General features: G+C 38.9%; 2 protein-coding genes and 1 pseudogene across 7 annotated transcripts; all 3 read left to right on the top strand.

The window, feature by feature from the left end:
* The first annotated feature begins 15535 nt into the window (after positions 1–15535).
* On the top strand, positions 15536–36291 carry LOC119719521. Of its 6 annotated transcripts, none has more exons than XM_038189021.1 (5): positions 15536–15644; positions 20055–20697; positions 21136–21251; positions 34307–34403; positions 35111–36291. In XM_038189021.1, the coding sequence occupies exons 2-5, from the start codon at positions 20058–20060 to the stop codon at positions 35119–35121; spliced, it is 864 nt and encodes a 287-aa protein (XP_038044949.1). In that variant the 5' UTR covers positions 15536–15644; positions 20055–20057; the 3' UTR covers positions 35122–36291. The 6 variants fall into 6 exon arrangements, 5 of the variants coding, with proteins under 5 accessions (XP_038044949.1, XP_038044916.1, XP_038044921.1 ...); XR_005269982.1 differs by adding an exon at positions 22268–22342 and having other exon boundaries at positions 15542–15644; positions 20055–21251; XM_038188988.1 differs by having other exon boundaries at positions 20055–21251.
* A 17124-nt stretch (positions 36292–53415) lies between these two features.
* LOC119721468 (probable indole-3-acetic acid-amido synthetase GH3.9) lies at positions 53416–62536 on the top strand. The gene is made up of 7 exons (XM_038191549.1): positions 53416–53536; positions 54036–55061; positions 55286–55424; positions 55935–56099; positions 61644–61792; positions 61916–61995; positions 62309–62536. Exons 1-7 carry the CDS (start codon positions 53416–53418, stop codon positions 62534–62536), a joined length of 1908 nt encoding a protein of 635 aa, XP_038047477.1.
* Positions 62537–64955: 2419 nt separating this feature from the next.
* LOC119721469 lies at positions 64956–69119 on the top strand (annotated as a pseudogene).
* Positions 69120–72089: the final 2970 nt, after the last annotated feature.

Raw genomic sequence — 72089 nt, forward strand, 5'->3', positions numbered from 1 at the left:
TAGAAGAAAAAGTCAAATCGCCGATGACATCTTAAAGAGTGGTGTCCCGCCTACACTCTATTTTGGTTTCAGGTGTGTGGGGTGTATCTGTCACGTGACAATGGCATAACAAAATGGGCTCTCACCGCCAAATTTACTTTATTTTATATATTTAATGCGGATTTCAGGAAAAAGTGTACCGAAAATGCAACATGTCCGAATTATGTTTGATGGTCAGTTATTGAGAACTAGATAGAGGCTTCCTATAAATTATTTTGGTTTCAGATCTAGGGCAGCTACGAATCACGTGATACTCGTCCTGAGAAAAGTCGTACTAAAATAGCATTTTGCGGTAACGTTGTACATTTAACTTATTAAGTTAAACTTCGAGACAAAGTGTACCAAACAGTGTAGAAGAAAAAGTCAAATCGCCGATGACATCTTAAAGAGTGGTGTCCCGCCTACACTCTATTTTGGTTTCAGGTGTGTGGGGTGTATCTGTCACGGACAATGGCATAACAAAATGGGTTTTCACCGCCAAATTTACTTTTTTTTTAAAATTTAATGCGGATTTCAGGAAAAAGTGTACCGAAAATGCAACATGTCCGAATTATGTTTGATGGTCAGTTATTGAGGACTAGAAGCTTCCTATGAATTATTTTGGTTTCAGATCTAGGGCAGCTATGAATCACGTGATACTCGTCCTGGGAAAAATCGTACTAAAATAGCATTTTGCGGTTGTACAACATTAAACTTAAGTTAAACTTCGAGACAAAGTGTACCGAACAGTGTAGGAGATAAAGTCAAATCGCCGATGACATCTTATAGAGTGGTAGCCCGCCTACACTCTATTTTGGTTTCAGGTGTGTGGGGTGTATCTGTCACGTGACAATGGCATAACAAAATGGGCTCTCACCGCCAAATTTACTTTATTTTATATATTTTATGCGGATTTCAGGAAAAAGTGTACCGAAAATGCAACATGTCCGAATTATGTTTGATGGTCAGTTATTGAGGACTAGAGGCTTCCTATAAATTGTTTTGGTTTCAGATCTAGGGCAGCTATGAATCACGTGATACTCTTCCTGAGAAAAATCGTACTAAAATAGCATTTTGCGGTTGAATTATGAACAACATTAAACTTAAACTTCGAGACAAAGTGTACCAAACAGTGTAGAAGAAAAAGTCAAATCGCCGATGACATCTTAAAGAGTGGTGTCCCGCCTACGCTCTATTTTGGTTTCAGGTGTGTGGGGTGTATCTGTCACGTGACAATGGCATATCAAAATGGGCTCTCACCGCCAAATTTACTTTTTATTTTATATATTTAATGCGGATTTCAGGAAAAAGTGTACCGAAAATGCAACATGTCCGAATTATGTTTGATGGTCAGTTATTGAGAACTAGAGGCTTCCTATAAATTATTTTGGTTTCAGATCTAGGGCAGCTATGAATCACGTGATACACGTCCTGAGAAAAATCGTACTAAAATAGCATTTTGCGGTAGTACATTAAACTTTAAGTTAAACTTCGAGACAAAGTGTACCGAACAGTGTAGGAGAAAAAGTCAAATCGCCGATAACATCTTATAGAGTGGTAGCCTGCATACACTTTATTTTGGTTTCAGGTGTGTGGGGTGTATCTGTCACGTGACAATGGCATACCAAAATGCGCCTTTACCGCCAAATTAACTTTATTTTATAAATTTAATGCGGATTTCAGGAAAAAGTGTACCGAAAATGCCACATGTCCAGATTATGTTTGATGGTCAGTTATTGAGGACTAGAGGCATCCTATAAATTATTTTGGTTTCGGATCTAGGGCAGCTATGAGTCACGTGATGCTCGTCCTGAGAAAATTCGTACTAAAAAAAGCAGTTTGCGGTTAAATAACATAAACTTTAAGACAAAGTGTACCAAACAGTGTCGGGGAAAAAGTCCACCTACACTCTATTTTGGTTTCAGGTGTGTGGGTCGTATCTGTCACGTGACAATGGCATAACAAAATGGGCTTTCACCGCCAAATTGACATTTATTTTATATTTAGTGCGAATTTCAGGAAAAAGTGTACCGAAAATGCAACATGTCCGGATTATGTTTGATGGTCAGTTATTGAGGAATAGAGGCTTCCTATAAATTATTTTGGTTTCAGATCTAGGGCAGCTATGAGTCACGTGATACTCGTCCTGGGAAAATTCGTACTAAAAAATAGCAGTTTGCGGTTAAATATTATTATGCCCAACTTTGAGACAAAGTGTACCAAATAGTACCTGGCTCAAGGTTACCGCGGATTCGGCCGGATTTTAGCCGCGTATTCAACCGCGTATTCAGCCGCGCATTCACCAAAAGTAAAAAAATCTATAATACATGCTGCAAAAGGTGATCTGTTTTCCAGATAGATAATTTATTTTATTCAACGAATTTTTCAAAATAAACGACAAATATCAATATTTTTCTACGCTGTATCACAGTTCACAATATAAGCAACCATGTCGTCAACGAGTTTTGAAAATTTGATGCAATAATTACTTAGAAATTAACTGCTTAATGGGAATCATCACATTTAACGTAATTTTCAAACGCTTTTAGAGATGTTGAAAAGTAAATGCATCATTTAAAACAAGGTGTACCTCACATGTTGTCGAAAACTCATAATTTTATTGCTTAATCTACGAGATTATGTGACTGGGCACGCTTAATTTTGGTATTGGCTTCAGCCGAGCACTAATTAGTGCCTAAATTAGCCCCTTATTAAAAGTGACCCCATTTTCCAGGCACTATGAGAATGCATTCTTTTCAACTGCGTATATCACTGCTCCTTTTAAACAAAGTGTGCCTCACAAATTGTCAAAAACTCATCATTTTATTGCTTAATCTACGAGATCATGCGACTGGGCACACTTAATTTTGGTATCAGCTCGAGCCGAAAACTAATTAGTGCCTAATTAGCCCGTTAAAGCGACGCTATTTTACTGCACTATTGTAATGCCTTCGTTTCTGCTGCGTATATCACTGCTTATTCAAAACAAAGTGTACCTTACATGTTGCCAAAAACACGCAGTTTTATTTCATAATCTACGAGATCATATAGCTGGGTACACTTAATTCTGGCATTGGCTTCATCCAAGCACTAATTAATGACTAATTAGCCCCTTAAATTGACCCAATTTTCAAGGCACTATCAGCATGCATTCTTTTCAACTGCATACATCACAGGTCCTTAAAACAAAGTGTACCTCACATGTTGTCAAAAACTCATAATTTTATTGCATAATCTACGAGATCATATCACTGGGCAAACTCAATTTTGGTATTGGCTTCATCCAAGTACTAATTAGTGCCTAATTAGCCCCTTAAAGTGACCCAATTTTCCCAGCACTATCAGCATGCATTCTTTTCAACTGCTTATATCACTGCTCCTTTAAAACAAAGTGTACCTCACATGTTGTCAAAAACTTGCAGTTTTATTTCATAATCTACGAGATCATATCACTGGGCACACTTAATTTTGGTATTGGCTTCATCCAAGGACTAATTAGTGCTTATTTGGCCCCTTAAAGTGACCCAATTTTCCGGCACTATCAGATTGCATTCTTTTCAACTGCGTATATCACTGCTCCTTTAAAACAAAGTGTACTTCACATGTTGTAAAAAACTCATACTTTGTTTGCATAATCTACGAGATCATGTCACCGGGCACACTTAATTTTAGTATTGGCTTCATCCATGGACTAATTAGTGCATAATTAGCCCCTTAAAATGACCCTATTTTCGCGGCACTTTCAGAATGCATTCTTTTCAACTGCGTATATCACTGCTCCTTTAAAACAAAGTGTACCTCACATGTTGTCAAAAACTCATAATTATATTGCATAATCTACGAGATCATATCACCGGGCACACTTAATTTTGGTATTGGCTTCATCCAAGCACTAATTATTGCCTAATTGGTCCTTTAAAGTGGCCCAATTTTCCCGGCACTATCAGCATGCATTCTTTTCAACTGCGTACATCACTGCTCCTTTAAAACAAAGTGTACTTCACATGTTATGAAAAACTCATAATTTTTTTGCATAATCTACGAGATCATGTGACTGGGCACGCTTAATTTTGGTATTGGCTTCATCCATGGACTAATTAGTGCATAATTAGCCCCTTAAAGTGACCCCATTTTCGCGGCACTTTCAGAATGCATTCTTTTCAACTGCATACATCACTGCTCCTTTAAAACAAAGTGTACCTCACAAGTTGGCAAAAACATTTTATTGTATAATCTACGAGATCATGTGACTGGGCACACTTTATTTTGTTTAAAAGGAGCAGTGATGTATGCAGTTGAAAAGAATGCATGCTGATAGTGCTGGAAAAATTGGGTCACTTTAATAAGGGGCCAATTAGTCACTAATTAGTCCTTGGATGAAGCCAATACCAAAATTAAGTGTGCCCGGTCACATGATCTCGTAGATTATGCAATAAAATGATGAGTTTTTGACAACATGTGAGGTATACTTTATTTTAAAGGAGCAGTGATGTATGCAGTTGAAAAGAATGCATGCTGATAGTGCCGGGAAAATGGGGTCACTTTAAGGGGCCAATTAGGCACTAATTAGTCCTTGGATGAAGCCAATACCAAAATTAAAGTGTGTCCAGTGATAATTATGATCTCGTAGATTATGAAATAAAACTGCAAGTTTTTGGCAACATAATATGAGGTACACTTTGTTTTAAAGAAGCAGTGATATACGCAGTTGAAAAGAATGCATTCTCATAGTGCCTGGAAAATGGGGTCACTTTAAGAGGCTAATTAGGCACTAATTAGTGCTCGGCTGAAGCCAATACCAAAATTAAGCGTGCCCAGTCACATGATCTCGTAGATTATGCAATAAAATTATGTTTTTTTGACAACATGTGAGGTACACTTTGTTTTAAATGATGCATTATTTTTCAACATCTCTAAAAGCGTTCAAAAATTACATTAAATGTGATGACTCGCATTAAGCAGTTAATTTCTAAGTAATTATTGCATCAAATTTTCAAAACTCGTTGACGACATGGCTGCTTATATTGTGAACTCTCATACACCATAGAAAAATATTGATATTTGTCGTTTATTTTGAAAAATTCGTTGAATAACATAAATTATCTATCTGGAAAACAGATCACCTTTTGCAGCATGTACAACATTTATAGGGCGCCTATAGTCCTCAATAACTGAACATCAAACATAATTCGGACATGACATTGTTGCATTTTCGGTACACTTTTTCCTGAAATCCGCATTAAATATATAAAATAATTGTAAATTTGGCGGTGAAAGCCCATTTTGTTATGCCATTGTCACGTGACAGATACACCCCACAACCTGAAACCACAATAGAGTGTAGGCGGGACACCACTCTTTAAGATGCCATCGGCGATTCGACTTTTTCTTCTACACTGTTTGGTACACTTTGTCTCGAAGTTTAACTTAAGTTTAATGTTGTACAACCGCAAAATGCTATTTTAGTACGATTTTTCTAAGGTCGAGTATCACGTGATTCATAGCTGCCCTAGATCTGAAACCAAAATAGTTCATAGGAAGCCTCTAGTCCTGAATAACTGACCATCAAATATAATTTGAACATGTTGCGTTTTCGGTACACTTTCTACTGAAATCCGCATTAAATATATAAATAAAGTAAATTTGGCGGTGAAAGCGCATTATGTTATGCCATTGTCACGTGACAGATACACCCCACACACCTGAAACCAAAATAGAGTGTATGCGGAACACCACTCTTTAAGATGACATCGGCGATTCGACTTTTTCTTCTACACTGTTTGGTACACTTTGTCTCGAAGTTTAACTTAGGTTAAATGTACAACGTTACCGTAAAATGCTATTTTAGTACGACTTTTCTCAGGACGAGTATCACGTGATTCATAGCTGCCCTAGATCTGAAACCAAAATAATTTATAGGAAGCCTCTAGTCCTCAATAACTGACCATCAAACATAATTTGAACATGTTGTGTTTTCGGTACACTTTCTACTGAAATCTGCATTAAATAAATTTGGCGGTGAAAGCGCATTATGTTATGCCATTGTCACGTGACAAAATACACCCCACACACCTGAAACCAAAATAGAGTGTAGGCGGGACACCACTCTTTAAGATGACATCGGCGATTCGACTTTTTCTTCTACACTGTTTGGTACACTTTGTCTCGAAGTTAACAATAAGTTTAATGTTGTACAACCGCAAAATGCTATTTTAGTACGATTTTTCTCAGGACGAGTATCACGTGATTCATAGCTGCCCTAGATCTGAAACCAAAATAATTTGTAGGAAGCCTCTAGTTCTCAATAACTGACCATCAAACATAATTCGGACATGTTGCATTTTCGGTACACGTTTTCCTGAAATCCGCATTAAATATATAAAATAAAGTGAATTTGGCGGTGAGAGCCCATTTTGTTATGCCATTGTCACGTTACAGATACACCCCCACACACCTGAAACCAAAATAGAGTGTAGGCGGGACACCACTCTTTAAGATGTCATCGGCGATTTGACTTTTTCTTCTACACTGTTTGGTACACTTTGTCTCGAAGTTTAACTTATTAGGTGTTGGGCCTGAGCCCAACACCTATTGTTATTGTAAGAATTTACTATTTTTTTTATTTCTCCAAGACACATTCGTTTCCAGAACCGTTTGTCAAAATGAAAACACAAATGAACTTCAATTGTCAATACATGAATGCACAACCCACTGAAGATGTGCTTTTTTGCAATTACGTCATTATGACGTCATCATGGGTCACGTGACGTCACTTCAAAAAATAATACATTTAATCTTTGAAATTCAATATCAAATCAACCGTGAGAGACCGGAACTTGAATTTTGCGGGAATCATCATAAATAATACATGCTCTTCAATTAATCTTGTGTGCGTAAAATCACATGACCCTTCCTTCCGGTCGAAACCGGAAGTGCCTAATAATTCAAAACTGGAAAAAAAATATGAACTTGCTTTTAACGATGTTAGCCTGTGGGTGGGTTGATCTTTCCAAAAAAATGATCGGTGACGCCATCAAGTGTTCGAGCGCCCTCTAGCGGCAGGTTAAAAAATGTCCAAAACGCATTTTCAGTTGATGTCTGTAGCGAAATTTGCGGTAATCGCTTCAAAATTAATATACATGATAACCTTAATGCAGACAAGACCTGTGCGCGAAAAAAAAATGATTACGTTATCAGACCGGAAGTTACAATGAAAATACATCTTTTTCTTTGAAAATTGCTAAAAAATCAACCGTCAGAGATATTATCCAGTTTTGTGCTTCAAATTGCACTTTAATAATAGGTCTCAAACTTCCCAAGGTTTCGTTACAATAAATTTACTAGAAGATGCCCTGCAGCCCCCTTGAAGTTTGAAGTTGAACACGCCTACGCATTGAAACGCTCATTTAATGCCACGTACATTGTGTGTACAGCAAATGGGGATAATTGCGTACAAAGGGAAAATCCCGAAAAAACAGTGTGCTGCGATTGCGTAAAAGGGAACTTCCCCTCATATGATACTCAATATGGTACTAAAAACATGCGCATTGGGGTTAAGAGGGTATGGCGAGCAATATCTTGAATTGCGCCAATGGTGTGCGACCTTTACTTTTAGAGATATGAGCTATTTAATGGGTTTTTGTAACAATTGTACTAGATAAGTTTACAGTACAGCAGCATACGCGCGTGCAGATCCTCACCTGACTCTTTTTAACTATCCTCTGTATAATTACCCCACGCGCTATTTTTCAACCCTCAACCCTCAACATCAACATCAACAATCAACAATAAACATTAACATTAACATCAACAATCCACATCAACAATCAACAATCAACATCCACAATCAACAGCAAAATCAACAATCAACATCAACAATCAACAATCAACATTAACATCAACAAACAACATCAACAATCAACATCAACAATCAACATCAACAATCAACTCAACAATCAACATTAACATCAACAATCAACAATCAACAATCAACATCAACAATCAACATCAACAATCAACAATCAACATCAACAATCAACAATCAACAACAAAAAATCGAAATCAACATCGACAACCAACAGCAACAATTATCAACAATCAACATCAATAATCGTTAATCAACAACACCAATCAATTATCAACAATCAACATTCGACACGAACAACCACCGTCAAATTCAATCGACAATCAACATCAACATCATCAATCAACAATCAACATAATCATAAACAACCAACAATCAACATCAACAATCAACATTAACAATCAACAACAACAATCAACATCAACAATCAACTCAACAATCAACATTAACATCAACAATCAACATCAACAATCAACATCAACAATCAACAGCAACAATCAACAATCAACATTAACATCAACAATCAACATCAACAATCAACATCAACAATCAACATTAACAATCAACAACAACAAACATATATGAACTTCAATTGTCAGTAGATGAATGCACAAGCCACTAAAGATGTGCTTTTCTGCAATTACGTCATCATGACGTCATTATTGGTCACGTGACGTCACTTCCAAAAATAATAAATTGAATCTTTGAATTTCAATATAAAATCATGTCAGAGACCGAAACTTGAATTTTGCGGGAATCTACATGATAATACACGATCTTCAATTTATCTTGTGCGTGTAAAATCACGTGACCCTTCCTTCCGGTCGAAACCGGAAGTGCCTAATAATTTGAAAGTGGAAAAAGATATGAACTTGCTTTTAACGATGTAAGTCTGTGGGTGGGTTGAACTTTTCAAAAAAATGATCGTACCGCTAGAGACCATGTAAACGACGTTGGAGTCAGAATAAATAAATGTAACAAAAAGAGGGCGCTCTTTCATCTAACCGACTTTTTTTGGGAAAAAAACGGTTATTTCCATAATGCATTGCGAAATATAGGCATTGCGAAACAGGAAATAACTTGCATTACTTTTGTGGACTTAACAACTCTCTTGAAAATTGTAATTAAAAGTTACAATATTGAAGGTGCAGTTCGATCGGCAAGACAGAAGTTCGGAGGACTGTTTTTCAGCAAATTATAGTGAGTATAGAAGCTGACATACAATTTTTTCGCTACCCAATTTTCGTTAACTTTTAGTCATGTTTGCGCACGTTTAGATTTTGAATGATGACAAATATAGTATAGGCCTACACGTTGCATCGTGGCTGTGTATAACAAACCAGGCAATTTGTGCACAAACCTATGGGACTGTGCACCAGTTGAAACTTTTATACGATTCCTCCTCATTGCATAACGAATTTGAGCGATCGTATTTTCTTCATGTTCGTACATTATTGCATGTGTATAACTTAACACTAAACATAGTTGTTAGTGTTAAGCCCCAACTTAATTGACCATGCTCCCAGCTTTGGCTGGGATCGTCCGAACCGTGTGTTTCAGTTCAGTTGAGACACTTTCGATAGGATGAAACATGCAAAACTACAGTTAGGCCAGCTTGACGCTCTATGATAGCTGACAAAATTCTCCACACATTTCACGAGGCAAATGCAAGGTTCTCAGTACTTCATCATTCAAGTTGAGGTCTCAATTCAATTTTTAAATGTAACTTTTCTTCAAAATTTTGCACCTGAAAAGCAAAATTATTAGATTTGAATCCTAAGACTAGACTGGTACATGTCCAACTGTTTGAAAAGACTGACCCCATCAGTAGTCTGGGGGCATGCCTGATGGAGAAAATATGCCACAGAGATTAGGAACTACATGTTTCTTTTGACACAGTTGATTGATGCAGTATTAAAACATGGCTGAAGGAAGCAGATGCTACAAATCTAGAACACATAAAGCAGATGATCCTTTTTACTCGGAAAGTGTGCTTCATTTATTCAACCTTTTATTTTTCAAACTAACAACAAAACACAATATATTCTCATGCCAGATTAAATTCACAACGTTAACCACAACTTCATGAACAATTTTTGCGTTCTTGATGCAGTAATTAGTGTTACATTAGCTGCTGAATGGAAAACCTCACTTTTCGCGCTATTTTGCAATGATTTTATGTTGACGTAGGAATGTGACATTCATTGTACACACATGGAGTAAAAACTCACAATTTTATTTCGTAATCTGAGAGATCATTCGTGTAGGCACACCAAATTTTTGTAGACGTTTCAGTCGAACACTAATTAGTCGCTATTATTAGCCCATTATATAACCTTGTTTTCACTGCACTATATAATGTGTTTTTCTCGGCTGTGTGTGCCAATGCACCTTTAAAAGAACGTGTACTACACAGATCAGAAACTCATGATTTTATTTCTTTAAAGGAAACTACCATCTGCAAGACAATAATTACCATCATTTGTAGGATTTATTCTTTCCTTTTCCTTTGAGTATCCGAATCTAAACTCGTCCCCTTCATGCATCCAGAAGCCACAATTAATGACTAAAACGCCTTCCCCCATGCGATTTCTGGCTCCGCCCCGGCTGTAGCACATTGTAACTAATTAAAAAGTAATTACCAGCGTCATTGCAATGTATCAAAATGTATTTTATTTTACAAAATGGCTTTCATGCAGTGAATGGAACGGACGCAGGTATCACAGGTACTGTGTATACACACCGTACTTAAACATCCGCCATTGAACTCCATGTACATGTATTTACATGTATAACCCTGCTACCCAATCCTAGCCTCTTTGTAGCAGACACGTCGTTCGCCAAACTTGTTTTTGCTTTGCTAAAATTCAACACTCGACCCCAGCTTTAGGCGCATTATGCTTGTGCAGCAACCTATGGCAAGCTTGTGATGTTGATCTTTTCTTATGGTCATTTGCATAATAAGTGCGTTGGAATTTCATAAAGGTGCGTTATCAAAGCCTCAAATCCAAGGCCACAGGCAGAGCTCTAGTTCATAGCTATACAGCAGTGGCTTGCAAGGACCCGTTTAAACCCTATGAACCAATATTTTGTGTTTTTCTTGATCAATTTCGTTACTTCCCTGTCATAAAGTCTGAATCAAAGTCCGAGTATACCAAGTGCGAGTCTGTGTGCCCTATATCTGAGTCTCAGTTTGAGTAGGAGGTTGAGTTTTGATGGAGAGAAAAATATATATAGATGTCATGTGATTTGGCTTGTATTATGAACTCATGTACAGACCCGAATGTTGTATCCTGATGTTATCATCTCAAAATCCATTAATTTACATCGTGAGCCCAAGAGAAAATGTTGCAGCCTTTATTAACTAAATGTTCCATACAATTTGGGAAATCGGTTATATTTTGGTATGTCAATAGTAAACCAGGCAATTTGTGCACAAACCTTTGGGACTGTGAACCAGTTAAAGTTTTCATGTGATTCCTCCTCATTGCATAAGAAATTGATCGAGCGATCATCTTGTCTTCATGTTCGTAGATTATTGCATGTGTATAAATAGCCGTTAATGTTACGCCCAAACTTGACCATGCATGCTCCCAACATTGTCTGGGACCGTCCAAACCATGTGTTCCAGTCCAGTTGAGACACTTTTTGGGCCCATATGGCCCCAACACTTCATGGCGTCACCCATTATCTTTTTTGAAAGGTCAATCCAGGCAGACACTTAAATCGTTAAAAGCAAGTTCATATCTTTTTCCACTTTAAAATTATTAGGCACTTCCGGTTTCGACCGGAAGGAAGGGTCACGTGATTTTACGCGCACAAAATAAAATGAAGATCATGTATTACCATGTCGATTCCCGCAAATTTCAGGTTCCGGTCTCTCACGGTTGATTTTATATGGCATTTCAAAGATTAAATTATTAAACTTTGAAGTGACGTCACGTGACCCGTGATGACGTCATGATTACGTAATTGCAAAAAAGCACATCTGCGGTAGGTTGTGCATTCATGTATTGACAATTGAAGTTCATATCTGTTTTCATTTTGACACACAGTTCTGGAGAAGGAATGTGTATAGAAGAAAAAAAACCCTAAAAACCCTAGCAAAAACAATAGGTTTTGGGCTAAAGCCCAACACCTAATAATGGGTGAAGCCATGAAGTGTTGGAGCGCCCTCTAGCGGCAGGTTAAAAAACGTCAAAAACGCATTTTCACTTGATGTCTTTGGCGAAGTTTGCGGTAATCGCTTCAAAATTAATGTACATGATGACCATAATGCAGACAACACCTGTGCGCGAAAAGAAAATGATTACGTCATCAGACCGGAAGTTACAATAAAAAGACCTTTAAACCTTCAAAAATTGCTAGAAAATATACCGTGATAGATATAATCAAGATTTGGCTGTATATAGCACAGTTAAAATAGCTCTTGAACTTTCTGGCAATGACGTCATAATGACGTCATCAAGTATCGTATTACAAGCAATCAAAGATTTCTAGATTTAATCTTTGAAAATCAATATAAAATCAACTGCTACAGATTTAATTTTGTTTTTTTTATGGCAATCGATACAATATTGCAGGGTCTTCATTTTTGGTATTAAGTGCAAAATCACTTGACCCTTCCTTCCGGTCGAAACCTGAAGTGCCTTATTATTTGAAATTGGCAGAAGATGCGAACTTGCTTTCAACGATGTGAGTGTCTGCCTATAGGCAGTACTGTAAAAAAAAAAAAGTGACGTCATCAAATGTTAGAGCGCCCTCTGGCGGCATGTTGAAAAAGTCAAACATGGATTTAAACATGCATATATTGAGTTGATGTGTGTGGCATGACGTGAACACTCCTCCGAGTAAGACCAACCCGACCAGCTATGTAGGCAACTCGGGTAGGGACACATCATTTTGGGGAGCCTGCCCTAGGGGATTAAGATATTTATAAGCACTTATTCTATAATTGGTTCCTAAAAGGAGCAAAGGTCACTCTGCCTGAGAGATTTCAAGCATAATATTTGGTTGCTAAATTTAATCTGTCGGCCAACAAATTGTATTATCATAATGACGTACCTGAAATGTTAACTTGTTTTATATGTTGAAATGTGGAAATCCGTCAATAAATGGCTGAGAACGATCTGTTACTGTTATGCTAGCATAAAACCGCAATTCACCAGAAAGTATAGTTCCAGAAAGCAGTGTGGCTAACATGTGGTGTTTCATTTAACCACAAGGCATTATCTCGCTGGGACTGTGGAGCAGGGAGGGGAGTTTAATTTACTTAAGGGCTCCCCAGGGGCTTTCAACAGTGTGAAACTAGCCACTTTCTTAAGAGAGCCGGTTTCGTAATGCAAGGTAAGTTTGCGGTAATCCATGGCCCAACACCGTGTGGTTGTTCCTACAACCTCTAGTTAAGTTTAATGTTGTACAACCGTAAAATGCTATTTTAGAACGTTTTTTTCTCAGGACGAGAATCACGTGATTCATAGCTGCTCTAGATCTGAAACCAAAATAATTTCTAGGAAGCCTCTAGTTCTCAATAACTGAACATCAATAATAATTCGGACATGTTGCATTTTCGGTACACTTTTTCCTGAAATCCGCATTAAATATATAAAATAATTAGTAAATTTGGCGGTGAGAGCCCATTATGATAATGCCATTGTCACGTTACAGATACACCCCACACACCTGAAACCAAAATAGAGTGTAGGCGGGCCACCACTCTTCAAGATGCCATCGGCGATTCGACTTTTTCTTCTACACTGTTTGGTACACTTTGTCTCGAAGTTTAACTTAAGTTTAATGTTGTACAACCGTAAAATGCTATTTTAGAACGTTTTTTTCTCAGGACGAGTATCACGTGATTCATAGCTGCCCTAGATCTGAAACCAAAATAATTTACAGGAAGCCTCTAGTCCTCAATAACTGAACATCAAACATAATTCGGACATGTTGCATTTTCGGTACACTTTTTCCTGAAATCCGCATTAAATATATAAAATAAAGCAAATTTGGCGGCGAGAGCCCATTATGTTATGCCATTGTCACGTGACAGATACACCCCACACACCTGAAACCAAAATAGAGTGTAGGCGGGACACCACTCTTTAAGATGTCATCGGCGATTTGACTTTTTCTTCTACACTGTTTGGTACACTTTGTCTCGAAGTTTAACTTAAGTTAAATGTACAACGTTACCGGAAAATGCTATTTTAGTACGACTTTTCCCAGGACGAGTATCACGTGATTCATAGCTGCCCTAGATCTGAAACCAAAACAATTTATAGGAAGCCTCTAGTCCTCAATAACTGACCATCAAACATAATTCGGACATGTTGCATTTTCGGTACACTTTTTCCTGAAATCCGCATTAATATAAAATAAAGTACATTTGGCGGTGAAAGCCCTTTTGTTATGCCATTGTCACGTGACAGATTCACCCCACACACCTGAAACCAAAATAGAGTGTAGGCGGGACACCACTCTTTAAGATGACACCGGCGATTCGACTTTTTCTCCTCCACTGTTTGGTACACTTTGTCTCGAAGTTTAACTTATAAAGTTTAATGTTGTACAACCGCAAAATGCTATTTTAGTACGATTTTTCTCAGGACGAGTATCACGTGATTCATATCTGCCCTAGATCTGAAACCAAAATAATTTATAGGAAGCCATGAGTCCTCAATAACTGACCATCAAACATAATTCGGACATGTTGCATTTTCGGTACACTTTTTCCTGAAATCCCCATTAAATATATAAAATAAAGTAAATTTGGCGGTTAAATCCCATTTTGTTATGCCATTGTCACGTGACAGATACACCCCCACACACCTGAAACCAAAATAGAGTGTAGGCGGGACACCACTCTTTACGATGACACCGGCGATTTGAATTTTTCTCCTACAATGTTTGGTACACTTTGTCTCGAAGTTTAAGTTTAATGTTGTTCATAATTCAACCGCAAAATGCTATTTTAGTACGATTTTTCTCAGGAAGAGTATCACGTGATTCATAGCTGCCCTAGATCTGAAACCAAAACAATTTATAGGAAGCCTCTAGTCCTCAATAACTGACCATCAAACATAATTCGGACATGTTGCATTTTCGGTACACGTTTTCCTGAAATCCGCATTAAATATAATAAAATAGAGTAAATTTGGCGGTGAAAGCCCATTATGTTATGCCATTGTCACGTGACAGATTCACCCCACACACCTGAAACCATAATAGAGTGTAGGCGGGACACCACTCTTTAAGATGTCATCGGCGATTTGACTTTATCTCCTACACTGTTTGGTACACTTTGTCTCGAAATTTAACTTAAGTTTTAATAAATGTACAATTACCGCAAAATGCTATTTTAGTACGACTTTTCTCAGGACAAGTATCACGTGACTCATAGCTGCCCTAGATCTGAAACCAAAACAATTTATAGGAAGCCACGAGACCTAAATAACTGACCATCAAGCATAATACTGACGTCCTTCATTTTCGGTTCACTCCTCGATGAAATCCGCATTAAATATATAAACATTTATCATATCAATAATGTTGTTTATTGGCCTCCGTACTTTATGAATACGCGGCTGACACGGCTGAATGCGCGGCTGTGGTAGCTGGCCGAATACGCCGCCAGGTTCACTCTGGTGTTGGATGTATTGCATGGGCATGGTAACGTCCGGTAGCCTGGCTACAGAAAGTGTTGGGCCATGCTAAACTGTACACGGTGTACCAGACTATTGTGGAGACGGTGAGATACGGCGTGGTACTATTGTTGGTTTAGTTTAGGGGATTTTTTCGGTGTTTTTTATGGGATTATTTACATTTCTTTGTATGTGTGTGTTACAATAATTGGGGAACAATAGGTGTGGTTGTATTATATCGATATATCAGGTGTGAAATGGCGCATATTACCGTGAAGTGCTTCATGTCTGTGCGTACCCGTAGCCCCATCATGCCCATAAATGTGGCCTATTTACTATACTGGACTGCCATGACTGCCTTCGTAAACATAGGCCACACGTACATCCACATGTACAAAAATGTGTCGCACTTTGCCAAATTTTGATTTCACATTTAGACTTAGTTTGTAGGGTTTTTTTGCTTTAGAAGCAAACTCATCCTCTGAATAGGCTAATCAGGAAGTGCTGCCTTTTTTCAGATGGCTAATTTTTGCTAAATTTCATGTTGATAGTAATGGTAACAGGTCATCTCGTACCTTGGGCAACTCGTACCTTGGACAACTCGTACCTTCAACTCGACGTCATTATACCGAGTCGTACCTTGGACAACTCGTACCTTCGGCAAGTCGTACCTTCAGTTAAGACGACTCGTACCATCACGCGTAAGACAAGTCGTACCGTCAATCAGGATAATGATCCGAGGCTGAATAAAGTGGACCGTAACTCATTGGAAGTGGACTGCTTATTAAAATAAAGGTGAATATCTTTTTGGTATGGGGTCTCTTTCCCCGGGCCCCCAAAAAGAGGAATTTATTTAGCGCGAAGCCGGCCGCGGCAGCTTACACGCACTGTGTGCGCGGCATGCACAGGCCCACGCGGCATCCGTGCAAAGTGACACGGTTCTTACGCCGCGCTGACCGGTCAATATGGACGTCTGTGCACGGTGACATTGATGCAGTCTGCCGTTACGTTTAGAGACTTAGGCTACGTGAAAATATTATGGAACTGATGTTTTTATCCAAGATTCACGTCTTACCATCATTTCTACAATGAATGACCATCATTGAGATGATATATATATGAAGAAAAAAGTGGCCAAACCCCCGCCCCCAATTTGTAAATGTTTCGAATAAACCAGTTGATGAATAAACCAACTGTGAATTTTTTTTTTACATTTTAGACTTTCAGACTTATAGCTAGGAAAGGACTGAATCATTTAAAAGTACTGACTGCTCTTGTATACTTTGGTTATTAGACTTCACAAGAAAACGCAGAAATTACTTTATTTAGACACATTAAATGTTTAAATTTGATTTTTATAAATTTTGTCGGTTGGTTTTAATAGAGTTTAATAAAGCTCGCTCTGGAAACAGGATGTTACGGTGGTTAGGCTGTATTGCATAATTAAACCACACCAAATCCGCATCTGAAGTTTCTCCACTATAAAATTCAATAGATGAGTGACACTTCTATAGATGAGTGACACTTCTATAGATGAGCGACGCTTCAATAGATGAGCGACACTTTGGGTGTACTTGTTAAACCGCCGGCCGCTTCCGAGTCACCGGCATCGGTACCGCGCACGACCGACCGCTGCTCGCGCCCTCGGAGGCCGGCCCGCCAGGCCCAATGCGTAAACTAATGCTGCCTGGCAAAGCCATTAGATCTTGAATGTGGTTCTGTACTGTGAGAAGGAAATTAACTTTGACTTGAAAAGAATCGTATCGTTTGGGAGTCAAGGAACCACACACTAAGTCGCGCACGTACAGTGTACATGTACTCTACTTTTTATTCTGATGGTACGAGTCGTCTTAATTGAAGGTACGAGTTGTCCAAGGTACGAGTTATCCAAGGTACGAGATGTCCAAGGTACGAGTTGTCCAAGGTACGAGTTGTCCAAGGTACGAGTCGCCCAAGGTACGAGTTGACTCGAAAGCATAGTAATGATACGTAGCTGGAGTTACCCAGCCCTGAGTTTTATCATTGGGTTGTCTATTAGGGCTGGAGTGTATTTTTCTCGTAATTAGTAGTATATTCAAAAAATTTTGGAAAATGTTCAATTTTGTCCCCATTACACACTAATTGCAACTGCAACTCACCCCAAACTTGCCTGGAATAACCATTACACAGGTCCTTGAAGTAAAAAACGATCCACGATGAAGATTCAGCCTACAATTGCAGTGAAAACAGGAGGAATAACCGCTAACTTGACAACCTTGCTGGATTGGCCAGGACTGCTATTGGTTTGTGCACTAAAAAAAAATTGTGTACAATGAATGGCGGCGGTCGATTACCATCCACGTACAGCTCGCTGGTACTACGCGTTTTTGCGGTCGGTGCATGACGTGACGCAGAAGCGTAATACCCGATGACTGTTTCATGCATTAACACTGCACTATGAATGCACGATAGCCGGCCAACTCGACGGTTGCCGTTCCAGTACCGCACTGTGATGCGAGTGAACCTCTTCTTAATGCATGAAACAGTCATCGGGTATTACGCTTCCGCGTCACGTCATGCACCGACCGCAAAAACGCGTAGTACCAGCGAGCTGTACGTGGATGGTAATCGACCCCCGCCATTCATTGTACACAATTTTTTTTTAGTGCACAAACCAATAGCAGTCCTGGCCAATCCAGCAAGGTTGTCAAGTTAGCGGTCATTCCTCCTGTTTTCACTGCAATTGTAGGCTGAATCTTCATCGTGGATCGTTTTTTACTTCAAGGACCTGTGTAATGGTTATTCCAGGCAAGTTTGGGGTGAGTTGCAGTTGCAATTAGTGTGTAACGGGGACAAAATTGAACATTTTCCAAAATTTTTTGAAAAAAATACGCTCCAGCCCTAGAGACAACCCAATGATAAAACTCAGGGCTGGGTAACTCCAGCTAGTTGATACGCAAACGTGTGCAAATGGATCTGGAAATTTCACGAAAAATAGACATCTGGAAAAGGCAGCACTTTCTGATTAGCCTATTCAGAGGGTGAGTATGCTTCTAAAGCAAAAAAAACTTACAAACTAAGCCTAAATGTGAAAATCAAAACTTGGCAAAGTGCGACACGTTTTTGTACATGTGGATGTGTGGCCTATGTTTTCGGAGGCAGTCCAGTAAATAGGCCACATTTATGGGGCTAGTCTGTACGTAATTGCTATGCCCACTATGCCTAACTCAGTAATACTAACATTATTTTGTCGTGGGAAAAATGATGCATGTACATGTAGTCTAGTTGTACAATAGTTTGATACCACCTTGGTGATCACTGAAAAATAATGAAAGGTGGGGGGGGGGGGGGGGTGGGCATATAGAAGTGCACATGTTATGTCATGTTATGACTGTATTTGCCAACTAATAATAGTAATGAGCCTTAATCCTAGACAATGCTAGAGTTGGGGTTTATATAAGATGTAAATATAAAATAAGGAAAGAATGTCGATTTTATTATTGAATTATTTAAATGGAATAATTCAGTCTGATGCAAAGTTATCAGGGATTTACTTAGACATGTTAGATAAGGCTCGCTGTTTGTGTGGGAATTTCCTGCATACATGTACATGTATATAGTTTGCGAATAAAATAAAATTGCACTGTTCTCTTTTTACAAACACGAATAATTCTCAAGATATGTCATGGTCACGTTGTTTTGTCAGCTGTGTGAAATTATGAGTTTAAAATTCTCACTGAGTATTAAGTGAAATCATTTTCTAATTTAATGTTAAAAACATGGTGGCATTAGTGACTTAAAGTCAGTTTTTATATCCTACAATCAAATGACAAAGATGTGTATGTCGTTATATAAAACAAATAATGAATGTTTTTCATTCGTGCAATGGAGAGAATATTTCCATTCGTTGAAAGAAGAAATGTTCCATCTTTCAACTCATGGAAATATTCTCACCATTGCACTCGTAAACATTTATTATTTGTATACTTTCCTAATTGTACTTTAGATATTGAGGAGGGGGGCTTAAGTACTTGACAATTGTAAATGACCAAACTTTGTATAATGAAGGGGGGCATAGCCTGTCATTTTGTTAGAATTTGGCAATTTTTAAGTGTTCATTTGCTTTTCTCTGTTTGTTTTTCCTTGGGGGGGGAGGGCCATTTTGGGTGATTGCCTCCCAATACGCTGTTATATTCATTCCAATGGAGAGTGGCCGTCTAGTTGGAAAATGTTATTTATAGTTGGGATATACTTAAGGACCGATGCTGTAGTCAAGGGCCATTCACAATAACTATATTCATGGGAAAGAGTTCTATACACAAACAACACTTGACCCCCTGTGCACAAATCCTATGCGACTGCTCTGAAGAATTGTATTTTTTTGCTAAGTAAATGCCTTTTCACTACTATAATTTGACGGATAAGGGCATGTCATTGCTGTTCATGGCTTGTAGGCCACTATAGGGAAAAATAAGCGTTGTCCGTGTATGGAACTCTTCTGTATTTATAATATGTGTTATTTATCGTTTTTCTCTCTTTTCTCTGTTTTGCAGAAAATGGTGAAGACGCTGAAGAAGACGAGCTGTGACGTTCCTTCAACTTCCCTGAGGTTGGCACCTCCTCAGGGAAGACGCCTGCCTGTGTTTCACAGGCAGTGCGCAAACCAGCTGGTACACGCAGACTGTGTGCTCGTACTCGGAGAACAAAGGTTCCAGCGTGTTCCTTGTTCTCACTGGGAGGGTACTGGGGCCAGCGTGCCCTTCAGCTGGATTAATCTTGAGAAAAGATGCACAGATAACATGAGAAAACATGAGATTAAACAGAGAGAATATGAACAGAAACTAAACAGGAAATATGACTTGAAACTGAGAGCATATGAGTATAATCACAGAGCATACGAGTTTAACCTGAGATACCACATCGATGATACTGAGCCTAGATGCAGTGACTATCTTGTGCAGAGAAGAAGGGTGAGTGAACTGAAGATGCGGAGAATCAACAAAATGACAAAGCAGAGAGTAAGTAATCAGAAAGCATTGAGAAGCTTGAAGGTAAGCAGACAAACATGCTGTAGCAGAAGTCAGGTATTGGAAAGTTATGTAGAGTACTGTCAAGAGGCAAAGAAGGTTTCTAAACCAAATAGAAAGAAAATGAGAAGAAGCCAACGTAGACAGGCCTACCACAGAATGAGGAATGGTAAGATGATCGAATTGCGCATGAGTAAGGAGGACAGAAGAAACCAGAAGAATGCCCAGAAGAATTTACAAAGTCACACTAGAAGAAGTTTGAGTAATGTCTTGAACAACATGCCAGATAAGGGAGACAAATGCATAGTGCAGAAACACAGCAGATATCAGTGTAAACCATGGAGATCACAAAAGAAGAGTAAATTTGCAAAGAGATCGAATGTAAATGAAATTCAAGACAAGCAGTGCTGGTTGTGCGATAGGAGTATTAAGTCATCTGAAAACAACGTGCAGTGTGATGGCTGTGACATTTGGTATCATGTGCATTGTATGAATTTCTCAAAGATGAAACAGCTGTTGAGCAACAAAGCTGTGACATGGTTGTGCAGAAAATGTGGGAGGAGTACTTATTCTGAGTCTCTGTTATGTAATCTTGGTATTCCAACAGATGATAACATGTATGAGTTGACAGTTCAGGAGACATGCACCGATGATGTGGTCAGAGAGAGGTCCGTGAATGGAATGTGCAGGAAGGACAGCAACAAAGACAATCAGAGAAAAAATGTAAGTGATGCAAACAGAAAACAAAGAACAGGTTGCATGAAATTAAAGACTGAAACCAAAGAAGTGGTGGTACGTAGGCAGACAGGTGGTTACTCACTACGGAGCAAGAAAAGCCAACCCCCAGAAGTAGATGATACAGATGAAAATCAAACTAGCATGTCCGAACCTGTTGGAAGGAGGGGTAGAAGAGGTGCAAGAAATGGAAAGGTTGAAGACAGTGTTGACAAGGGCAGTAAAACTGGTGAACAAAGTTGTCAATCAAAGAATTTGCAAGGTGAATGCAATTGTGAAACAAGACGTGAAACAGCATATCCAGTTAGTAGGAAACGGCAGCTATCAAGTGATAATAAAAGTGGTGAAACAAAACATAAACAAAAGGAGGTACATGTACAAAATGCACATGAAGTTTTAGATAGTGAGCATGATGTCAAAGCCAAAGGTAATGTCAAAAAATGCAAAATTTTGCAACATGAAACATGTAAATCTGTGGGAGGCAAACACAATCAGGAGAGTAAAAGAAAATGTAGTAGAGGAAAGAATTACATTGGATCAGACACAATGATTGTGCAGGGAAGTTTTCATCAAGGTGATCATAGATTTGGATGGAGTTCAGGAAAACAATGTGTACCGAACAGTTTGTGCTGTGTTTTATACAGTAAAGTCAAAGAGTTGAAAGACTGGTCTTGTAGTGATATTGATACTACACTAAATACTGGAAATGAGTTATACAGACATTTATCCAGAAGTTCTACAGTGAATACTCAATACTTGTTGATAAATGAACTGCCAAATGAATTGGATTTGCTCAATCATCATTTCAGTATGAGGTTTCATGATCCTGTATGTGGTACATTAGGAGAAGAGTGTAATTTGCCAGAATTTCATATGATGCCGCTGAATCGTACATTAGAACAGAGTCTTCAACAACACTATGCAAGTTTCATATGTTTCCATGGAAATACATTTGTTGTAATTACTCAAGATGGCATGTATTATATCTTTGATTCTCACTCTAGAAACCAGCAAGGTTGCCAAGTCAGTGAAGGAACAAGTCTGTTGAAACGTGTTGCTACTTGGCAAGATGTACACAGGTATTGTAGTGATTTGGCAAAGTCTATGTGCTTGTCTGATAATGAGCAGTTTGAAGTTACAGGTGTATCTGTGTGGTTAGATGATGAGGAAAGACACGATGCTGATGCAAGTATATGTACGGAAGACAATAATGGTTCAGTACTGGCAAGGAGTGATTGCAATAAAGCAAAAGTGGATGAAGGAAACTCTGGGTCTATAGTAGATGTTGTTGGTTCTGGTAGAGGTTTGTCAAGGACATGTACGGATCTACCAAATAATTTGAAGGAAGGCAACAAACATAGTTGCAGTGAAATGAGTCGCAGTAATAAAGTCAATGACAACAGTGATGTTGAAATTATGGAAGTGGTCCAGATGCAAAGGTTTAAATTTGTTCCCCTGACTTATAATAGGAAGCAGGCAGTATGTAGTGAACATAGAATAGGCCACGTATCTCTGGACTGTAATGAGGTTTCAGATACATGTGAAGAGATAGGACGACCTGATTCAGTGAAGAAAATTAAAGGAGATGGGAACTGCTTTTTCAGGGCTATATCATTTGCTGTGTCAGGATCTGAGGATAATCATTTGCAGTTAAGAATGGCTACTGTCAATCACTTGTTAAAAAATGGAGATAAATTCAATGGTTTTCTGCGACAAGGATTTGTTAATGTGGAAGATTATATCACAAGGCAACGAATGTTTGACTCTGGAGTGTGGGCTACAGAGGTTGAAATCATGGCGATGGCACACTTGCTGCATACAGACATATATACATTTGAAGATGTAAATAAGTGGTATGTTTTCTCTGCAAGCACCTTTGAGAGAGAGGCTGCAACATTAGATGAGGCAATATACTTGTACCATAGGCGTAGAATTCACTATGATGTTGTGTTGTCAGTTCATGCATCAACTCAATCAAGAAGGCAATGTGATAATGGACAACAGAAAGTAACAAGTCATAAAGGAGCAGAATGTGTGAAAAATGGTACCTCCAGTAAGTCGGAAAAGAATTCGAAGTGTAAAAGGCGTAAGCGATCAAATACAAAATTACAACAAAGAAAGAAAAGAGAGAAAGCTAAGGAAAGGTATGCAGACAAGGTGCGTGAAAAGAATAGGATTTTAGAGCAAAAGCAAAGTAAAAAGATGAAAAACCAGAAGAACTACCAAAAGAATGCAGACAAGAAGAAGGAATTGCTAAAAATAAAGTACAGTAGTGACATGGACTTTAAAACAGAGCGATTAAAGGCTCAAAAGAGAAACTATAACAATGAAACGCATAAAAAAGGTATTCTGAAGCATAAAAAAGAGAAATATTGTCACAATCAAGAATACAAAGAAAAGAAAAGAAACAGTGGGAAAAGAAATTACCATGATAATCCTGAATATAGAGAGCGGCTAATCACTAAGGGGAAAAGAAAGTATAGTCAGAATCCTGAGTATAGAGAGAAGCTGATCACTAAGGGGAAAACAAAGTATTACAATAATCCTGAATACAGAGAAAACAAAATCAATAAGGGTAAAACAAAGTATAACCAGAATCCTGAGTACAGAGAAAAGTTAATCACTGAGGGGAAAAGAAAGTACCGTGATGATGCAGGATATAGAGAAAAGCTAATAAATTATGAAAAAAGCAAGTGTAAAGCGCAGTACCATAAAGATCTTGCTTATAGACAGATGAAAATTAATCGAGCTAAATGTAAATATCATGGCAATGTTTCATATAGAAGAAAGCTCATTGCAAGTATCAAAAAGAAATACCGATGTGTGACATCTTACAGGGCAAAGTTAATAAGGTATGGAAAAAGGAAGTATGAAAAAAATAATGAATATCGTAAAAGTATGGCAAAGATGAATTACAAACGTGCTGCGATTAACAAAGAGAAAAGACGTAACATTTGTTATGTTACAAAGAAATTCAAAGAAAGCATAGCTAAAGGACCTGAGTATGTGTGTGCTTGCTGTCATAAACTGCTGTTTCAAAAGCAAGTTATACAGTGTAACCTGTACAAATACAGAGATCAGTCATCTATTAGTGACAAATATCTTCATACTTGTAGTGATCATTGTGAATCCAAGTGTATGATTGCAGAATCAAGCAGATCGTGTTTATGGATATGTTATACCTGTCACAGAAAATTACTTGTTAATAAAGTCCCTGCTGAAGCTAATGTGAATAATTTAAAGCTGATGGACATTCCTGAGGAATTAGCATGTTTGAATACGTTAGAAGAGCATCTCATTGCAATAAATGTACCGTTCATGAAAATGATTGCATTGCCTAAAGGAGGACAACATGGTGTACGAGGTCCAGTTGTATGTGTACCATCAAATATAACAGACACAGTGAAAGCATTGCCAAGGCCTCAAAATGATGATCAGATGATCCGAGTCAAGTTGAAGAGGAAATTGACTTATAAAGGATATTATCAATATCAGTTTGTGAGTAAAGAAAATGTGGAGAATGCGTTACGATATCTTCAACTTAATAATATATGGTTCAGTGACATTGAAATAAATGCTGATTGGGACAATCCATTGTGTGAAGATGATAATAAAATTGATCAGTCTGTACATGATATGAAAGAAGAAGCAAATAATGAAAGTGATAACAGTGATGAAGAAACTGATGACGATCGTTTACGAGGCATTGCATTAGACACTTGTCTTCAGCCAACTAACGTAGGACAGGAAATACTTGATCAGTATTTTGACGAAGTGCTGTGTGTGGCTCCTTGTGAAGGCAATAGTCCAATTAGAGTGTTAATGGAAAAGGGTAATGAAGCCAAATGCTTTCCAGCATTATTTCCATCAGGTCAACCTATTTTTGATGATGATCGTGAAGTGAAATTGACACTTTGCCGATATTTCCATAACCGATTGATGAATGTTGATAATAGATTTGCAATGTGTACTCAATATATCTTTTATGCTCAGTATTTGTCAGAGATTCAGAGAGTTACGTCTAGTGTTTCTATTGCACTGCGAAAAGGATCTGATAAAAAGTATAATGGTGACAGTGTGAATGCCTCCATGATCAATGACAGGGACCAATTACAAGATATGTTGAAGTCAGATAGTGGATACAAATTTCTCAAGCCTATTCGTGGTACACCCCCATATTGGCAAGCAGCACAGAAAGATGTTTTGGCTATGATCAGACAGTTAGGAATACCAACATGGTTTTGTTCATTTTCTGCAGCAGATATGCGGTGGCCTGAGGTAATCAATACAATTTTAAGACAGCAAGGTGATTCTAGAGATGTAGAAGATTTGGACTGGAATGAGAAATGTACCATATTGCGAAGTAATCCTGTAACTGCTGCGAGAATGTTTGATCAGCGATTCCATACGTTTCTGAGAGATGTTATACTGTCCAGAGCTGAACCGATAGGAAAAGTCATAGATTATTTTTACAGAGTAGAATTTCAACAAAGAGGATCGCCACATACACATTGTCTTTTCTGGATTGAAAATGCACCAAAGTTGGGAGATGACAGTAAAAGAGAGGTTGTACAGTTTGTTGACAAATATATAAGTTGTAAATTACCATCACAGGACAAGGATGAAGTGTTACATGAAATAATTAGTCATGTACAGTTGCACAGCAGAAAGCATTCCAAGTCATGTAAAAAGAAGGGTACTGAGTGTAGGTTTAATTTTCCAAGACCTCCATCTGAACGAACATTCATTACAGAGCCCATGCCAACAGAGCTCATGCCAACAGACGATGAGGATCAAACTAATGGTGAAAGTAGTGAAAAAAATAAGGCTAAGGAATTACTGCAATCAATATGGACTGCAATACAAAAAACTGAGAATGAACACATGACAACCAATGAATTATTTGCAAGTATAAAGCTGACACAAAGTGATTTTGAAAAAGCTAATGATGTATTAAGTTGCAAAGCCAGTTTAGTTCATAAGAGACAGCCACAAGATGTGTGGGTTAATTTGTACAATCCAGATTTGATAAGATGTTGGAATGCAAACATGGATATTCAGTACATTTGTGATGCTTATGCTTGTGTTGCTTATGTGGTATCGTATATGTCCAAGGCCGAACGTGAAATGGGTATGTTGTTGTCACATGCTCAGGCAGAGGCTCAGAAAGGAAATCTGGATGCAAGACAGAGCATGCGGGAAATTGGCTGTGTGTATTTGCATAATCGTGAAGTATCGGCACAAGAAGCAGTTTATCGTGTCTGTAATCTGAGATTGAAAGAAGGATCAAGGAAAGTGGAATTCATACCTGTCGGTGAAAATCCAATTAGAATGAGTAAGCCTCTGAGTGTTATTCAAAGTACATGTGATGAAGATGATAATATTTGGATGACCAGTAGAGTTGATAGGTACCTAGCAAGACCAAATACTGATGAATTTGAAACAATGTGCTTGGCAACATTTTGCTCAGATTATAGAGTTACAAGCTGGTTTACCCGATCATAGATCGGGTAGGGGGTAGTGTTGGGGATGAAAATGTGGGGAGTTAAATGTAAATGGGGGATATAGTTGGGGAGACATGCAGAGAATAGCAATTTCGGTGGTGTGATCTGAGGCAATTTCTGATCACTAAAACCAATTTGAGCAAAAGATCATGTGTGAAAGTTTTGAGTTTTGAGTAATTGAATCAGCTACATGTATTCTGAGCAATAGAATCATTATTGTAGGCTACAATATTTTTATTCGGGGAAGAAAAAGTGTGTGGGGGGGGGGAGACCAAACAATGTCCCCCCTCAAAATGTGTGTGTGTGGGTGTGTGTGTGTGGGGGGGGGGGGGGGGGGGTCCCCCTGTCCCCCGTCGATTTACGCACATGATAATTATGTACCATGGCAACTGTCTGTAAATGTTGCCGTTGGTCTGTTAAATTGGGTTTTTGTGAGGCAGTCGCATTTGGAAAACGTAGTGAAAAGGTTACTGTAGTACACAGGCGAAGGCTAGTTGTACAGTTTGACAATAAATCATAATGCAATAAAACGTGAAGGTGTCATTTAAAATGAAAATGTTGAGTGTTACCAAAAAATTACAAACGGTCTGAATCATGGAGGAAGGTCATAATTAAGTTTCAGTATTGGACTCTCCAACAAACGTAAACTTGAACTACTTATAATTTGCGAGACCGTCTGCGATTCAACTTTTATTCAAGTTGGTTCAACCATCTATATATAAGAGCAAGTTTTACTTGGCCTCCGAGAAATGTTTGCTTCTGAAAGGATCCGAGACCGCGGCTTCACGTCCGTGGAAAAATGAGGTTTCGTCGATTTTTTTGTGACTTCGTTTTAAGATCGCGATATTTGAAGCAATTAATGCATCGATCCTTCGTTGACCCCAAACAGGCCCCCGAAATTATAACGCGACACTGAATTATACGTGGCGGGCAGCGAACTCACAACGCTCAGCCTTGGTGGTGGAAGCATGGAGCTGTAAACACATTATGGAAGCAACAGCACTCTACCACGCGACGTCACATGCTTGCGCTTCAAATAGCGAGCACCGTAGACCCAACCTCGTTTCCAGGGTGTGGAGCAGGCTGCAGTACGCGTTGCCATCGACAGTTTTGCATAGCCCGGAAATACTACGCAGTGTAGACTTTCGATTGGTCAGACTGCGCAAGGCATACTTAATGTATAGTCCTTCTGAGTATTCGTTGCACTCGGCGCAGGGGCGGCAAGCGAAGCATACGAAAGAATAGGGGCACTTGGTGGCCACGCACCATGGAGAAAAAATATTTTACCAAGGTCACACCAACCACAATTTGGTGAACGCTTTTGCAGAAGGGCCGAGTAGAACACGTAAACGAAACCCCTACGCTGACCTCGCTGACCTCGCACAGTCCAGACACGCAGAAAAGCCAGCACGGGGGGCGGCCAGGCAGTCAACGTGAAAGCGCACACGACGGCAAATTCCTGCGCAAAATGCAGTCACGAAAAATAGACGAAACGGATCGCCAGTCCGTACGGGAAAATCAGGACGACCCCAAGTGTCCGACCCGGCGGAAGACACCCTCCGTATTTTTCCACGGACATGGAGCGATTTTGGGGCAGCGGGAGCCCGCGATCTCGGATCCTTTCATGAGCAAACATCGTCTCGGGGGCGAGTAAACTTCTCTCTTATATATATAGATATATACAAACATGGCTAAAACAACTCGTTCACCAGTATATGAATTGAAGAATGGTTTAGGCCACATACAGAAACGAAGTCGAACTGATCCAGCTGTTATACGATTTCCTAGATTTTCATTAGCAAAATGTCCAGAAAAGTACTACCAGAGCATACTGCAGTTGTATCTTCCATATCGTGTTGATGCCCAGCTAAAACCGCAACAGTTTGAAACATATGAGGAATTTTATAGAAATGGCATTATTAAGTTTGGTGGAATGTTGAAATCTGTGAGAAATATTGTGGAAAGTAGCCAGTCATTGTATGAAGCTAATGCTAAGGCAGTAGATGAAGCTGAGGAAATGTTGGAGAAGTTTGGTCCACAAGAAGATGCTTGGGCATTGATAGCTCCAGAAACCGAAAAGGACAGACTTGAATGTGAAGGACAGCAACAAGCACAAGTGGAGGAGAGTGACAATGAGTCGGATATTCCTGATTTGAAATCCAAAAAAGATGATGATATGAAATATACTATTGAACCACACAGATTAAATGTATCCAAACAAGAAGCAATGAATTTGTTGAGGTGTCTCAATGCTAAACAAAAACAAGTGTTTTACAAAGTCAGACAATGGTGTTTGGACAAGGTGAATGGTAAAAATCCTGAACCGTTCCATGTATTCGTCACTGGTGGAGCAGGCACAGGGAAAAGCCATTTGATTAAATGTATTTATTACGAGGCAACAAGACTTTTTGGAAGAATGGTAGAAAATCCAGACGACATCTCAGTTTTACTTACAGCGCCTACAGGAGTTGCTGCATATAATATACATGGTGCCACAATTCACAGTGCTTTGTCAATAACAACAAATGTCAGATTGCCATATCAACCACTGAGTGAGGAAAAAATCAGTACACTGCGACATAAATTAAGGCAACTACAAATTCTGATTGTTGATGAAATTTCAATGGTGGGTCATAAACTCTTGTGCTATGTCCATGGTCGTCTGCGACAGATAAAACAGTCAAGGAATCATAGTCCTTTTGGAAATGTTAGTGTATTAGCCGTTGGTGATTTTTATCAGTTACCCCCAGTTAAAGCAAAATCTTTGTACCAGACTGATGTTACAACTGACTTGTGGAATGATAATTTTGTCAAAGTAGAACTGACTGAGATAATGAGACAAAAGGATGATGCACAGTTTGCTGAAGTATTGAATAGGTTACGAATCAGAAAGAGAAAGGAAAGCTTAGGAGCTGATGATAAGAGACTGTTACATTCACGTGAGACTGGAGAAGATTGGACCGATGCTGTGCATATTTATCCTTGCAATAAACAAGTGGATGAGTACAATACACAGACTCTCTTTACTAAGTGTTCAGATTGTGTATGTGTCCTTGCTAAAGATTTCCAGAAAGATGCAAAAAGTGGGAAAATGATATCAGTAGTGAAATCACTCAAGAAATCCTCAATGACTAATTTACCTGATTCTCTGTGGCTTGGTGTTGGTGCTAGAGTCATGCTTACAAGGAACCTTGATGTATCTGATGGACTTGTTAATGGAGTATTTGGAATTGTAAATGAAATTGTTATATTAGCTAACGATCGTGAACAGTCACCTAAGTTGATTAAAGTAAAATTTGACAATGAGAATATTGGATCAAAATTGAAACAAACTTCCTCAATTAATGATAGAGATGCTGTCGGTATTGAAATGGTTGAAGAAAACTTGAATAAACAGTGTGTCCGACATCAGTTTCCACTAAAGTTAGCTTGGGCATGTACAGCTCACAAGGTTCAGGGTATGAGTTTGGAAAAGGCAGTTGTAAGTTTGAACCGTACATTTTCAGCAGGACAAGCTTATGTTAGTTTGAGTAGAGTTGTTTCACTGAATGGTCTTGTAATAGAATGGTTTGATGAGAAGTACATTTATTGTAATGAGGCAGTAGCTGAAGCAATGACTAAAATGGCATCGTATATTGAGGAGTCTGATGAAAAGGGAAGCACTAATGTAGGTGATGAAAATGTAATCAAGGGTGATGTTTGTTTTAGCACAAGTATTGCTATGCATAATATTCAAGGACTTCAGGCACATTTAATGGATTTAAAAGCTAATGATGAAATGTTGTCGTGTGATTTCATTTGTCTGACAGAAACATGGACTGACAGAAACTTTGAGTGTGATATGGATATGAGTAACTATAAATGGTATCATCAGCCAAGAAGTATGTCTTATGATAACTCCAGTCATGTGGCATGTATGTTAAAGGAACAGTGTCATGGCGGTGTAGCTGTTTGTGGCAAAAAGGACAGAGTGTTCAGTAGGATAAATTTGCCAATGAACAATCTTGAATACATTGCATTTCAGTTACATGAAAATTCAAACGAGTCATTACCAGTAGTTGTTGTTATAGTTTACCGACCACCATCATATACATTAAAGGAATTTATAAAGGTGCTTGAAATGTTGCTGAATGAGATACACCAGATTTCAAACAATTGCATTGTTATGGGCGATTTTAATGAAGACATCATGAAAAAAGAATCTTGTGTCAAGAAATTGATGGATGATCATGGATATAATCAGTGTGTTAGTGATACAACAACTGAAAAAGGCACTTTACTTGACCATGTTTATGTGAGAAATATAGATTGTATTGATGTTCAAATTAGTCCAACTTACTACAGCTACCACGAAGCAGTCATTATTCGGTTGTGACTTTGGTTATAAGTTGTATTTGGAGTGTTTTTAGTAATGCACATTGTGAATTTACAAGGAGACAAGAATATAAATATTTCAGCTGTGAATTGAAATGAAATTGTAAGAGAAAGAACTATTTGCATATAAACAAATGAAGCATTTTCATGGGAATAATAACAAAAGGATAAAACATGCAATACTAAACATGATGGATAAATAGTCGTGTAAACCAGAGTGATCAATAGTCAATAGTCGTGTAAACCAGACAGATCAATAGATGTGTAAACAGACGGATAAATAGTCCTGTAAACCAGAAGGATCAATAGTCGTGTAATGCAGACGGATCAATAGTCGTGTAAAGCAGCCAGATAAATAGTCGTGTAAACCAGACGGATCAATAGTCGTGTAAACCAGACGGATCAATAGTTGTGTAAACCAGACGGATCAATAGTCGTGTAAACCAGATGGATCAATAGTCGTGTAAACCAGAAGGATCAATAGTCGTGTAAAGCAGCCAGATAAATAGTCGTGTAAACCAGACAGATCAATAGTCGTGTAAACCAGACGGATCAATAGTCGTGTAAAGCAGACAGATAAATAGTCGTGTAAACCAGAAGGATCAATAGTCGTGTATAGCAGACAGATCAATACTCGTGTAAACCAGACGGATCAATAGTCTTGTAAAGCAGACGGATCAATAGTCGTGTAAACAAGACGGATCAATAGTCGTGTAAACCAGACGGATCAATAGTCGTGTAAAGCAGCCGGATCAATAGTTGTGTAAAGCAGCCGGATCAATAGTCGTGTAAACCAGTCTGTCTGCTCATCAGTAGATGATGACCATCACTCACAATGTCTGTTGAGTATCGTTGTCACATTCATAGCGGAGTGTGACTAGTGAGTTGGTTCATCGGTGGATGAAGATGATTACTCGCTTTAACTGTGGAGCATTGTTGTTACATTCATAGCTGAGTGTGACATCTCACGGAGTCCATCTGCTCATCATTTGATGATGAGGATTACTCACTATGACTGTGGAGCATCGTTGTCACATTCACAGCCGAGTGTGGCATTTCACCAGTCCTTCTGCTCATCAGTGGATGATGATGATTACTCACTATAACTGTGGAGCATCTTTGTCACATTCACAGCCGAGTGTGGCATTTCACCACGGAGTCCGTCTGCTCTTACATTTGTGTAAGTGGGTGATGATGATTACTCACTATAATTATGGAGCATCGTTGTCACATTCACAGCCAAGTGTGGCATTTCACCAGTCCTTCTGTTCATCGATGGATGATGATGATTACTCACTATAACTGTGGAGCATCTTTGTCACATTCACAACTGAGTGTGGCATTTCAGCAGTCCTTCTGTTCATCGATGGATGATGATGATTACTCACTATAACTGTGGAGCATCTTTGTCACATTCACAGCCGAGTGTGGCATTTCACCAGTCCTTCTGCTCATCAGTGGATGATGATGATTACTCACTATAACTGTGGAGCATCTTTGTCACATTCACAACTGAGTGTGGCATTTCACCAGTCCTTCTGTTCATCGATGGATGATGATTACTCATATAACTGTGGAGCATCGTTGTCACATTCACAGCCGAGTGTGGCATTTCACCAGTCCTTCTGTTCATCGGTGGTTGTTGACAATTACTCACTATAACTGTGGAGCATCTTTGTCACATTCACAGCCGAGTGTGGCATTTCACCAGTCCTTCTGTTCATCGATGGATGATGATGGTTACTCACTATAACTGTGGAGCATCTTTGTCACATTCACAACTGAGTGTGGCATTTCAGCAGTCCTTCTGTTCATCGGTGGTTGTTGACGATTACTCACTATAACTGTGGAGCATCTTTGTCACATTCACAGCCGAGTGTGGCATTTCACCAGTCCTTCTGTTCATCGATGGATGATGATGATTACTCACTATAACTGTGGAGCATCTTTGTCACATTCACAACTGAGTGTGGCATTTCAGCAGTCCTTCTGTTCATCGGTGGTTGTTGACGATTACTCACTATAACTGTGGAGCATCGTTGTCACATTCACAGCTGAGTGTGGCATTTCACCAGTCCTTCTGTTCATCGGTGGATGATGATGATTACTCACTATAACTGTGGAGCATCTTTGTCACATTCACAACTGAGTGTGGCATTTCAGCAGTCCTTCTGTTCATCGGTGGTTGTTGACGATTACTCACTATAACTGTGGAGCATCGTTGTCACATTCACAGCTGAGTGTGGCATTTCAGCAGTCCTTCTGTTCATCGATGGATGATGATGATTACTCATATAACTGTGGTGCATCTTTGTCGCATTCACAACTGAGTGTGGCATTTCACCAGTCCTTCTGTTCATCGATGGATGATGATGATTACTCACTATAACTGTGGAGCATCTTTGTCACATTCACAGCCGAGTGTGGCATTTCACCAGTCCTTCTGCTCATCAGTGGATGATGATGATTACTCATATAACTGTGGTGCATCTTTGTCATATTCACAACTGAGCATGCTGAGTGTGGCATTTCACCAGTCCTTCTGTTCATCGATGGATGATGATGATTACTCACTATAACTTTGGAGCATCTTTGTCACATTCACAACTGAGTGTGGCATTTCAGCAGTCCTTCTGTTCATCGGTGGTTGTTGACGATTACTCACTATAACTGTGTAGCATCGTTGTCACATTCACAGCTGAGTGTGGCATTTGACCAGTCCTTCTGTTCACCGGTGCATGTTGACGATTACTCACTATATCTATGGAGCATCGTTGTCACATTCACAGCGGAGTAAGGCATTTCACCAGTCTTTCTGTTCATCAGTGGATGGTGATGATTACTTGCTATAACTGTGCTTATAACAAACAAAACTTTAGGTCCCAATCTTTGTTGTTCTTTGTATTCCTGTTTATTTTCATTAGTGTTAATAACAGGTGCCTGTTACATATGTATAACAAGGTAATTTGTATAGTGCGAAGGACCTTGCTATAAACTTGTGCAGCTCTGTCTTTGTCACTCTTTGTAAACAGAGTCCTTACTATTAGAAGAATCAACTGGTATGTTTGTTCACTTAATTTTTAATTTTACTGACAATAAATTTGTGTGGAAAATATGAAGTTTCAAAACTAATTGCAGTTTTTGTTTCATGTGTTCTGTGTGCAGAATTTGTGCATGTGTGGTGTAAACGTCATTGAAGAGAAGACAACCCTCTTGTTGGAAACTGACCATTGGAAATATTTGCACAGTTATGTTTTTAAAGGTAAGATACAATTAGCTGTAGCTGTGTATTAAATCATTCTACATCTATATATTTTTATTGACCGTGTAGTAAACAGCCATGCAACTTGCAGCAACTGATGTTCTCCATTGACCTGTTTCAAATTGGTGCAAGTGTGATAAGGCAATTCTAAATACATGTAATATGGTTGAAAGTAGTTGGAGCATGGTTGTTGATAATGACCTGATCAGAAGGGAGAGCCTTTAACAGCAACCAGGTGCTTACTGAAAGCAAATACCAACTACTTTATCGCACTATTATCCACATAATATTTTATGAAAGAAGTGTCATCGAGCATGCACTCAATGGCCGATTTCCAGCAGGTCTTGTTCTTGACACTGGTATGTGCTGAAATCATCGATGATGTATTTACTGCATGTTCAGATCAGGCCACATTATAGGGTGTGCGTGAGCATTATATCCTCGTGTGTTCAGCATTCCACCTGATACAAGATTTCTACAGTGGCCGTCAAACACAGTTGGCATATGGTCCCTTTGGCTTGTATTGTCCGCATGTGCCACAGAGTGCAGTTTCAAAAACAAATCTTTTATCATAAATGACTGTTGTGTAAATTGCCAGTTCAGATCACCCAGGTCTTAGTCATATATGAGGAGGAACTTAATATCTTACAGGTTTACATTCAACTAGTTAAATATACACATTTAGTTCAATTTGTTTTGTTCTTCAGCCCATTTATAGCATTACTATGATGTGAAGGACAACTAATCATCTGTCAACCATGCCCGAGTTCAATCAGCCACCTCTTGCATCACTGTGATGTCACAGGCTACTAATCACAGTCTGTCATCCAAGCCCAAGTACTGTCAGTCATCTCTTGTACTGTACCACTATGTGTGAGGCTACATATCACCTGTCAACCTAGTCTTGAGCTCTGTCGGCCACATGTTGCATCACTGTATTTATTTAAATCCTGCTAATCACCTGCCATCCATCATGAATACTGTGAGCCATCACTTGCATCACCCGCCATTCAAGGCTGAGTTCTGTGAGTTAACTTGTGCATCACTATGATGTCAAAGTGATGTCAAAGGCTGTTATTACCCGCCATACATCACCAAGTTCTGCAAGTCACCTCGTTCATCACCGTGATGTCAAAGGCTACTAATCACTTGTCATCCAAGCCAAACTTCTCTATGTCACCTCTTACATTACTCAAATGTCAAATACTCAAATGCTTCTGATGACCAGGATGACTTGTCATCCAAGGACGAGTTCTGTGATGTCAAGACTGTATATTTGTTGTCCAAGCCTTTGTCTTGTCATCAAACTCTTGTATAAACATGTGATGGTAAAGGCTTTTATCAATTGTTCAACAGGCCTAATTTCTGTCAGCCACCTCATTTATCAGCATGATGTTAAACGCTTTTGATTTGTAATCCAATTTGGAGTACATCCTTACATTTAGTCCAGTGTATGTGTTGAAAATCATTTCACACTTGTAGAGTTTAACACTGTGAGGCTTCCAATGTCCACATTTTTCGTAGAATATGTCAGTTACACTGCAAAGTGCCATATCTGTGGTGTGTTCATTGATCATCATACAGATACTGTTGTATGACAGCTTTGAATATGGATGTTAATTTGTAAACTAAACAGTACATTTCCTTTGAGGGAAACATTTGGGAAAAGAAGCAGCTTATATTCATATGTTTTCTAAATGCAACTTAGTCTAATCAAAACTTTTCATATAAAAGGTATAAGTTAATGTTCAGATATTTGTTCAACAAAAGCTGTGTACATCCAACATTGGAATATTGTTTTATTTGTTAATATATATTTATATACATTTGTTTGTATTTTTTTCTGTGGAAGTCAGAGGAAAATAAATATTAATTGAAATGAGTTGCACTTCCAGTGTCTATGCATATACATGTACGACTTTCTTCTAGGACCATCTGTGGGTGGTAGTCTAAGTGTGTTCCAAGTCTAACGTGGATCGCATTTACGAAAGTGCCAAAGTAGAGTGTTTTAAACGTGTAAAATGCATCTTTAATGTGACGTAACCTGAAACCTGATGACGTCACGATGACGACTTTCTTCTAGGACCATCTATGAGTAGTGGTCTAAGAGTGTACAAAGTATAAAGTTGATCGAATTTACGAAAGTGCCAAAGTGGAGCGTTTTAAAACGTGTACAAAACCAGTGGGGAAAATGTGCATCTTTAATGTGAAGTGACGTGACACCTGATGACGTCACAATCACGAATTTCTTCAAGGACCATCTGTGGGTGATGATCTAAGTGTGTACCAAGTGTAACGTCAATCTGATTTACGAAAGTGCCGAAAATCGAGCATTTTAAAACGTGTACAAACCCTATGGGGAAAAATGTATCTTTGATGTGACGTAACCTGACACCTGATAACGTCACGATCACGAATTTCGTCTAGGATTATTTGTGGGTAGTGGTCTAAATACGAATTAAGTTTAAAGTTGATCGGATTTTCGAAGACGCCAAACTGGAGTGTTTCAAAATGTGTACAAAACATATGGGGAAAAATGCATCTTTAATGTCACGTAACCTGACACCTGATGACGTCATGATCACAAATTTCTTCTAGGACCATCTGTGGGTGGTGGTCTAAGTATGTACCAAGTCTGAAATCAATCGGATTTAAAAAAGTGCCAAAGTGGACTGGTAGAATAAGCGTGTGTTAAACCTATGGAAAAAAAGGCTGAAAAAGGAGAAAAAAAAAGAAAAAAAAAATCTTAACGAAAACAAGAGCTGTTTCGGTGTGTACACCGAAACAGCTAAAAAGGAAAAAAAAAAACTTTAACGAAAACAATAGCTGTTCCCAATTGAAATTGGGAACAGCTAAAAAAAAGGAAAACAAAAACTTTAACGAAAACAAGAGCTGTTCCCAATTGAAATTGGGAACAGCTAAAAAACTAGAAATTGTGGTTGTGAACAACCACAGAGCTGTTCCCAATATTGATTATCTGTTGGACCCATAGACATATAAGTAGAGATCTATGTCTGTTTGCAACAGAAGATAGGGCTTTTCCGCATTATGATTTTTTTATCAATAATACGTCCCTGACTATGCATGAACATAAAATCTGTCAAAGTTAGCCGGAAATCCGCTAAAACGGTCACTGTGGACAGGATATGACCTAAGCAACAAGTGCGCTGTGCACGGGCTGACTGACATACGATATGTACAACGTACGTGCATGTACATGTACTGTACATTGTGGACGTCCTGTGCATGTTTCAAAGCAGAGGTTTTGTCAACCTGAAGTTTTAAGCGTGCGCAGGGCATGTCCGAGTTTGCGTATTGCCTTATTTGCGTATTTGCTGTTTTAGACCTACCCTTAAATAGACAATTAAAGTAAAAACTAATATAAAAACTGCCATGGTTGATTTTTCAGGAATTTTCTAAGGAAAAAGGGTCTTTCATTATAACTTCCGGTCTAATGACGTCATACACCTTAAACTTCGCACACGTCTTAAGTGGGTCAAGGTCATCATATACACCAATATTTAGGCGATTCCGACAAACTTCGCCACAGACATCTATTCAAAATACATTTTTGAAAATTTTCAACCTGTCGCTAGAGGGCGCTCGAAGATTGCATGACGTCATCGGTAGATGATTTGAAGAATACTATCAGCCAAGAGACTAACACCGTTGAAAGCAAGTTCATATCTATTACCACTTTCAAATAATAAGCCACTTCCGGTTTTGGCCTTTTTCGACCGGAAGCAAGGGTCACGTGATTTCACGCACACTGAATGAAATAAAGACCTTAATCTACTCTACCACTTGCGAGCAACAGAATGCTGCGGACGCGTACGGTTGATTTCTTATGCATTTTTAAATATTAAAAGTGTCACAATTTAATTGCCTATAAATAAACACCGGATGACGTCATCATGACGTCATCATTACACAATGTTGTTTGAATTAGGGTCTTTGCTTGGACAAAGATTGGTGTAAATAAATTACTGGCAAAGAGTTGAAAATGCCCTCTGAAAATCGAATTTTTTTTTTAAATTTCTGTGTACAAAGTCTATGGGAAAAATTAAATATTCAAAATTCCATAATAAATCAGGTGATGACGTCAGCATGACGAAAAGTTTCGGCATACATCTTCAGATGATGGTTAATAACTATGCTGAGTTTAAAGTTGATCGGACTTAAAATAATTGCCAAAGTGGCTTGTAGAATAAAAACGTGTACAAAACCTATGGGAAAAGTGGAAAAAGAAAAAAAAAGAAAACTAGAGGTCTATGTCTGTTTGCAACAGAACATAGGGCTTTTCCGCATTATGTTTTTTTTTAAATTAAGGTCATGTTTTTCTGTTTTGTGCAAAACTGTGTGCATTTACGTTTTGTTTAACAAACCTCATTCAAATGGAAATTTGATTTTGGCATATTGCATTTGTCATATATAAAATATATATATAATCACAAGATGACGTCATTATGACGTCACCTCAATATTTATTGGTAACACATCCCGGCATGCCCCCATACCAAGTTTTAACCCAATCTAAATTACTGTTGATGAGATAGGGGCTTAAAATATACAAACGATGACGTCACATGTCTAATGATGACGTCATTGTAACAATACTTGGCAGTGATCATTATTTTATTGCGGTTTTAGGCTGTACCAAGTTTGAAAACAATCGGATTAATGAAAGTGTTAAATTTTGTAAGCAGAATAAAATTGGCAATATTAAAAAAATCGTAAAAAATCTACTGATGACGTCATCGTGACGTATTTCAGATGTTGTGTACTAGTGTTATTATCTACCCACCCACCAAGTTTCATGACGATCGGACATTATCTTATATGTGTTTCAAAAAAGCGCATATTTGATGACATCATCATGACGTCACACATTTTTCAAAATTTTGTACATATACCTATTGCCTTACAAACCTAATACAAAAAGAATTTTAAATTTAACATATTGGGTTCGTGATATATGGTTTAAAGGTCCAAAACTTCAAAAATCTATATAAAATCACACGATGACGTCATGATGACGTCACCTCAATATTTATTTGTAACACATCCCGGCCTACCCCCATACCAAGTTTCAACCCAACCTGACGTACTGTTCATGAGATATAGGGGCTTAAAATATACAAGTTAACGATGACGTCACATGTCTAATGATGACGTCATCGTAACAATACTTGGCAGTGCTCATTATTTTATGGTGGTTTTAGTCCGTACCAAGTTTGAAAAAAATCGGATTGATAAAAGTGTTAAATTTTCTAAGCAGAATAAAATTGGCAATATTAAAAAAATCTTTAAAAATCGACCGATGACGTCATCGTGACGTCATTCAAGATTGTGTGTACTAGTGTTATTATCTACCCACCCACCAAGTTTCAAGACGATCGGACATTCCCTTATATGTTTTTCAAAAAATCGCATTTTTGCTGACGTCATTATGACGTCACACATTTTTCCAAATTTTGTGCATTTATCTATTGCCCAGCGAACCTAATACAAAAAGAATTTTGAATTTATCATATTGCGTTAGTGAGATATGGCTTAAAGGTCCAAATCTTCAAAAATCTATATAAAATCACACGATGACGTCATGATGACGTCACCTCAATTTTCGTCTATAACACATCCCGATCTACCTACATACCGAGTTTCAACTCAATCGGACTAACAGTTCTGTAGATATAGGACTTTGTAATATGCACATGAATGATGACGTCACGTGACCCATGATGACGTCATCATGACGTCTATCTTCGCGAACGACCTTTGCTATATGTTCTGTGACTATGTTAAGTTTTGATGTCATATGACTTTGTTTTATGCCAAAAGTGTTTGCTAGAAAAAACGTGCACAAAGTCTATGGCATTTTGGTTGGAAGTCCCAAGAGGAAAAAAAAAAATAAAAAAGAAAAAAAATTCGTAGAGAAACAAAGGCTTTTCCGCAACTTTGCGGAAAAGCCAAAAAGAAAAAAAATTCGTAGAGAAACAAAGGCTTTTCCGCAACTTTGCGGAAAAGCCAAAAAAGGAAAAACTAGAAATTGTGGTTGTGAACAACCACAGAGCTGTTCCCAATATTGATTATCTGTTGGACCCATAGACATATAGGTAGAGATCTATGTCTGTTTGCAACATAAGATAGGGCTTTCCGCATTATGATTTGTTTTAATCAATGTCCCTGACTATCACTACGAATGAACATAAAATCTGTCAAAGTTAGCCGGAAATCGGCTAAAACGGTCACTGTGGACAGGATTTGACCTCAGCAACACGTGCGCTGTGCGCGGGCTGACTGACATACGATATGTACAACGTACAATATACGTGCATGTACTGTACATTGTGGACGTCCTGTGCATGTTTTAAAGCAGAGGTATTGTCAACCTGAAGTTTTAAGCGTGCGCGGGGCATATCCGAGTTTGCTTATTGCCTCGAATGTTTGAAACGTTTTAGACCTACCCTTAAATAGACAATTAAGGTAAAAACTAATATAAAAACTGCCATGGTTGATTTTTCAGGAATTTTCTAAGGAAAAAGAGTCTTTTCATTATAACTTCCGGTCTGATGACGTCATTCACCTTAAACTTCGCACACGTCTTAAGTGGGTCAAGGTCATCATATACACCAATATTTAGGCGATTCCGACAAACTTCGCCACAGACATCTATTCAATATACATTTTTGAAAATTTTCAACCTGTCGCTAGAGGGCGCTCGAAGATTGCATGACGTCATCGGTAGATGATTTGAAGAATACTATCAGCCAAGAGACTAACACCGTTAAAAGCAAGTTCATATCTATTACCACTTTCAAATTATAAGCCACTTCCGGTTTTGGCCTTTTTCGACCGGAAGCAAGGATCACGTGATTTCACGCACACTGAATGAAATATAGACCTCAACCTACTCTACCACTTGCTGGCAACAGAATGCTGCGGACGCGTACGATTGATTTCTTATGCATTTTTAAATATTAAAAGTGTAACAATTTAATTGCCTATAAATAAACACCGGATGACGTCATCATGACGTCATCATTACACAATGTTGTTTGAATAAGGGTCTTTGCTTGGACAAAGATTGGTGTAAATGAATTACTGGCAAAGAGTCCAAAATGCCCTCTGAAAATTGACATTTTTTTTTAATTTCTGTGTACAAAGTCTATGGGAAAAATTAAATATTCAAAATTCTATAATAAATCACGTGATGACGTCAGCATGATGAAAAGTTTCGGCATACATCCTCAGATGATGGTTAATAACTATGCTGAGTTTAAAGTTGATCAGATTTAAAATAATTGCCAAAGTGGCTTGTAGAATAAAAACGTGTACAAAACCTATGGGGAAAAGTGGAAAAAGAAAAAAAAAGAAAAAACTAGAGGTCTATGTCTGTTTGCAACAGAACATAGGGCTTTTCCGCATTATGTTTTTTTTTAAATTAAGGTCATGTTTTTCTGTTTTGTGCAAAACTGTGTGCATTTACGTTTTGTTTAACAAACCTCATTCAAATGGAAATTTGATTTTGGCATATTGCATTTGTCATATATAAAATATATATATAATCACAAGATGACGTCATTATGACGTCACCTCAATATTTATTGGTAACACATCCCGGCATGCCCCCATACCAAGTTTTAACCCAATCTAAATTACTGTTGATGAGATAGGGGCTTAAAATATACAAACGATGACGTCACATGTCTAATGATGACGTCATTGTAACAATACTTGGCAGTGATCATTATTTTATTGCGGTTTTAGGCTGTACCAAGTTTGAAAACAATCGGATTAATGAAAGTGTTAAATTTTGTAAGCAGAATAAAATTGGCAATATTAAAAAAATCGTAAAAAATCTACTGATGACGTCATCGTGACGTATTTCAGATGTTGTGTACTAGTGTTATTATCTACCCACCCACCAAGTTTCATGACGATCGGACATTATCTTATATGTGTTTCAAAAAAGCGCATATTTGATGACATCATCATGACGTCACACATTTTTCAAAATTTTGTACATATACCTATTGCCTTACAAACCTAATACAAAAAGAATTTTAAATTTAACATATTGGGTTCGTGATATATGGTTTAAAGGTCCAAAACTTCAAAAATCTATATAAAATCACACGATGACGTCATGATGACGTCACCTCAATATTTATTTGTAACACATCCCGGCCTACCCCCATACCAAGTTTCAACCCAACCTGACGTACTGTTCATGAGATATAGGGGCTTAAAATATACAAGTTAACGATGACGTCACATGTCTAATGATGACGTCATCGTAACAATACTTGGCAGTGCTCATTATTTTATGGTGGTTTTAGTCCGTACCAAGTTTGAAAAAAATCGGATTGATAAAAGTGTTAAATTTTCTAAGCAGAATAAAATTGGCAATATTAAAAAAATCTTTAAAAATCGACCGATGACGTCATCGTGACGTCATTCAAGATTGTGTGTACTAGTGTTATTATCTACCCACCCACCAAGTTTCAAGACGATCGGACATTCCCTTATATGTTTTTCAAAAAATCGCATTTTTGCTGACGTCATTATGACGTCACACATTTTTCCAAATTTTGTGCATTTATCTATTGCCCAGCGAACCTAATACAAAAAGAATTTTGAATTTATCATATTGCGTTAGTGAGATATGGCTTAAAGGTCCAAATCTTCAAAAATCTATATAAAATCACACGATGACGTCATGATGACGTCACCTCAATTTTCGTCTATAACACATCCCGATCTACCTACATACCGAGTTTCAACTCAATCGGACTAACAGTTCTGTAGATATAGGACTTTGTAATATGCACATGAATGATGACGTCACGTGACCCATGATGACGTCATCATGACGTCTATCTTCGCGAACGACCTTTGCTATATGTTCTGTGACTATGTTAAGTTTTGATGTCATATGACTTTGTTTTATGCCAAAAGTGTTTGCTAGAAAAAACGTGCACAAAGTCTATGGCATTTTGGTTGGAAGTCCCAAGAGGAAAAAAAAAAATAAAAAAGAAAAAAAATTCGTAGAGAAACAAAGGCTTTTCCGCAACTTTGCGGAAAAGCCAAAAAAAGGAAAAAAAAAAACTTTAACGAAAACAATAGCTGTTCCCAATTGAAATTGGGAACAGCTAAAAAAAACTTTAACGAAAACAAGAGCTGTTCCCAATTGAAATTGGGAACAGCTAAAAAAAAAGAGAAAAAAAAACTTTAACGAAAACAATAGCTGTTCCCAATTGAAATTGGGAACAGCTAAAAAAAAACAAAAAAAACTAGAGGTTGTGGTTGTGAACAACCACAGAGCTGTTCCCAGTTTTGATTCTCTATTGGACCATAAACAAAATGATTTAATGATTAACAAAAAAATGAAAGTAATAAATTAAAATTATTACTTTTTAAGATTCCACTTCCGGTACAACCTTTTAAATATTCATGACGTCATAGCATAACAATAATTATGTGCACAGTAATAATAGTTCAATTTAATTATCTGTCAATATAGCTTTGTATTAATGTGAAATTTCAACCTGATCAGATTAATAATTCATGAAATATGATATAAGGGTCTAAAATTACCACTTCCGGTAAAACCAGAGGTGAAGGTCACATGACCTTGACATGTCAATTTTTATCTATAACACTTCCCTGTCTGTATACCTGCCAGGTTTGAGATCAATCGGTCAAATAGTTCTAAAGTTATAGGACTGTAAAGATTGTCTCACTAAATATTCATGATGTCATAACATGACAATAATTATGTGCACATTAATAATAATGCAAGAAAATTATCTGTCAATATAGCTTTGTATTAATGTGAAGTTTCAACCTAATCAGATTAATAATTCATGAAATATGATTTAGGGGTCTAAAATTACCACTTCCGGTAAAACCAGAAGTGAAGGTCACATGACCTTGACATATCAATTTTCATCTATAACACATCCCTGTCTGTATACCTACTACATTTGAGATCAATCGGTCAAATAGTTCCATAGTTATAAGACTGTAAAGAGTGTCTCATTAAATATTCATGACGTCATAACATGACAATTTATGTGCACAGTAATAATAATGCAAATAATTATCTGTCAATATAGCTTTGTATTAATGTGAAGTTTCAACCTGATCAGATTAATAATTCATGAAATATGATATAGGGGCCTAAAATGACCACTTCCGGTATAACCGGAAGTGAAGGTCACGTGACCTTGACATATCAATTGTCATCTATAACACTTCCTTGTCTGTATAACCTACCAAATTTGAGATCAATCGGTCAAATAGTTCTATAGTTATAAGGCTGTAAAAATTGAATCTATAAATAGATGTCACGTGACCCCTGATGACGTCACGATGACAACAAGTTTCGGCATACATCTTCAGATGATGGTTAATGACTATGCTGAGTTTAAAGTTGATCGGATTTAAAATAGTTCCCAAAGTGTCTTGTAGAATAAAAACGTGTGATATTTTTATTGAAATTGCATAAGTGTCCAACTTCCCCTAAAGCAGAACAAAAATCACTGAGACAAGTCTACTGATTGGCGAATGGGGGCGCCATTCACTTTATACGGTGTGCCGTTATATTTTTTTGGTGACGCGCAGCTGTCCTTATTTTGATCCCGTAAAAGTGTTCAGGCACAGCCTAGCCTGCGCGCCCGTACAACCGTTAAAGTTATGTACTGCCCTCTTTTGGCGAGAATGAAGGGACGTAATGTACATTGAACGACGTTTCAAAGCCACGTGTACGTGCTATACAATTGTGCATGGTTTAAAGCTCTCTACCACAACTTGGGCAAGGGTATTTTTTGCCGACGTCGCGTCAACTGTGTGAACAATTTGACAAGCTGGGAACTTGGCACTGTTGAGGCAAATGTTTACGCTATCATTTAATGGGCAATTCAAGATTATATCTGTACGGATTGATTTTTCAGGAATTTTCTAAGGAAAAAAGGTCTTTTCATTATAACTTCCGGTCTGATGACGTCATACACCTTAAACTTCGCACACGTCTTAAGTGGGTCAAGGTCATCATGTACACCAATATTTAGGTGATTCTGACAAACTTCGCCACAGACATCTATTCAAAATACATTTTTGAAAATTTTCAACCTGTCGCTAGAGGGCGCTCGAAGATTGCATGACGTCATCGGTAAATGATTTGAAGAATACTATCAGCCAAGAGACTAACACCGTTGAAAGCAAGTTCATATCTATTACCACTTTTAAATAATAAGCCACTTCCGGTTTTGGCCTTTTTCGACCGGAAGCAAGGGTCACGTGATTTCACGCACACTGAATGAAATAAAGACCTCAACCTACTCTACCACTTGCCGGCAACAGAATGCTGCGGACGCGTACGGTTGATTTCTTATACATTTTTAAATATTAAAAGTGTCACAATTTAATTGCCTATAAATAAACACCGGATGACGTCATCATGACGTCATCATTACACAATGTTGTTTGAATAAGGGTCTTTGCTTGGACAAAGATTGGTGTAAATGAATTACTGGCAAAGAGTTGAAAATGCCCTCTGAAAATCGGCATTTTTTTTTAAATTTCTGTGTACAAAGTCTATGGGAAAAATTAAATATTCAAAATTCAATAATAAATCACGTGATGACGTCAGCATGACAAAAAGTTACGGCATACATCCTCAGATTATGGTTAAGAACTATGCTGAGTTTAAAGTTGATCAGATTTAAAATAATTGCCAAAGTGGCTTGTAGAATAAATACGTGTACAAAACCTATGGGGAAAAGTGGAAAAAGAAAAAAAAAGAAAAAAAAAAAAAGGAAAAAAAAAAAACTTTAACGAAAACAATAGCTGTTCCCAATTGAAATTGGGAACAGCTAATGAGAACAAAAAGAAAGGCTTTTCCGCATTTTGCGGAAAAGCCAAAAATCAGTACAAAAAGAAAGGCTTTTCCGCAACAATGCGGAAAAGCCAATTAATCGGAACAATTCTAGACAGTGGTCGGGTTGTGCCCGACCACTCAAAGAAGATTAAGCGCAACAACTCCAATCAGTGGTCGGGTTGTGCTCGACCACTCAATTAGAAATATGCAGCACTTATTATCAAAACAAGTGCAAATGAGATATATTGTAGGCTGGTATTTTGGACATATTTGGTGAAAGTGTCATGTATATCCATTGTACCATTTTGAAGAAAAGCGCTTGTTTGAAATGCAATCACATCAGTACGCGATTTCAATAAATTTGTTGAACCATGGGACCGTGGTCAGAGTGTTTTTTTTTTTTTTTTTTTATTAACGAGTGTTCTTTGCTAGCGCTTTTCTTGTCCAGGCCCTATGATATCTGGCGTTTTACTGTTTGCTGGCTGCAGTATATAATAATGACAGATAGGGTCGGCAATGTAAAAAAAAGAAAGTTCTATTTTTGAGTAGCCATACGTGCCAATATATATATTTCCTTTACTGAGCAAACAATAATGTTCAAAGTCCAACTTGAGATATTTGTTGACAGAACGTATTCCGCGGCTTTTACCCTCACCAAATCCCCCTCCCCCAAGTACACACAAAGAAATTGCTGTGTCACTTGACTCACTTTTGGACGATTTTAGTGAGTCATAGTAAATTTGACTCGTATTTAACACCATATGCATCGCATCAGACTCACTGAAATTTACGTAGCGAGTCAAAAGGGCATTGACTCACTTAAAATGTTTATTGTTGACTCACTTGTCCCTTGAAAATGAGTCTGGTTTGACATATGACTCAGTACCAAGCTGGCACCGAGTCATCCCCGAGCCCGTGCGGGCAAGCACAGGAAACCCGTTGTTTGCATTAATCCGCCATTGTTTTTGTCGCGTAGTAGTGGGAGCCAGAGCTCTTTCTTTTTCTTTCTGTTTTAAGGTAATTTCATGTTCAAAACGCTGCTATCGTGTTGTTAATAACTGAATGCAATCTACCCGATTCACGGTAGTTTTTTTAATTCCTTGTTATCAAGCACTGTTTGCTGTGTGTAGCCAAGACTAAATTACGAAAGTGGCTTTGCCGTCGTACGCCTAGATTTAACGTTAGTACTAGGCCTACATTGTGTTAGGCCTAGTGCTAGGCGCAGTGAGCAAAGGCATTTTGTGATCAACAAGGTATATATGCCCTCTAAGTCTTTTTTTTACTTGTGTTATCGATGCTCTTGTGCGTAAACTGTCTTCGAATTTGATGGTTTATGCACATCGCAGTGTTTCAGCACAGGACTCAGCTAAACTAAACCATTCAAGTCACATGACTCACATGTATCCCATTCTGAGTCATTGGACTCGTTTATCACATGGCAGTGTGTCACTACACGGACAAAATGGTGACTCATTTAAATGCCACAAAATGAGTCAAAAGACACAAAATATTATTCCAGCCCGAGTAACTTGACTCATTTCATGTGAGTCAAATGACTCACTTAAGTCCAAAAGTGTCTCACTACACGGACAAAATCATGACTCACCTAAATGAGTCTTGTGACTCAGCATTTATTTTCTGTGTAGATCCTTATCCCGTTATTCGACACCGACTTCTGCAACTGCATCTTAATAAGAGAGTATAACAAAGACACATGAAATCAAATTAGATGGCAGCATTGAAAAAGATCATTGAAAATTGGAAGGCTTCCCTGGTTAAGTGAGCAATGGGTACGTTCAAGTAGATTCCTGGTTAATACACGAGGTTTACACTCTTAGAAGCCGCGAAATGAGGCTAATCGAACGCGCCGGTGTATTCGCCTGGCATTATTTCTGCCAAAGTCAGCAGGTGTTAAGAGGCGAGACTTTGAAATGAACATGCATGGGCCTCCAACTGTGTCAACAGTTGTGCATTTCTACTATACTGTAATTTATTTTGCATTGGAAATGAGCGGATATAAAGTATAAATTAAGATTTGTTTGGAAAAGAAAATGATTAAAATTGATTCATTTCCTCTGAATACGACTAACTGCGAGTGATATCGTCAGTGCTCACTGACTGGTCGGTCCGATCCCTCTCAAAGGAGGGATCATTCCCGTGAACCCTTTGGTCACTGCACCAGAGAACGAGGAGGGTCCGCTTTCCCTCATGTCTGAACACAGACACTTATTTTAGTGTCTTTTTCTTTTAATTCTGATCAGCAAAATGGACTTTTCCAAGCCTTAGCGCCTTTGCTATAATCTGACTTAAAGGGAAGATACAGCATTGGCAAACATCAAAAAACAAAATGACCAAATTATCACGAAATACCTTACTGAATTGTTAGAGATTGACAGTCTAAAGCATCCTGTAAAATCATGGCTCCTGGTGTGCTGACATTTTCAAGAAAAACTGTATTTTTCCAAGGCTGGTCGGCCGACCAGCGTTGGAAAAACTGGCTTTTTCAAAAACTGCTCCTATTTTTTCATATTTAGTTATGCCGCGTTTTCTTTGCAGTAGATTACACACCTGTGAAGGGGTACAAACCTGCTAGGCTAGAGTGATTCTTTGACCTTACAATTCCCCAAAGTCTTTACGTTTCTCTGTTTCATCTTAAGTGGGTCGGGGAACCAGACTACAAGAAAATGATTGGTTTTCTTGGTTTTTCCAGCATAAACAAGCCCAAAACGTGAAACAAGTCAGATTAACAGTATTTGCTATAACATACTAATCCTCCAAATCCATTTATTTCTGAAAATTGCAGCAAAAGCATATGTTGTACATTTCCTTTAACAAGGGGGGATCTATGCTAGTCATTTTTTTCATGCAACAAAGGTTAATGATGGTTTTATCAATTTCTTGGTTTATTCATGTTTTTAACTGACGATGATCGCAGAAAAAAATTGAGTCCTCCCAATCAACAAATCATAAGGACAATAGTAGCAAGTAGCAAAGATATGTCGAGATTATAATTGTAATAATATTAACAACATATCTACTACTCTGCATATTGATTGCGACATTTCGTTGTTTAATGGCACTTATTTAATAATCAGTTGTATATTAACACATTTTAATGCTTCATTTTTGCGTGTAATTTTTTCGATCATACTTTTATCTAATCTCCCTTGTTTTTGTTGGGCAGTGAGTTTTATCGTGTTAATTTTACAATTTTATTTTTATTTCATTTCGTTTTATTTCTTTAGTTAAATATTTTTACACTCGTATATTAGGCTTTTCAGTTCCTTATTGTACTCCTACTTCAGTTTATTTTCGAATTTCAAAATTGTTTAAATGTTTAATTTTTCTTTTAAATTTTACATTTTAAATAGTGTTCTTTCTCATTTACAGTTTAATATAGTTATTTTAAGCTTTTATGTATATATATTTTCTATCAGGGAAGTGGTTCCAGATAGACTGTACAGTCTTTTTCACAACCCCTGACCTATTTAGAAATATGTTATAGGATTCTAATTGCATCGCGTGCGATATCAACGTACATGTACACTGTGTACGCAGTGGCGTCGCCAGGGGGGGGGGGGGGGGCAGGGGGGCACGTGCCCCCCCTGGAAAACCTAGTGCCCCCCGAGTGCCCCCCCATCAAATGCTGGTGCCCCCCCCCCCCCTATCCTCTGTAAAATTCTGCGCGTTGTTAAAATCATTACCTCAAAAATAGCAATTTCTGGAGATATCTTTAGATCGAATTTAGCATCAAATGTGGCACCATTTTGCATCTAGCCCATCCTCCGTATGCGAAAATACCCCCTCCCCTTAGACCCCTCCCCCAGGACGGCGATCCGTATCCACCTAAGTGCCCCCCCCCCCCCCCATCAAATGCTGGTGCCCCCCCTGTTCCCCCCCAGACTGAAAAGTCTGGTGACGCCACTGTGTGTACGTACGTATGCCAACGGAGCTTTACGAGATTTGTGCAAATATAAATACGACCATGCACAGAGCATAGGTAATTTTAAGTTCAAATTAAATATAGTCTCACTGAAAATTTTAATCAGTAACAATTAGCATATACATCCTGCTGACCAATGAGGGAGTTGGTGATGTCTGACTGGCAGCGGGCAGGGGCCAATCACAAACTGGGGCCGAGTTTTTTCGTCACTGCTCCGGAAATCGATGGTGAGTTTTTAAAGCAGGAACGGCCTCTATATTCTCACAACGACCAAAGCTCATCTTCAACTTCAGACGACAAACGGAGAAAACTGTCAAGAAGAGCAAGATTAAAGAGTGAGTTTTTTTGCGGTACGTTTAAACACTACGAATCACATCTGAAACCTTTTAAAGGCCTGCGATTTGCTTAGCGCCAACAATACTGTTTAAAGCAGAAAATTGCTTGTTATAATTATCGGTGGTTTTAGGATTCTGGTCACGGCCAGATATTTTTCTCAAGTAAACATTATCTTTGGGAGCGTTTTGCGAATTGCAGACGCTTCAGGGTTTTAAAAATCCTGAAAATGGTTGTCCAGGAGACACGATTGCAACCAGCCAAACCTTATTACACTCTACTTCGTATACGTTTTGCGTTTCCAAAGGCCAAACTGTAGTTCTAACCTTACAAATATTGAACATAAAAACAACACAATCGGTCTTTCACGGCAGTGTGTTTAAAGGTAATCTACAACATTTGCAAACAATACTTAACAAAACTACCAAATTATTTTGAAACACCTAATTTGACTGTAAGTAAATAATAGTCTCAAGCATTGCAGGTGCACAGTACGCGCGCATCATGTGCCAACAATGTATTGTGCAGTAATTTGGTGATCGGACAATGGTCGGGATTTATCTTCTTTCTTCCTTTCTTTTTTCCCCCGGACAATAATTTTCCGCGGGTTTGCTTCTGACCGGTATTACTTGAAAATTTGAACCAACATCAACCCTGAGCCACAGGTTTGTGTATTATTCTGACGTCATGATGACGTCATTTAGTGAAAAAGCGACACATTTTCTTCCACTTATAACTCGAGAACAAAATGATCAATCATCTTCGTACCATGCAGTCTGATAGAGCATACCTTGATGATTTGTTTTGGTCGTTTACTGGAATCGCTTGATCTTTCTTTCTAGGGGTAGCTACCGGAAGATCAAAGGTAGGTGAACTCAAAATGCAAACAGAATCCTTAAAATAAAAAAGAAGTCCTTTCAATTGTTAACGCGATGACGATAAAACTTGGTATTTAAAATTGATTTATTCAGCCGATGATTAAAACCTATCACAGGAATTTTGCTGATTTGAAAATGTATGAATTTAAACCCTGGTCCATTTTGAATTATACGTTTACAAGGAAACAGGCTAGAGTAACGTTCCCACTTTGTGTAGTGTTGCAGGCTGGACATTGCCTCGAGCAATGTATTCTTATTTCCAGCCGCAAAGCAATTTGACATTTACTATCGGCGTTACCAGCAGTACAATGAGGATCACATTTCCGTTTTGTGTTGGTTTCTTCTTACTGTTTTTTTTTTCTTCTAGCCAATACTTCTCCGCAGCTTTTCTTTCAAACGGACAACGCATACAATAGAAACTTGGTGTTTACATTGAGCTTGATCGCAAGATATAGTGTGACTTCATTATGACGTCATCTTACATAAAATTATATTTAATAAATACAGATTGTTATAATAACTCATGTACCGAGCCAAGAGTCATTTTAACATTTTGTGATCCGATGCAACAAATTACAAGCGATTTAAGGTTCAAAATTGACAAAATACTTTCATTTATACATTTTGAACTGATCTGAGTAGCCTGTTCTTTTTTGTGAGGTGGTAGATATTGCCTTTGAAAAAAAATCTTTATTTTTCAGTGCAGTGATAACTGAATATAACTTTTATTATTAGAACATTATTATCAACAAAACTAATTATTCAAATGTTCAATGCGGAAACTTCGACCTTTAGGTGGTCGTACCCTCACGTTTGGAAATTGATACAAAAATAGCTAAAGTATTGTGTTATAAGGAAATGTAATTTTAAGGCTCGAGCTTTCGGCCTATTTCCCACGTTGCTGGGAAAAACTTTTGAATTTGAAGTTAATTTGATAAAGCCCGCGGCCAACGGAATGCGACTGGCAAAGTGACCACCATTCGATTGAGATGAAAGGCAACCAATGTCACATGCGAAGAGGTGGTAACGGGGCGAAGTGGTTATTTTTCCGATTTAGGCTGTTACGCCCAACGTTCCAAATACTCTAAAGAAGTATGTAGTCTTTCCAAGCCAATTACCCCAAAAAACCTTCAATAAATATTTCACATTATCAAAACGGGAGGTAGGTTGAGCAGCCACAACAGACTAGCCTAGCTCAGTGCCGCACCCAAGGGGGGGGGGGGGGGAGGGGAGGGGCCGTCGGGGGGCTCGAGCCCCCCCCCCCCCCAAACCAAGGGGTTGTCTTTTTTTTTTTTTTTTTTTTTTAGTCCCACGATTTGACCTTGGTGATATGTATGAGGCCTATTTTCGAGTAGTATAATAGGGGTGTAAGTGGTGCCACCAACGTCAATATAGTCTGCCCCCATTAAAAAAAACCCAATGGGTGGGCCACTGGCTAGTACTAGCAGCAGACGAGTTTGGGGGTTCAGACATGGACTCGTGAACATAGAACTATGATAATAACGCGTACTTCCAAAAACAATATATTAAAACTAACCACAACCTTCCAAGGTGTATAAAGGCTTATTTCATCATCTTTCATTTTCCGGTTTTTTTTTTTTTTGGGGGGGGGGGTAACCGATGACTTTCGGGAGAAAATTCTATCTAGTTGATCACCTCTATAAAAGCATTCCTCAAGTCTATCGCCATTTTGAAAATAAACGCCTACGCTCCATTGCAAAATAGAGCCGTTTCATAGGGCCAAATTGGTTACAAATTTTACAGTAATGCCACCTGACTATAATGAATAGAGACGTTCTTATGAATAGAACAGCAAATTGGGAACAATCTCATACGTTTTAACTGTGCCATGTGTTTTGATAAGTATACATCGACGCCACTTACTAAGTATGTTGGATCACAGCAGGCATAACGGATTCCAAAGTGGAAGATTCAAAAGACCCGACACGCCCACTCTGAAGTCTTATAATCAAAATGGCGGTTAAGTGGAATTTTCGCTGTGCATGCTGGGGGTTCATCTCGTCGCTCCTAGCTTCGGTCCTTCTCACCTATTGCTTTTCTCCTCAGTCTCATCTCGCCTTCCGAGTCATAGCAGGTGAGTTGTTGCTTTTATTGACAAACAAAAATCCTTTTTAGGGGTAAAGTTGCAACTTTCTAAATTGTATATGGAACCTATACCATGACGTATTACGTGGGATAAGTGTGTCTCCATCTTATTTCAAACGAGACCCACTCTATGGGCTCATTTGCTATAATATTATTATAAAATAATTATGAAGAGAACAGAAATTTACGGATAGCTGAAATAACGACTATACAGCCAATGGTCTTATAAACATAGTTGCCTGAGGGCCATACTTATGTCCTCTTTGTACCAATCTCATCACTGACTGACCCACTCTCACGTATGGCTTAGCCTGGTTGTTCGCCGGTAAAGAGAGCCGGTCATTGCTCAATCCGACCAATTGTGTATGTATGCCACATGCATGAAAGACTTCCATGCAGTGAATGGCCAATCTGAATAAACTAAATCCGTCCTATTACCAGTTTTACCAAGCTTGCCTGACTCCTATGAATCCATTTCATTGCATCAGGCGCTGCAGCAGTGCTGATTGGCATCTCATCTCTGATTGCCTTCCACATCTCGACTCTACGATGCTCTGAGAGCCACACACTCATAACCCTACTCATGTCCTACAAGTGGCACCAGGGTGAACGTCTAGCCACGCCCTCCACCTTGGCAAGGGCCACTTACATGTGGAAACGTCCGCGTGAAGCCCAGGAAGATCTGATAAGGGAGCTGACCAGGCGACATGCCAAGACGGAGTACGGGCGCAAGAACCGTCTTGGGGAGATCCGATCGGTGGAAGACCTCCGCAAGAAGCATCCTCTCACCACGTACGATCACTATAGTGACTACATCCAGCGGCTGGCAGACGGAGAAGAAGGCGTTTTCCTTGACGAGGAGCCCATGCGATTCGGCGTCACATCGGGAACCACCGGAGCCGGGAAGAAAATACCACTGGTTTCTTTTGGGGTGGAGGGAGATGCACTCTGCAGCCAGATCAAGCGCTTGGCTTTGTACCAGGGTGCTCAACGGCCAAGCCCTGTACAGAAACGCTGTTTCTTCTACATCCATCCCAAAATCTCTCTCACCAAAACTGGCCGTGTCATTTCTCCGTACACGTTCATCAAACAGGAGGACACTAAGCGTTTATCGGAGCTCAGCTCTCCTCCACCGGCCTTCACTATCACCAATGAGCCTTCTGCCGTCTACATTCACATGCTGTTCGCGATTGCCGACACCAATCTCGCTCTCTTGTCTACCATGTTTACTCCCCAAATGTACCGAGCTCTGAAGTGTCTAGAGGCCAAATGGCAAGTAATGCTGGAGGATCTATCTACCGGGCAGATCAATGCTAAGATCCCTCTAGACCCTGATACACGCCGGTCTCTCCAAGGCTATCTGAGACCGGACAAGGCCCGCGTATCCCAGTTGAGAAGCGAATTCGAGAAAGGGTTTCATGGCATTTTGAAGAGAATCTGGCCTCATCTGATCGCCATTGAAGCAATCGACATCGCGGGTTTCAAGAAGAAAATTGAAGAAACATATACTGATGGTAAGGGTTAAATTGAACCTAAATCTCATTGTGCGCCTTAAATACGATCTGCGTAAGCACTGTGAAAGAACCTGAGCCAAACAGAATCAAATCATTATCCTCGTCCTACTAAAAAAAAAGAAGAAAAAAAGGAATACTCTGTCAAGTGTCGTAAGCCATCTTGATCTATGCACTTGTCTAAAACATGATTCGTAATAACTTACCACTGGTCATGTCTTGGCTAGGAGTTCCATACTTCAATTGGGCATATGGCAGCACAGAGGTAGGCCAGCTGGCGATCAACATGTGGCTTCATGACAAAGAGGTTCGATACGCCCTCTGTCCTCATATGGCCGTCGTAGAGTTCATCCCGGAGCAAAACAGGTGTGTGATAATCACAGAAGAAAAAAAAATGGTCCACTTTATTTTTGTTCCCCTTTTCGAATCCTTAGTTTCTTGAAATACTTACAGATTCCTTTGCCATGAAAGCAAACCCCCAAAATGGTCAATCTATTTAATTCCTTCTGTTATTTTTCCAGTTCAAATAATTGTTGTTATGGGTCGACTTCACAATCATTATGTAGTGATAATACACAAGGTCACTTTCCCATTGTGGTTTAATGTGAAAAGTGATTCCCATATTTCCTAGGTTTGCGACGTTGCTTATTTTGCTTGCATCGTGACATCCGGGCCGCAATCCCTGACAACATGGCATTCGGATTTATGGCTTCTGACTAGTGCCTCTGAACAGTGGGAGATACTCTTGGGGGAAAATGGATAGCTTTGTAGGTACATGTAGAACGCCGATACGGTAATACGGAGGCTGCATGCCATGTCCAATCACCACTCTTGTCGATATCTTTGTTCAACTTGAGACCTTTTAATTTTGAACAGTTCGGATGAAGACCCAAAGACTCTGCTCATTGACGAGGTTGAGGTCGGTGGCAGATATGAACTGGTGTTGACCACGCGCTCCGGGCTATACCGTTATCGGAATGGAGATGTCATCCAGATTGTGGGATTCCACGAGAACTGCCCTGCCATGCGCATGCTCTACAGGTAAACAACAAAACCAAGTAATCCTAGAAAGTTGATGCCAGAGCGGGCAAAATTTAATTGATTCAGTATGGCTTTTCAATGGGAGTCTTTTCATGCATCTGGTCTATACAGGGTGAGTCAAAAACATGAAACCCAAATGTCGGGACTATTGTTTTAGTGAGGTTCTGCATGTAGCACTTTTAAAATCTAGGATGTTAAAGCCCAATTCATCAGCTTTCTTTTAGTTTAAAAATTATTCAAATCACGTATGTACTTTTCAAGTTACAGAATTTTAAACACAACCACCGTTTTAAAGTTCTGTCCACAAATCACACAGAAAGTGTGCGTTCTTTCAGCAAAACGAAAACAATTCACATCCCTATGCGATTTGTTTTCATTTTGCTGAAAGAACACCTACCTTTTTGTGATCCGTGGACAGAACTTTAAAGCGGTGGTTGTGTTTAAAAGCCCATAACTTGAACAGTACACGAGTGATTTGAATGATTCTTGTACTAAAAGAAAGCTTATGACTCGGGCTTTTATATCCTAGGTTCTAAAAGTGCTACATTTAGAACTTCACTAAAGCAATGGTCCCGACATTTGGGTTTCGTTTTTTTTTTACTCACCCTGTATGATGGATATGCAATTTGTAAACCTATACCATAGGATTACATTATATAATAGATATTGAAGTCCATCTGACAAGTGACAGTCAGTATTAAAGTCCGCGAGCTAGTAGTCAGTGGGCTTACGGTCGAAAATGACCCCCCATATGCAATTTTGGGTACATTCTTTGAAACTCTCAGGATCACTAGAGGATACCTCAAGAAGTTCAAAACCACTTGATGCCATTTTTTCTGACCCTTTTGTGGGCGTGGCCATGATTTTAAAAAGTGGGGGGCTTCGCGCGTAAGGCGAGCCCTCAAATTAGAATCCCTCCCCGGACCGTTCGGGGTTGAGCCCGCCCAGTATGTTGAAGGGATTGGGACCTTGCATGGAACCGATCGGCCTGGATTAACTCCACCAGGCTTCTGCACCATGGCTCTGGCTCATCACAAAGGAACCAATTTGCGACGCGCTAATCCTCCGTAGGCAACAATGACTGTGATGAGCTTCATAGAAGTTGCCGCTGGTAATCCCCAGTGGGCTGAATAATCCTCCAACAATGGCCAGACTTCAATTTATGTTGCCTATTGTGAAACCCTGAGTCACCAGTTTGGACCGATTGGGGCGTCACGCTTCAGTGACCGGGTGGCTTCTGGCTTCGTACCGATTGGGGTGAAAGAAATTAGCATACCGGACCCGGTACCCGAACGGTCTGTTATCTGATGGCTCGCCTAAAAAAATATTTCAAAAAAAAATAATTTTCTTTTTCACATTTGGACAGTTAACTCAAGTGCTACATCACAAGAAAAAAATATTCCACAATTGTGCCTCTTTTGGGGGTGGGGCAACTTTTTAAATAAGTGGGGGCACACGTTGCTAACAGAAAATCGACCTGTAACAGGCAATCTTGAGCTTTTTTGTTTTGTTTTTGTATTTGTTACAATCCCTTATAATTTGGTGTGGAAAACAGAGTTTTGAGTTAAGGCCAAAAAAAAAAAGTCTCCGGTTTCTGGTATGCGCGCGCGTCGCCGTAGCCATGCGCGTCGGCAAAATGAAAAAAGTTTATTTTTCAATGAAAGATGATGTCTCAAAACCACCAAACTCACTGGTTTGACTGGAATCATGCTGCTGCAAAATTTTAACGTGTTTTTAGATTGGGTTATGGTCGAGAATAAGCTTTATGTGGCCTCTCTGGACTCCCATATATTTGCACTAAGTTTAGTCGGGCACCATTTGCAGTCATCAGCCGACATTTGAAGCAAAAAAATCAGGTAAAAAAAAAAAAGCCGCGTCGCTGCACCACTTTTTGGGCAAGCTCCATACCAGAAACCGGAGACTTTTTTTTGGCCTTAGAAGACAAACGAAGGACGCTCACAGGGGGAACGGAATGATAGAAACGCGTTAAAGGGAATGAAACGAACTCCAGTGATTTGCACTGAATGAGACACAATAGCATGAATCTGGCAAAGGGACAGAGGCAATGAGCATACAGGATGGAATAATACTTTATTTATTCAGATTAATTGGTAAAAACACCTGTCTTCCAAAAATACAACTAGGCTATCCAATTAAAAGTAGTATACCAAATTTGATTAAAAACCGTCCAACAGAGTAAAAATACATTAACAACAATAATTCCCTCTATTACAATAATTCCCTGAATAATATGAAAAATCTGTGCAACAATTACATGTAGTCGTGTATATTATAATTATTTTGAGTTGCATTATAACAGTGTGTTAATTATCTCAAATTTCTGAAAGATTAACGAAATACACAGTCAATTGCAAGACTGAGCAGGGAAATATATACTAGAAAAACTGCATAGTTTTATTTCTACAGAAATTCTATTGATAGAGGATAGTCGTTGTGTTTTCCAAGCTTTTGATAGCATTTTTGAATACAACCGTTGAATGTCAATGAATCGAAAAATAAAAGTTTTGAATTTATGGGACGGAGCAGCGTTTTGTGCATTTTCACTTTGACGTAGGCCATGATAACATTTCATGCCAGATTGACTTATTCCTTAAACTTGAGCACCCTTCGTATTTCTTAGACCTCATGGGTAGATTTTATGAGTATAGCGGCCGTCTTATAGGTCATCATTTGTTATTTTAATTCAGTAACAAAGAGTGCTTAAAAGGTTTATTTCTGGTATGTCACAGCAAGACAAATGTATTGCCTTGATGACTGCTACCTATAAGGTCCATATACGCCTTTTTTGACATATTGTGGGCAAAAGAGAGCGCCTTTTTTCAGTGGGTGACCTCTCTTGTATATTCACCCCGCAAATGTATTATATTATGTTATTCATTTTTTAAAAACTATTTCATTAAAAATAAAACATGACAGAAAATAATTCTGGTATGCGCGCCCGTCGCCGTTGCCATGTGCGTCGGCAAAATGAAAAAGTTGTTTTTTTTTTCAATAAAAGATGATGTCTCAAAACCGCCAAACTCACTGGTTTGACTGGAATCATGCTGCTGCACAATTTTAACGTGTTTTTAGATTGGGTTATGGTCGAGAATAAGCTTTATGTGGCCTCTCTGGACTCCCATATATTTGCACTAAGTTTAGTCGGGCACCATTTGCAGTCATCAGCCGACATTTGAAGCAAAAAAATCAGGTAAAAAAAAAAAAAAAAAGCCGCGTCGCCGCACCACTTTTTGGGCAAGCTCCATACCAGAAACCGGAGACTTTTTCTTTGGCCTAAGCAGGGTTGTATATCACTGTTATAGAAGGGAATAAAGTCCTTGATTGACTTAACAGGAGGTTTGAGTTATCAACAGTTTGACATTTTGAGATTTCACTGTAGTTTATTTTGTCCTGACAACAATGTTGACCTCGTTTTATTACACACAAACTGCAATAGCCTTTTTAACTTCAAATTTATTTACCTTCACTTCATTTATAAATATGATATTATTAAATGTGGTACTCGGTCATTGGAAATATTGTTTGAAAATGACAAAGTTCAATATTAAGAGTAAAACTTATCAAACTTGGGTGATTTAGTGAATCCTTTATAAGTCACTTGTAATTGGACAACATATTTGGCATTTAATATCCATGACCTTATTTTGTAATAGAAAAGTGTGAGACTATATTGTCAATAGTTTCAGAATCCAGATTACACATGATGGATTACACAAGATTTGTTTCACTTAACAGTTTTAAATTTGGCATATCACCATAAATGATATGATTGGTGATGTACTTCAAGATTGGATATATCAAAAGGATTTGTAGCCACCGAGTAGAGAAACACATCTTAGGCTGAAACTTTGATGACTATATTGCCAATAGTTTCTGAAAACCCAATCCACATGAAGGCCCAGGCAGAAATCAAACCCTGCGATGAAAGGCGAGGAAAGTAACCAATGAGCCAACCTGACTCCCCAAGCGCCAACCTGGCTCCCCACAGATTCAAGAAAAGCATGTGACCAGTTCAAATTATAAACGTATTTTAATAACTACAAATCCTTTACCTTAACATTCCAGCATGGTTTTCCAAAGCGAAACACTCAAAAGTTAGGCAAACCTCTTGACAGAGGCTTGGGATATCAAGGTTTCCTTCTGATATATCTGATCTTAAAGTATGGCACCAATTATATTAATGATACATATATTCAGTGATATGCCATATTTAAAACTGTGACACACACACAAAATGTTGTGTAATCCATCCAGATCTGGATTCTGAAACTATTGACAATGTAGTCTCACACTTTTCTATTACTAAATAACGTCATGGATATTAAATACCAAATATGTTGTCCAATTACAAGTGACTTATGTAGGATTCATTAAATCACCCAAGTTTGGCAACTTTTACTCTTAATATTGCAATTTGTAATTTTCGAATTTTATTTCCAATGATCGAGTACCACATTTCATAATATCATTTTTATAAATTTATAAAAGTTAAAAAGGCTATTGCAGTTTGTATGTTATAAAACAAGGTCAGCATTGTTGTCAGGACAAAATAAACTACAGTGAAATCTCAAAATGTCAAACTGTTGATAAATCAAACCTCCTGTTAAGTCAAACAAAGACTAATTATTCCCTTTAGTTGTATAACAGTGATATACAACCCTGCTTGACTCAAAACTCAGCTTAGCTCACATTTTGAGCCCATTCTCTCAAAGTTTGACTTATCGAGATTTCACTGTATATCAAAACATAAATGTCTCATAAAATTGATTATTTGTCCATTTGTACATGTATGTGTACAATATGCCAGATATGTTAAAAACGGCTGCCATTTTAATGGCCAATGGGGGGGGGGGGGGAGTGGGGTGGAGCAGATTGTCACTTGTTGAGGTGTCCAGAGGTGTTTGTGAGAGTTTGAAAGAATGTGCAATAATCCATATGGGCTCGCACAAGCCTTCTTTTGGAATACACGTATGCCCCCTTTTTATGAAAAAAGTGTGACACGCCCCCCAAATGGGAGCCAAAGAATTTATGAGTTGACATGTAAACGTTTTTTCCTTGCCAAATTATAATGGATTGAAACAAAAACAAAAACAAAAACAAAACACCTCAAGATTGCATTTTACAGGTCGATTTTCTGTTAGCGACATGTGACCCCCACTTTTTAAAATGTTGCCCCACCCCCAAAAGAGGCAAAATTGTGGATTTGTTTTCTTGTGATGTAGCACTTTGGTGAACTGTCCAAATGCGAAAAAGAAAAGGAACATTTTGTAAAATATTTTTTGCGCGCGATGCCCCCCACTTTTTAAAATCATGGCCACGCCCACAAAAGGGTCAGAAAAAATGGCATCAAGTGGTTTGGAACTTCTTGAGGTATCCTCTAGTGATCCTGAGAGTTTCAAAGAATGTACCCGAAATTACATATGGGCCACCACAAGCCCACTGACTATAGATAGGGACACTAGGCTAGGCCCTCTAGAACCAGCTAAAAGTTTGATCGCAATGTTTAATGACGCTCTTTTTCAGGTCAGGAGAATATCTTAATTTAGTCTACGAGAAAGTAAACACCCAAGTTGTTGACGCTGCCATAAAGAACACCATTCAAGGCTGGCCAGGAATTCAACTAGTGGATTGGACATGCGCAGAGAGCCCAGTTTACGATCCTGAAAGTTCAGGTAAGCTTTATTTAAAAACTACTTTGAATCACCAGATTTTGAAAATGCTGCAACAAACACTGAGGAGCGATATAATGACGTGATAACTTCCCTTTTCTTTTCTGGCCTTTTGTTTCGGCACAGAACTATACTACATTGCATTTCTTGAGGTCGATCCTGGCAAGAGGGAGCTGAATGACGTCACGGCAGAGCAAAGGTCAAAGGTAAATAAGTCAACTCCAAAGTTAGAGAAGTTTCACAAATAGTTACGAGCTTTGAATATTCTGGATTTATAAAATTCAGTCAACTCCTAAGTTAGAGAAGTTTCACAAATTGTTACGAGCTTTGAATATTCTGGATTTATAAAAGGAGTTTGTTTTCTTTCGTATGAGATTATGACATAGGCCTACTATGCACAGGTTCTTTAAAATAAAAGCCAGTAATGTGTCGGAAAGGCTGTCGGAAATACATGTTTAACATATCAACAGTTTTAGAGGTATCCTTCGGTAACGAGACTATTTTCATCGTTCATTTCAGTTTGATGAACATCTTCAGCAAGACCACGTTTACTACAGCGGCTTGCGGGAGTCTAATACCATCTCTCCATCCCGGGTGAAATTTGTGAGGCCAGGTACCTTTCTGGAGCTAAGGGACTTCAGGGTGAACAAAACTACAGCTTCTGTCATGATGTACAAGACGCCTCGTAAATTGAGGACGCGAGAGCACGTGATTTGGATGATGGAGAGAGTGATCGAGACCAAGTAGGGAGACTATTGTAAAAAGTCAAAAAGCTAGCTATACATCTCGCACACCACTTAGGAAAAAGGGATTTATACTGATTAACATGTGAATGCTAATCATTTTCTTGATAAAATGGTCAATTCGGTATTCCAAGTGTGCATGCGTTAATTATAACGGATCATGGGTCATTCGGGATAACATACAGAAGTGATCTTCGAGACATGACAAGAAAGCTGTATCGGTTTCTTATGGTGCTTTCTGCAGTTTGGTCGTCTTTATCCTGGATGACCTTTGACCGGACCAACCACAGGCACAAGAATGAAGTATTACATGCCTAGTTTGGCTGATTTAGTGTTGAAATGACGTCACAGCACGCATATGTACAAAATAAAGATGCGTCTTTTTACACGGCACGCCTACATTCCGTGAAAGAAAATCAGTCTAAATAATGACAATCTTACACTTCTTACTACTTTATCATTTTAAGTCTCCTCTTTCGATACGTTTTTTTTAATATCAATACCGATACTTGAAATTGTTAACTTGTGGTTATATCTAATTCAAAAGTTTTGAAGAGACAACGAAGCTGATGACCTGCCATATCATAATGAGGAATATCCCCCACCTGTGACTCTTCAAGCTACGCACATCATATTAAAGCACAAATCATTGGCTTTTCAATGATACCAAATCTATTTATATAGCTAAATTTATTCCAAAGATATGCCAGGAAATTCAACAGTGTCTCGCCGAACTTCGCCAACCTCATTTCGTGAAAAAAACCGGCTTTGAAAAAAAGAAAAGAAATACGCATTGCGCCGCCAACGGCAGTGGAAAACGTTATTTAGTTTCCAACTTTTGGGGGTATTGAACAAAAATGCATAGTGTGAATCTTGGATACCTTGGCTACTTAAAAATAAGAAAAAAAAACATATTGATTTTGCATGATTTTTCTAGTGCATCCAACTTCAGGCGTTGATTACTCAGAACATGGTTTTGGGGGACATTCCTCATTTTGCCACAGTAGGTTAAAAGGGTTAAGTGGGCACCCAAACCTTAGGCACCTTATTACTAATCTTGTCTCCCCCTCCATCGACTTCGGTTCATTCTTGAAGGTTTGGACGAAGCGCCCTGCAAGTCATTTGTCGTTGGGTGATAAGGAGCTGAAGCTATGTGCCACACTCCATGGTGTTTCAGGATCCTTAATTCCTCTGATTTGAACTGCGGACCATTGATACTAACAAGTTGCTCAGGGACAATGTGTTGGGCGTGAATGCCCCTTAGGAGATCAGTCGTCCTGCTTGATAGTGAAGTGGTTGTCTGGAAGAATTGAGGCCGTTTTGAATGTGTATCAACAGTTACCAGGATCGTCTGTCCTTAGAATAGGCCAGCGCAGTCGATGTGTATTCTCTGCCAGGGTTTCGCGGGCCATTACCCGTTTTGATATGGAGTAGAGCTTAAAAGGGCACTGCGTCCTGAAATCCCCGAAAATCTCATGCTTTGGATTGTTTACTTATCCTATTTCAAACATCTGGTTGAAAGGAAACCAATCTAATGTCTAACCATTTTCATAAATTGTTAAATGTGCCACGCAAAATTGAATAGCTCATGTACTAACATTTCGTTATTAAGAGTTAGAATGTCACATCTCTACCAAGAGAATTAACCGCAGTGTCAGAATGTTGATATTTTGCAAAAGCCTGTCAGCCGTTGATGATGGATCCAGAGTGTTCAGTTGCAAAGTGAAAGTTATAATGGATAAATAATTTGAAAAATTACCATCTAACATCGAAGTAAGTGCTATTTCATTATTGATTGTATGTGTATATATTTATGTGGGGAATCGATTATTTAAAACCGCTGCGTCCCAAAGGACGCCCTTCCTAACGACCACTGTTATTCCTTGCATGGACCGCACAATGAAAACCTTGACGAGCTGGAAGCAGGATTGTGCTCGGATTCAAAAACAGTGACCACTGCACTGTAGTATTCTCTTGCATTTAAACTCGAGGCAGTGGAATGTCCTTAATACCTGGTGGTTGGGGTTTGTTATTTCCTTCATATCGTAGAGAGTATGGAGACTCCCATTCATTAAATCAAATACTGAAGTAGAAGAAAATCTAAGTGGAGAGAGTGTCATTTACTGGTCAGTCCCAGGAAGAAGAAATTCTTCACACATGGTGACAAGCTACCATAATCACAAACCCAAGTGTTCGCACATCGCAGTTCCTTTCTTTTATTTTTTAGAAAACAAAAACAACTTTATTGTTGCAAACAACTCGTATTATCGTGTCTTCTGCATTCTCATCTACTTTTCTAATTGTTGAAGTTGTTTAGGATAAGGGAATGATATCAAAGGGCACGGTGAAGTAGCCTTATCGTGTGTACGGGTATTTGTTTTGATAAATGTACACACCGACGCCACCTAGGTCCTCCAGTCAAAATGGCGGTTACTTGGAATCTTCGCTGTGCATGCTGGGGTTTCATCTCCTCGCTCCTAGCTGCGGTCTTTCTCAGCTATTGCATGACTTCTCAATCCCATCTGGCCCTCCGAGTAACAGTAGGTGAGTTGTCGTTTCCAAAGACTTTTCTTTTTTGGAGGGGGAGGGGATTAGGTTTCATTTTCCAAAGAATTAATGAAATCTATACTAGTCCATGTACGCCAGGCACAATCCCAACTGATTATCTGGGATAATTATGGCTCCACCTTAATCTCAAACAAACCCACTTTATCGGGTCAACAATAGAAATTTACCGTTGGCTGAAAATAATTACAACATCCAATGGTCTAGCTTGAATAGTTTTCCTGGACACAGAGGGTCAACCTAGCAGTGGCGTATCCTGGGGGGGGGGGGGGGGGGGGGAGGGGGCAGGGAGGAACTTTGCCCCCCCCGGCGGATTTTTTTGACAATTGTTTTGTTTCAGCAATAATTTAAAAAAATGGTTAGAGAGTTCTGACATCAATGGTTCAACGTCCCCTATTGAGTGTAGAAACAGACTCAGCCATTCTGAAATCAGTTGAATAGAATTGTGGCCAGCTTTTACATCAGGGTCGACTGTTAGTGACGCATTGGGAGATACATATTAAGCAGCGCTATTTTGGTCTCGCAAACCCCTCTGGCGAAACTGAGTACGCTTGTAAAAAATGAGGTATTTATTCATGGACATCTACCCAACGGAAAACATATACCATAAAGAAAATGTGGTGATCGGGGCGAAATCATGCGCGGGTCGTTGCTGCACGTCGAATCGCTTATGCCAAAATACTACCAAATGCTGCCACTCTGAAATTACGGAGAGAATTTAATATACAAACGTCCCTATTATACAAACAAATTGTACTCACATGAATGACCTTGATCGATTAGGTGCTGCGGCAGTGCTGCTGGGCATCTCATCCCTGATTGCCTTCCACATCTCGACTCTACGATGCTCTGAGATTCACACCCTCACAACCCTACTCATGTCCTACAGGTGGCACCAGGGTGAACGACTAGCCACGCCCTCCATCTTGGCAAAGATCAATCACATGTGGAAACATCCGCGAGAAGCCCAGGAAGATCTGATCCGGGAGCTGACCAGTCGACATGCCAAGACGGAGTACGGGCGCAAGAACCGTCTTGGGGAGATCCAATCAGTGGAAGACCTCCGCAAGAAGCATCCGCTCACCACGTACGATCACTACAGGGATTACATCCAGCGGCTGGCAGACGGAGAAGAAGGCGTCTTTCTTGACGAGGAGCCCGTGCGATTCGGCGTCATATCGGGAACCACCGGAGCCGGGAAGAAAATACCACTGGTTTCTTTTTGGCTAGAGGGAGATGCACTCTGCATGCAGATCAGGCGCTTGGCTTTGTACCAGGGTGCTCACCGGCCAAGCCCTGTACAGAAACGCCGTTTCTTCTACATCCATCCCAAAATCTCTCTCACCAAAACTGGCCGTGTCATTTCTCCGTACACGTTCATCAAACAGGAGGACACTAAGCGTTTATCGGAGCTCAGCTCTCCTCCACCGGCCTTCACTATCACCAATGAGCCTTCTGCCGTCTACATTCACATGCTGTTCGCGATTGCCGACACCAATCTCGCTCTCTTGTCTACCATGTTTACTCCCCAATTGTACCGAGCTCTAAAGTGTCTGGAGACCAACTGGCAAGCAATGTTAGATGATCTATCTACCGGGCAGATCAATGCTAAGATCCCTCTAGACCCTGATATACGCTGGTCAATCCAACGCTATCTCAGACTGGACAAGGCCCAAGTATTCAAGTTGAGAAGGGAATTCGAGAAAGGCTTCCATGGCATTTGAAGAGAATCTGGCCTCATCTGGTCGCCATTGAGGGAATCGACATCATGGGTTTCAAGAAGAAACTAGAAGAAAAATTTAGTTATGGTAAGAGTTAAATTGAATAGAAATCTGAAGAGTGTGTGCCTTAAATTCAATCTACGCAAGCACTATGAAACTACACATAAGAACCGGAGCCCAACAGAATCGATTCATGTATTGGTCCCACCAAACAAGGGGAATACTAAGTGCCAAGTTAATATTTGCCATCTTCATTAATACAATTGTCTTAAAAAATGTATTGGTATTAAATAACCATTGATCTTGTCTTGGCTAGGTGTTCCTTGCTTCAGTTGGGGATACGGCGGCACAGAGGTAGGCCACCTCGCGATCAACATGTGGCTTCATGAGAAAGAGCTTCGATACGCTCCCTGCCCCCACATGGCTGTCTTGGAGTTTATCCCGGAGCAAAACAGGTGTGTGATTATTATAGAAGACAAAGTGGTCCACTTTACTTGTCCTCCCTTTTCTTATTCCTATTTTTTTTTTTAATACCAAAAGATTACTTCATCATGGAAAGTTGTAATAAAAATCCGTATGGTATCTCTGAGTGATTCCCGTATTTCCTGTAAATTTGCGTTATTGTAAGCATCTTGACTTAGGGCGTGATCCCTAGGCACATGGCATATGGGTTTATGGCTTTTGAAAAGCGCCCTTTAACAAAACAAATTGACACAATTTAATTGGGAAACCAGCAAAATGGACAGCTCTGTTGGTAGGGCGCCGATACGGTAATCCGGAGGCCGCGTGTCCAAATGCCGCTATCTATTCGATTTCTTTGTTCAACCCATTCGGATTGATGGCTTCTGACTAGCGCCTCTGAACAGATACATTGACATATTAGGAAACCGGCCAAATGGATAGCTCTCTTGGTAAGGCGCCGATTTGGTAATCCGGAGGCTACATGTCCCATTACCTCTGTCTAGTCGATTTCTTTGTTCAACTTTTTAGTTTCTTTTGAACAGTTCGGATGAAGACCCAAAGACTCTGCTCATTGACGAGGTTGAGGTCGGTGGCAGATATGAACTGTTGTTGACCACGCGCTCCGGGCTATATCGTTATCGGAATGGAGATGTCATCCAGATTGTGGGATTCCACGAGAACTGTCCTGTCATGCGCATGCTCTACAGGTAAACAAAACCAAGACTATACGTAATCATAATAAAGCTGATGACAAAAAAAAAAATTCAGAATGGCTTTTCACTGGAAGTCTGTTCATGCATCTGGTATACACAATGGACATGCATTCTGTAGTCCTATACGATATCACTATAGCTGGCCCTCTGGCACCAGCTAACAGTGCATCGCATTGTTTAATGACGCTCTTTTTCAGGTCAGGAGAATATCTTAATTTAGTCTACGAGAAAGTGAACACCCAAGTTGTTGACGCTGCCATAAAGAACACCATTCAAGGCTGGCCAGGAATTCAACTAGTGGATTGGACATGCGCAGAGAGCCCAGTTTACGATCCTGAAAGTTCAGGTAAGCTTTATTTAAAAATCTACTCCGACTCCTAAAATACTAAAAATGCTGCAACAACCACTGAGCGGTTTTTTTTCTGTCTGACCTTTTGTTTCGTCACAGAGCTATACTACATCGTATTTCTTGAGGTCGATCCTGACAAGAGGGAGCTGAATGAAGTCACAGAAGAGCAAAGGTCAAAGGTAATTCAGTCAACTCTGAAGCGAATTTTCAAAGATAACCAACCTTACTTTTAGATGTACTAGTTACTAGTTTGTGTTGCTATATAACAGAAATATGACAATGCATAGGTTCTTTGAAGGCACCGCGCGCAAGATGTCGCAAATACACGTACAACTATATCAATATTTTTGTAGAGCTACCCATTTGGTAACGAGACAAGTGTCCACTTTCATTTCAGTTTGATGAACATCTTCAGCAAGAACACGTCTACTACAGCGGCCTGCGGGTATCCAACACCATCTCCCCGGCCCAGCTGAAATCCGTGAGGACAGGTACGTTTCTGGAGCTAAGGGACTTTAGTGTGGCCATGACAACGGCTTCTGTCATGCAGTACAAGACGCCCCGTAAGCTGAGGACGCAGGAGCACGTGATTTGGATGATGGAGCGAGTGATTGAGATTAAATAAAGAGGTATAATTGTGAAAGCTTAAAAAGCTAGTTAGGCATGCATGTATATCTCGAACACTCGGGAAAAAGATATTCTGATTAATTAGCCAGCTGATGTGTATGTATTGTCTGGTCACACAAAATCTGCCCAAATGCCTCCTACATGGACTACAATAAATCAGAACAAACCCCCCCCCCCCCACTTTTATAGGCAAGAACCGTCGACCCAAACCGATACTCGAGTAACAGAACTAATCTAATTTCGAAACCACACTTTATAATTGGTACTTTCTGAACGCTTGTGGGAAGCAACTGCCACAGAGGTTAAAGAGGTTGTGGAATGCTCGAAGACACTTCCGTCATTTTTCGGGTATATGTAGCCTAAGGTGTGATGAGATAAAACCGACTATTGTGTCTGTCATGAAATGAGTACATAAAGTACTTTTGAGAGCTGTTTTTTAGGTCCTGTTTCGACCCGAACGTGCAATTTGTGTAAAAGTCGTCGTTGGGGGCAGCAAACAAAACATATAGTAAATCGTGACGTAATAAACAGGACTCCCGATGCAGCGTAGTATAAACGAGTCCTGTTTATTACGTCAGGATTTACTATGTTTTGTTTGCTGCCCCCAACGACGACTTTTACACAAATTGCACCTTCGGGTCGAAACAGGACCCGAAGAACAGCTCTCGAAAGTACCTTTTGTACTCATTTCATGACAGACACAATAGTCATTTTTATTTCATCACACCTTAGGCTACATATACCCGAAAAATGACGGAAATGTCTTCGAGCATTCCACAACCTCTTTAACAACAGACACACATGCATGGTCCTTGGAAACAAGCACTTGGTACAGCAGCCGAGACCTTTTTGGAGACCTGTTCAGACCTGAATATTTTTGTCAATTGTTTACAGTTTTAAGGACACTTAAGTCTATCAATTAGCCTATAGAGCGAACCATTTATTCTCATAACCGAAACGTCATTTTAGTGTTAACATTTAACTTTACATAAAAATGTTTTTTTTTTTTTTTTTGGATCTCGCAGAGATATTTAAAGACCAACTTTACCATAAAATGTTCATAGCTAACACTTATGACCAATGCACTAATTGTAAGTCTTCATTTTTAAATTTTTTTTGTCACCGATAGCAGATACCTGATGCGATGTGATTACATCTGAATCAAAAGTTCAGAGGAGACCATTATTACTGTTAAGCTGACACCACAATTATGTATTTACATGAAGCAAGACATACTTTTGTCTTCAAATCATATCTACGGGTTGATTGTGATATTAAAGATCAAACCAAATGATGTAGAGAAAGAAATATTATTTTTTAAAGTATTGTTAAGTAGCTAGAATTGAAATTTCATAAAATGTTTTGAGAACATTTTTGTAATGTTTTTGACTGGTTTAACCTGTTCCAAAAATTAGAGAATGGTTCATGAAGTCTTATGTACAGAAATATTTAAGAAAAAAACGAAAGCTTTGCTGTAATATTTCTTGGAAAACGTAGGTGATGAAGGGACAATTGTAGCTCATTTCGCTTAAAACCATACCTTTAAGGAGAGCAAGGAAATATATATCTATCCTTTTAAATGAGTACAAAGTATTTACAAGAAAAGTGTAGATAGAAACAGCGCATGGCTAGAAATGTGTGCAACAATATTTCACGGATTATTAAAGCTGCAGAGTATTTAAGATTCAGCATGGCGCATCTCTTTCAAGAGAAATGACCACTGTGTTATAAAGTCGCTTGTTTTTTGGGGAAAAAAGATCGTCAACCCTTGATGCAAGATCCAGAATATTGAGTCGACAACCAACATTTTGTATGCATAAATAGAAGTTATTATGAGAAATGTTCATTTCACATTGAACACAATGTTACTTGGAAATATTGATTCTGATTAAGATGAAAAACAAACCAACATTAGTGGTGAACAATTCGTGTTTTCGTGTTTCCAACCCTATTATTGCTCCCTCCCATTGTTGAAAATTAAACTACCCTTCAACAAAGTGCATGGCTCAATTGTCATTACTCATGTTGAACATGTCTACAGAACTGCTCTATAGAATAGGATCAGAGAATGATAACCTTGTACACGAAAAGGCATGATGAAGTAGCCTTTATCGTTTTTACTGTGGGCTTTGATATTATTGTATATCAAGGCCACCTTCATACTTTTGTACAAGTTAGATCAACACAGCACGCATATATCCAGGATTCCAAAGTGTAATGTTTTGAAATCACCCATACTGAAATGTGTATCCTTGTGGAGTCATTTTTTTGTTCTCGTGAACTGAAGTTTTTGAGTTTGAAAGTGTACTTTCAAAATGCTCCTATTTTAACCAGAATTAATTTCCTGGGCTGAAATTCGGACTAAATGTGTCTTACATAAAATACTTCAATTCGCAACGAAACAACACGCTTTGGAAATTCCTATTTTTTAAGTAAAATCTTATCTATTTCGTGATAAGGCCAACAAAAACTAGTCATTCTGTGGTCAGACCAAAGTTCCGGAATTGATGCGGCGATGCGGCTTTTGGGGGCTTTTTTTTCAAGCGTGGATTGTACAGACAAGGTGGGTACTATTTTGCTTTGTTGTGTCCTCATATACATTGATGTCCTCCATCGTTTGCCTTGGTACCCTTCATCATTTGCCTATGTGCAATTTCCCATTCCTTGGTGCTCCTTGGTACAAAAGTTTGAGGCGGTGTTGTAGTCGAGTACCAAAACTCGAGTATAAAGTTTTCCGAGTACACACAGTGCCGAGTACGGGCCGAGTCCGAGTACTTTTTAGTCGAGTTCTCGGCCAAAAATCCGAGTTCGAGTTTTTCAGAGTCCGAGTACGGGCCGAGTACGAGTACAAAGATATCGAGTACACCCCGAGTACATTTATTTTTAATCTAAAGCATTATGGAAATTAACACCGTTATTTATATTTGATATGTCAAGTAATTACCCAGTATTCCCAGAAATTTAACACGTACACATATTAAAAAGTGTTGTTTTTGCTTGGTAAAGTTGTTTCAGACTTCTCCGAAATCCGCAGCCCACATGACTTGCATACTGCACTGTGCTGCTTCTGTCCGTTAGCGAAATATTCCTTGTGATCTCTGAACCCCCAAGATATAATTT

The sequence above is a fragment of the Patiria miniata genome, unplaced genomic scaffold (assembly GCF_015706575.1).
Source record: "Patiria miniata isolate m_02_andy unplaced genomic scaffold, ASM1570657v1 HiC_scaffold_13, whole genome shotgun sequence".
NCBI classification, from domain to species: Eukaryota; Metazoa; Echinodermata; class Asteroidea; order Valvatida; family Asterinidae; genus Patiria; species Patiria miniata.

What these genes read in the sequence shown, in the direction of transcription:
- LOC119721468 (XM_038191549.1), top strand. Translation starts at nt 53,416, where the DNA reads ATGGCGGTTAAGTGGAATTTTCGCTGTGCATGCTGGGGGTTCATCTCG. An exon ending in TTCATCCCGGAGCAAAACAG is followed by an intron (nt 55,425 to 55,934) that starts GTGTGTGATAAT and finishes AATTTTGAACAG; the next exon opens with TTCGGATGAAGACCCAAAGA. An exon ending in TTACGATCCTGAAAGTTCAG is followed by an intron (nt 61,793 to 61,915) that starts GTAAGCTTTATT and finishes GTTTCGGCACAG; the next exon opens with AACTATACTACATTGCATTT.
- LOC119719521 (XM_038188988.1), top strand. Translation starts at nt 20,058, where the DNA reads ATGGTGAAGACGCTGAAGAAGACGAGCTGTGACGTTCCTTCAACTTCC. An exon ending in AAGACAATCAGAGAAAAAAT is followed by an intron (nt 21,252 to 34,306) that starts GTAAGTGATGCA and finishes TTCTGTGTGCAG; the next exon opens with AATTTGTGCATGTGTGGTGT.